The sequence below is a fragment of the Salvelinus alpinus genome, chromosome 1 (genome assembly GCF_045679555.1).
Source record: "Salvelinus alpinus chromosome 1, SLU_Salpinus.1, whole genome shotgun sequence".
Taxonomy (NCBI): Eukaryota; Metazoa; Chordata; class Actinopteri; order Salmoniformes; family Salmonidae; genus Salvelinus; species Salvelinus alpinus.
In genome coordinates this window covers 5,886,765-5,958,853 of record NC_092086.1, presented here as the reverse complement: position 1 = coordinate 5,958,853, position 72,089 = coordinate 5,886,765, and the positions used below count along the sequence as shown (strand labels likewise).

The following is a 72,089-nucleotide window of genomic DNA, read 5'->3' as shown; positions in this document are numbered from 1 at the left end:
TCTGGTCAACAGTAGTCCATACAGGGTAAAGGACTCTGGTCAACAGTAGTCCACCCTACAGGGTAAAGGACTCTGGTCTACAGTAGTCCATACAGGGTAAAGGACTCTGGTCAACAGTAGTCCACCGTACAGGGTAAAGGACTCTGGTCTACAGTAGTCCACCGTACAGGGTAAAGGACTCTGGTCAACAGTAGTCCATACAGGGTAAAGGACTCTGGTCAACAGTAGTCCATACAGGGTAAAGGACTCTGGTCAACAGTAGTCCATACAGGGTAAAGGACTCTGGTCAACAGTAGTCCATACAGGGTAAAGGACTCTGGTCTACAGTAGTCCATACAGGGTAAAGGACTCTGGTCTACAGTAGTCCATACAGGGTAAAGGACTCTGGTCTACAGTAGTCCACCATACAGGTTAAAGGACTCTGGTCAACAGTAGTCCATACAGGGTAAAGGACTCTGGTCAACAGTAGTCCACCGTACAGGGTAAAGGACTCTGGTCTACAGTAGTCCATACAGGGTAAAGGACTCTGGTCAACAGTAGTCCACCGTACAGGGTAAAGGACTCTGGTCAACAGTAGTTCACCATACAGGGTAAAGGACTCTGGTCAACAGTAGTCCACCATACAGGGTAAAGGACTCTGGTCAACAGTAGTCCACCATACAGGGTAAAGGACTCTGGTCTACAGTAGTCCACCATACAGGGTAAAGGACTCTGGTCAACAGTAGTCCACCGTACAGGGTAAAGGACTCTGGTCTACAGTAGTCCATACAGGGTAAAGGACTCTGGTCTACAGTAGTCCACCATACAGGGTAAAGGACTCTGGTCAACAGTAGTCCACCGTACAGGGTAAAGGACTCTGGTCAACAGTAGTCCACCGTACAGGGTAAAGGACTCTGGTCAACAGTAGTCCACCATACAGGGTAAAGGACTCTGGTCAACAGTAGTCCATACAGGGTAAAGGACTCTGGTCTACAGTAGTCCACCATACAGGGTAAAGGACTCTGGTCAACAGTAGTCCACCGTACAGGGTAAAGGACTCTGGTCAACAGTAGTCCACCGTACAGGGTAAAGGACTCTGGTCAACAGTAGTCCACCGTACAGGGTAAAGGACTCTGGTCTACAGTAGTCCACCGTACAGGGTAAAGGACTCTGGTCAACAGTAGTCCACCGTACAGGGTAAAGGACTCTGGTCAACAGTAGTCCACCGTACAGGGTAAAGGACTCTGGTCAACAGTAGTCCATACAGGGTAAAGGACTCTGGTCTACAGTAGTCCACCGTACAGGGTAAAGGACTCTGGTCAACAGTAGTCCATACAGGGTAAAGGACTCTGGTCAACAGTAGTCCATACAGGGTAAAGGACTCTGGTCAACAGTAGTCCACCGTACAGGGTAAAGGACTCTGGTCAACAGTAGTCCATACAGGGTAAAGGACTCTGGTCTACAGTAGTCCACCGTACAGGGTAAAGGACTCTGGTCTACAGTAGTCCACCGTACAGGGTAAAGGACTCTGGTCAACAGTAGTCCACCATACAGGGTAAAGGACTCTGGTCAACAGTAGTCCACAGTACAGGGTAAAGGACTCTGGTCTACAGTAGTCCACCGTACAGGGTAAAGGACGCTGGTCAACAGTAGTCCACCGTACAGGGTAAAGGACTCTGGTCAACAGTAGACCACCGTACAGGGAAACGGACTCTGGTCAACAGTAGTCCATACAGGGTAAAGGACTCTGGTCAACAGTAGACCACCGTACCAGGGTAAAGGACTCTGGTCACAGTAGTCCATACAGGAAGGACTCTGGTCCACAGTAGTCCACCGTACAGGGAAAAGGACTCTGGTCAACAGTAGTCCACCGTACAGGGTAAAGGACTCTGGTCAACAGTAGTCCACCGTACAGGGTAAAGGACTCTGGTCTACAGTAGTCCACCGTACAGGGTAAAGGACTCTGGTCAACAGTAGTCCACCGTACAGGGTAAAGGACTCTGGTCTACAGTAGTCCACCATACAGGGTAAAGGACTCTGGTCAACAGTAGTCCACCGTACAGGGTAAAGGACTCCTGTCAACAGTAGTCCACCGTACAGGGTAAAGGACTCTGGTCAACAGTAGTCCACCGTACAGGGTAAAGGACTCTGGTCTACAGTAGTCCACCGTACAGGGTAAAGGACTCTGGTCAACAGTAGTCCACCGTACAGGGTAAAGGACTAAGGTTAACAGTTGTCCACCGTACAGGGTAAAGGACTCTGGTCTACAGTAGTCCACCGTACAGGGTAAAGGACTCTGGTCAACAGTAGTCCACCGTACAAGGTAAAGGACTCTGGTCTACAGTAGTCCACCGTACAGGGTAAAGGACTCTGGTCTACAGTAGTCCATACAGGGTAAAGGACTCTGGTCAACAGTAGTCCACCATACAGGGTAAAGGACTCTGGTCAACAGTAGTCCACCGTACAGGGTAAAGGACTCTGGTCAACAGTAGTCCACCGTACAGGGTAAAGGACTCTGGTCAACAGTAGTCCACCGTACAGGGTAAAGGACTCTGGTCTACAGTAGTCCACCGTACAGGGTAAAGGACTCTGGTCAACAGTAGTCCACCGTACAGGGTAAAGGACTCTGGTCAACAGTAGTCCACCGTACAGGGTAAAGGACTCTGGTCTACAGTAGTCCACCGTACAGGGTATAGGACTCTGGTCAACAGTAGTCCACCGTACAGGGTAAAGGACTCTGGTCAACAGTAGTCCATACAGGGTAAAGGACTCTGGTCAACAGTAGTCCATACAGGGTAAAGGACTCTGGTCAACAGTAGTCCATACAGGGTAAAGGACTCTGGTCAACAGTAGTCCATACAGGGTAAAGGACTCTTGTCTACAGTAGTCCACCGTACAGGGAAAAGGACTCTGGTCAACAGTAGTCCACCGTACAGGGTAAAGGACTCTGGTCAACAGTAGTCCATTGTACAGGGTAAAGGACTCTGGTCTACAGTAGTCCACCGTACAGGGTAAAGGACTCTGGTCTACAGTAGTCCACCATACAGGTTAAAGGACTCTGGTCTACAGTAGTCCATACAGGGTAAAGGACTCTGGTCAACAGTAGTCCACCGTACAGGGTAAAGGACTCTGGTCTACAGTAGTCCACCATACAGGTTAAAGGACTCTGGTCAACAGTAGTCCATACAGGGTAAAGGACTCTGGTCTACAGTAGTCCATACAGGGTAAAGGACTCTGGTCTACAGTAGTCCATACAGGGTAAAGGACTCTGGTCTACAGTAGTCCACCATACAGGTTAAAGGACTCTGGTCAACAGTAGTCCATACAGGGTAAAGGACTCTGGTCAACAGTAGTCCACCGTACAGGGTAAAGGACTCTGGTCTACAGTAGTCCATACAGGGTAAAGGACTCTGGTCAACAGTAGTCCATACAGGGTAAAGGACTCTGGTCAACAGTAGTCCACCGTACAGGGTAAAGGACTCTGGTCAACAGTAGTTCACCATACAGGGTAAAGGACTCTGGTCAACAGTAGTCCACCATACAGGGTAAAGGACTCTGGTCAACAGTAGTTCACCATACAGGGTAAAGGACTCTCTGGTCATACAGTAGTCCACCATACAGGGTAAAGGACTCTGGTCTACAGTAGTCCATACAGGGTAAAGGACTCTGGTCTACAGTAGTCCATACAGGGTAAAGGACTCTGGTCTACAGTAGTCCACCATACAGGGTAAAGGACTCTGGTCAACAGTAGTCCATACAGGGTAAAGGACTCTGGTCAACAGTAGTCCACCGTACAGGGTAAAGGACTCTGGTCAACAGTAGTCCATTCAGGGTAAAGGACTCTGGTCTACAGTAGTCCATACAGGGTAAAGGACTCTGGTCTACAGTAGTCCACCATACAGGGTAAAGGACTCTGGTCAACAGTAGTCCACCGTACAGGGTAAAGGACTCTGGTCAACAGTAGTCCACCGTACAGGGTAAAGGACTCTGGTCAACAGTAGTCCATACAGGGTAAAGGACTCTGGTCTACAGTAGTCCACCATACAGGGTAAAGGACTCTGGTCAACAGTAGTCCACCGTACAGGGTAAAGGACTCTGGTCAACAGTAGTCCACCGTACAGGGTAAAGGACTCTGGTCAACAGTAGTCCACCGTACAGGGTAAAGGACTCTGGTCTACAGTAGTCCACCGTACAGGGTAAAGGACTCTGGTCAACAGTAGTCCACCGTACAGGGTAAAGGACTCTGGTCAACAGTAGTCCACCGTACAGGGTAAAGGACTCTGGTCAACAGTAGTCCATACAGGGTAAAGGACTCTGGTCTACAGTAGTCCACCGTACAGGGTAAAGGACTCTGGTCAACAGTAGTCCATACAGGGTAAAGGACTCTGGTCAACAGTAGTCCATACAGGGTAAAGGACTCTGGTCAACAGTAGTCCACCGTACAGGGTAAAGGACTCTGGTCAACAGTAGTCCATACAGGGTAAAGGACTCTGGTCTACAGTAGTCCACCGTACAGGGTAAAGGACTCTGGTCTACAGTAGTCCACCGTACAGGGTAAAGGACTCTGGTCAACAGTAGTCCACCATACAGGGTAAAGGACTCTGGTCAACAGTAGTCCACAGTACAGGGTAAAGGACTCTGGTCTACAGTAGTCCACCGTACAGGGTAAAGGACTCTGGTCAACAGTAGTCCACCGTACAGGGTAAAGGACTCTGGTCAACAGTAGACCACCGTACAGGGAAACGGACTCTGGTCAACAGTAGTCCATACAGGGTAAAGGACTCTGGTCAACAGTAGACCACCGTACAGGGTAAAGGACTCTGGTCTACAGTAGTCCACCATACAGGGTAAAGGACTCTGGTCAACAGTAGTCCATACAGGGTAAAGGACTCTGGTCCACAGTAGTCCACCGTACAGGGAAAAGGACTCTGGTCAACAGTAGTCCACCGTACAGGGTAAAGGACTCTGGTCAACAGTAGTCCACCGTACAGGGTAAAGGACTCTGGTCTACAGTAGTCCACCGTACAGGGTAAAGGACTCTGGTCAACAGTAGTCCACCGTACAGGGTAAAGGACTCTGGTCTACAGTAGTCCACCATACAGGGTAAAGGACTCTGGTCAACAGTAGTCCACCGTACAGGGTAAAGGACTCCTGTCAACAGTAGTCCACCGTACAGGGTAAAGGACTCTGGTCAACAGTAGTCCACCGTACAGGGTAAAGGACTCTGGTCTACAGTAGTCCACCGTACAGGGTAAAGGACTCTGGTCAACAGTAGTCCACCGTACAGGGTAAAGGACTAAGGTTAACAGTAGTCCACCGTACAGGGTAAAGGACTCTGGTCTACAGTAGTCCACCGTACAGGGTAAAGGACTCTGGTCAACAGTAGTCCACCGTACAAGGTAAAGGACTCTGGTCTACAGTAGTCCACCGTACAGGGTAAAGGACTCTGGTCTACAGTAGTCCATACAGGGTAAAGGACTCTGGTCAACAGTAGTCCACCATACAGGGTAAAGGACTCTGGTCAACAGTAGTCCACCGTACAGGGTAAAGGACTCTGGTCAACAGTAGTCCACCGTACAGGGTAAAGGACTCTGGTCAACAGTAGTCCACCGTACAGGGTAAAGGACTCTGGTCTACAGTAGTCCACCGTACAGGGTAAAGGACTCTGGTCAACAGTAGTCCACCGTACAGGGTAAATGACTCTGGTCAACAGTAGTCCACCGTACAGGGTAAAGGACTCTGGTCTACAGTAGTCCACCGTACAGGGTATAGGACTCTGGTCAACAGTAGTCCACCGTACAGGGTAAAGGACTCTGGTCAACAGTAGTCCATACAGGGTAAAGGACTCTGGTCAACAGTAGTCCATACAGGGTAAAGGACTCTGGTCAACAGTAGTCCATACAGGGTAAAGGACTCTGGTCAACAGTAGTCCATACAGGGTAAAGGACTCTTGTCTACAGTAGTCCACCGTACAGGGAAAAGGACTCTGGTCAACAGTAGTCCACCGTACAGGGTAAAGGATTCTGGTCAACAGTAGTCCATTGTACAGGGTAAAGGACTCTGGTCTACAGTAGTCCACCGTACAGGGTAAAGGACTCTGGTCAACAGTAGTCCACCGTACAGGGTAAAGGACTCTGGTCTACAGTAGTCCATACAGGGTAAAGGACTCTGGTCAACAGTAGTCCACCGTACAGGGTAAAGGACTCTGGTCTACAGTAGTCCACCATACAGGTTAAAGGACTCTGGTCAACAGTAGTCCATACAGGGTAAAGGACTCTGGTCTACAGTAGTCCATACAGGGTAAAGGACTCTGGTCTACAGTAGTCCATACAGGGTAAAGGACTCTGGTCAACAGTAGTCCACCGTACAGGGTAAAGGACTCCTGTCAACAGTAGTCCACCGTACAGGGTAAAGGACTCTGGTCAACAGTAGTCCACCGTACAGGGTAAAGGACTCTGGTCTACAGTAGTCCACCGTACAGGGTAAAGGACTCTGGTCAACAGTAGTCCACCGTACAGGGTAAAGGACTAAGGTTAACAGTAGTCCACCGTACAGGGTAAAGGACTCTGGTCTACAGTAGTCCACCGTACAGGGTAAAGGACTCTGGTCAACAGTAGTCCACCGTACAGGGTAAAGGACTCTGGTCTACAGTAGTCCACCGTACAGGGTAAAGGACTCTGGTCTACAGTAGTCCATACAGGGTAAAGGACTCTGGTCGACAGTAGTCCACCATACAGGGTAAAGGACTCTGGTCAACAGTAGTCCACCGTACAGGGTAAAGGACTCTGGTCAACAGTAGTCCACCGTACAGGGTAAAGGACTCTGGTCAACAGTAGTCCACCGTACAGGGTAAAGGACTCTGGTCTACAGTAGTCCACCGTACAGGGTAAAGGACTCTGGTCAACAGTAGTCCACCGTACAGGGTAAATGACTCTGGTCAACAGTAGTCCACCGTACAGGGTAAAGGACTCTGGTCTACAGTAGTCCACCGTACAGGGTATAGGACTCTGGTCAACAGTAGTCCACCGTACAGGGTAAAGGACTCTGGTCTACAGTAGTCCACCGTACAGGGTAAAGGACTCTGGTCAACAGTAGTCCACCGTACAGGGTAAAGGACTCTGGTCAACAGTAGTCCACCGTACAGGGTAAAGGACTCTGGTCAACAGTAGTCCACCGTACAGGGAAAAGGACTCTGGTCTACAGTAGTCCACCGTACAGGGTAAAGGACTCTGGTCAACAGTAGTCCACCGTACAGGGTAAAGGACTCTGGTCAACAGTAGTCCACCGTAAAGGGAAAGGACTCTGGTCAACAGTAGTCCACCGTACAGGGTAAAGGACTCTGGTCTACAGTAGTCCACCGTACAGGGTAAAGGACTCTGGTCTACAGTAGTCCACCGTACAGGGTAAAGGACTCTGGTCAACAGTAGTCCACCATACAGGGTAAAGGACTCTGGTCTACAGTAGTCCACCGTACAGGGTAAAGAACTCTGGTCTACAGTAGTCCGTACAGGGTAAAGGACTCTGGTCTACAGTAGTCCACCGTACAGGGTAAAGGACTCTGGTCAACAGTAGTCCATACAGGGTAAAGGACTCTGGTCAACAGTAGTCCACCGTACAGGTTAAAGGACTCTGGTCAACAGTAGTCCGTACAGGGTAAAGGACTCTGGTCAACAGTAGTCCATACAGGGTAAAGGACTCTGGTCAACAGTAGTCCACCGTACAGGGTAAAGGACTCTGGTCAACAGTAGTCCACCGTACAGGGTAAAGGACTCTGGTCAACAGTAGTCCATACAGGGTAAAGGACTCTGGTCAACAGTAGTCCACCGTACAGGGTAAAGGACTCTGGTCAACAGTAGTCCATACAGGGTAAAGGACTCTGGTCAACAGTAGTCCACCGTACAGGGTAAAGGACTCTGGTCTACAGTAGTCCATACAGGGTAAAGGACTCTGGTCTACAGTAGTCCACCGTACAGGGTAAAGGACTCTGGTCAACAGTAGTCCGTACAGGGTAAAGGACTCTGGTCAACAGTAGTCCACCGTACAGGGTAAAGGACTCTGGTCTACAGTAGTCCACCGTACAGGGTAAAGGACTCTGGTCAACAGTAGTCCACCGTACAGGGTAAAGGACTCTGGTCTACAGTAGTCCATACAGGGTAAAGGACTCTGGTCTACAGTAGTCCACCGTACAGGGTAAAGGACTCTGGTCTACAGTAGTCCACCGTACAGGGTAAAGGACTCTGGTCAACAGTAGTCCACCGTACAGGGTAAAGGACTCTGGTCAACAGTAGTCCACCGTACAGGGTAAAGGACTCTGGTCAACAGTAGTCCGTACAGGGTAAAGGACTCTGGTCTACAGTAGTCCATACAGGGTAAAGGACTCTGGTCTACAGTAGTCCGTACAGGGTAAAGGACTCTGGTCAACAGTAGTCCACCGTACAGGGTAAAGGACTCTGGTCTTCCGGGTTGGAGCGTGCGGTCGCATTCGCACTTCGGTCCGCAGGTAGTATAACTTTTCATTACATTTCATTACATTTCATTATAGTACAACGGTTTGATTTGTCTAATCTTAGCAATTTCTTCTTAGCTAGCTACATAGCCGTCTTTGTATCAAAGATAATTGCGTAATTATCGTATTTCGTCGTTCTAACGTAGTCTACACTGCTATCTGCCCAGCAGCTAGCCAGCTAGCAAACGTCCACCGTCTACCGAATAGCAGCACTGTAGAAACTATTACACTCAACTGAACGACTTGATTAGTGTAGTGTTAGCTAGCTACATAGTTGTCTTTGCGGTCTTCGTATCCAAGATAATTGTGTAGTTTAGAGTGTGTAGTTTTAGAGTGATTATCTTAATTTACCGAGGTTAGCTAGCCAGCTATTTGTCGTCCTTAACGTAGGAGACACTGCTAGCTAGCCAACAGCTAGCCAACGTCTACCGAATAGAACTTCCGCACTCAACAACCCGGTCGCATTCCGCTTCGCTCCACAGGTAGTATCACATTTTCATTTCATTTCATTACAGTACAACGGTTTGATTTGTTTGATCGTAGCTAGCTACATAGCTAGCTACATAGCCGTCTTTGTATCAAAGATAATTGTGTAGTCTAGAGCGATTTTCTAGGTTAGCTAGCCAGCTATTGTCGTTCTTTTAACGCAACGTAACGTAATCAACACTGCTAGCTAGCCAGCTAGCCCCCGAATAGCAGCACTGTAGAAACTATTACACTCAACGGAACGACTTGATTAGTGTAGTGTCAACAACGCAGCCACTGCCAGCTAGCCTACAAAGTCAACAACGCAGCCACTGCCAGCTAGCCTACTTCAGCAGTACTGTATCATTTTAATCATTTTAGTCAATAAGATTCTTGCTACGTAAGCTTAACTTTCTGAACATTCGAGACGTATAGTCCACTTGTCATTCCAATCTCCTTTGCATTAGCGTAGCCTCTTCTGTAGCCTGTCAACTATGTGTCTGTCTATCCCTGTTCTCTCCTCTCTGCACAGACCATACAAACGCTCCACACCGCGTGGCTGCGGCCACCCTAATCTGGTGGTCCCAGCGCGCACGACCCACGTGGAGTTCCAGGTCTCCGGTAGCCTCTGGAACTGCCGATCTGCGGCCAACAAGGCAGAGTTCATCTCAGCCTATGCCTCCCTCCAGTCCCTCGACTTCTTGGCACTGACGGAAACATGGATCACCACAGATAACACTGCTACTCCTACTGCTCTCTCTTCGTCCGCCCACGTGTTCTCGCACACCCCGAGAGCTTCTGGTCAGCGGGGTGGTGGCACCGGGATCCTCATCTCTCCCAAGTGGTCATTCTCTCTTTCTCCCCTTACCCATCTGTCTATCGCCTCCTTTGAATTCCATGCTGTCACAGTTACCAGCCCTTTCAAGCTTAACATCCTTATCATTTATCGCCCTCCAGTTTCCCTCGGAGAGTTCATCAATGAGCTTGATGCCTTGATAAGCTCCTTTCCTGAGGACGGCTCACCTCTCACAGTTCTGGGCGACTTTAACCTCCCCACGTCTACCTTTGACTCATTCCTCTCTGCCTCCTTCTTTCCACTCCTCTCCTCTTTTGACCTCACCCTCTCACCTTCCCCCCCTACTCACAAGGCAGGCAATACGCTCGACCTCATCTTTACTAGATGCTGTTCTTCCACTAACCTCATTGCAACTCCCCTCCAAGTCTCCGACCACTACCTTGTATCCTTTTCCCTCTCGCTCTCATCCAACACTTCCCACACTGCCCCTACTCGGATGGTATCACGCCGTCCCAACCTTCGCTCTCTCTCCCCCGCTACTCTCTCCTCTTCCATCCTATCATCTCTTCCCTCTGCTCAAACCTTCTCCAACCTATCTCCTGATTCTGCCTCCTCAACCCTCCTCTCCTCCCTTTCTGCATCCTTTGACTCTCTATGTCCCCTATCCTCCAGGCCGGCTCGGTCCTCCCCTCCCGCTCCGTGGCTCGACGACTCATTGCGAGCTCACAGAACAGGGCTCCGGGCAGCCGAGCGGAAATGGAGGAAAACTCGCCTCCCTGCGGACCTGGCATCCTTTCACTCCCTCCTCTCTACATTTTCCTCTTCTGTCTCTGCTGCTAAAGCCACTTTCTACCACTCTAAATTCCAAGCATCTGCCTCTAACCCTAGGAAGCTCTTTGCCACCTTCTCCTCCCTCCTGAATCCTCCTCCCCCTCCCCCCCTCCTCCCTCTCTGCAGATGACTTCGTCAACCATTTTGAAAAGAAGGTCGACGACATCCGATCCTCGTTTGCTAAGTCAAACGACACCGCTGGTTCTGCTCACACTGCCCTACCCTGTGCTCTGACCTCTTTCTCCCCTCTCTCTCCAGATGAAATCTCGCGTCTTGTGACGGCCGGCCGCCCAACAACCTGCCCGCTTGACCCTATCCCCTCCTCTCTTCTCCAGACCATTTCCGGAGACCTTCTCCCTTACCTCACCTCGCTCATCAACTCATCCCTGACCGCTGCCTACGTCCCTTCCGTCTTCAAGAGAGCGAGAGTTGCACCCCTTCTGAAAAAACCTACACTCGATCCCTCCGATGTCAACAACTACAGACCAGTATCCCTTCTTTCTTTTCTCTCCAAAACTCTTGAACGTGCCGTCCTTGGCCAGCTCTCCCGCTATCTCTCTCAGAATGACCTTCTTGATCCAAATCAGTCAGGTTTCAAGACTAGTCATTCAACTGAGACTGCTCTTCTCTGTATCACGGAGGCGCTCCGCACTGCTAAAGCTAACTCTCTCTCCTCTGCTCTCATCCTTCTAGACCTATCGGCTGCCTTCGATACTGTGAACCATCAGATCCTCCTCTCCACCTTCTCCGAGTTGGGCATCTCCGGCGCGGCCCACGCTTGGATTGCGTCCTACCTGACAGGTCGCTCCTACCAGGTGGCGTAGCGAGAATCTGTCTCCTCACCACGTGCTCTCACCACTGGTGTCCCCCAGGGCTCTGTTCTAGGCCCTCTCCTATTCTCGCTATACACCAAGTCACTTGGCTCTGTCATAATCTCACATGGTCTCTCCTATCATTGCTATGCAGACGACACACAATTAATCTTCTCCTTTCCCCCTTCTGATGACCAGGTGGCGAATCGCATCTCTGCATGTCTGGCAGACATATCAGTGTGGATGACGGATCACCACCTCAAGCTGAACCTCGGCAAGACGGAGCTGCTCTTCCTCCCGGGGAAGGACTGCCCGTTCCATGATCTCGCCATCACGGTTGACAACTCCATTGTGTCCTCCTCCCAGAGCGCTAAGAACCTTGGCGTGATCCTGGACAACACCCTGTCGTTCTCAACTAACATCAAGGCGGCGGCCCGTTCCTGTAGGTTCATGCTCTACAACATCCGCAGAGTACGACCCTGCCTCACACAGGAAGCGGCGCAGGTCCTAATCCAGGCACTTGTCATCTCCCGTCTGGATTACTGCAACTCGCTGTTGGCTGGGCTCCCTGCCTGTGCCATTAAACCCCTACAACTCATCCAGAACGCCGCAGCCCGTCTGGTGTTCAACCTTCCCAAGTTCTCTCACGTCACCCCGCTCCTCCGCTCTCTCCACTGGCTTCCAGTTGAAGCTCGCATCCGCTACAAGACCATGGTGCTTGCCTACGGAGCTGTGAGGGGAACGGCACCTCAGTACCTCCAGGCTCTGATCAGGCCCTACACCCAAACAAGGGCACTGCGTTCATCCACCTCTGGCCTGCTCGCCTCCCTACCACTGAGGAAGTACAGTTCCCGCTCAGCCCAGTCAAAACTGTTCGCTGCTCTGGCCCCCCAATGGTGGAACAAACTCCCTCACGACGCCAGGACAGCGGAGTCAATCACCACCTTCCGGAGACACCTGAAACCCCACCTCTTTAAGGAATACCTAGGATAGGATAAAGTAATCCTTCTCACCCCCCCCCCCCCCCTTAAAAGATTTAGATGCACTATTGTAAAGTGGCTGTTCCACTGGATGTCATAAGGTGAATGCACCAATTTGTAAGTCGCTCTGGATAAGAGCGTCTGCTAAATGACTTAAATGTAATGTATGTAAATGTCTACAGTAGTCCATACAGGGTAAAGGACTCTGGTCAACAGTAGTCCATACAGGGTAAAGGACTCTGGTCAACAGTAGTCCACCGTACAGGGTAAAGGACTCTGGTCAACAGTAGTCCACCGTACAGGGTAAAGGACTCTGGTCAACAGTAGTCCACCGTACAGGGTAAAGGACTCTGGTCAACAGTAGTCCACCGTACAGGGAAAAGGACTCTGGTCTACAGTAGTCCACCGTACAGGGTAAAGGGTGTCATTTGGTAAGCAACCATTCTTTATTTCCAGAGGGTCAACATTACGACAGACATCTGCCAGAGCTCCTGATAGAAACACCAGGCGTATCTGTTCTATATACAATATTTCTACGTTAAACATTACACAACATTGTGGTCTAAGAAATATGGATCCCGCTCACCGCCCAGACCTAATCCAATCAGCACACTGTGTTTATGTCAGGAGGTATTCTGAGATTCACATTTGACCTTTACATCTCCTCATAGGAGGATGTTATTGCGAGTGACATTTCTTCACACACACGCACCACACACACACACACACACACACACACACACACACACACACACACACACACACACACACACACACACACACACACACACACACACACACACACACACACACACACACACACACACACACACACACACACACCACACACACCACACACAGCCAGGTGACCTGCTGTACCATACATTCAGTGCTCCCTGACATCTCTATTCCATGTCCAGTCTGAATATATAGAACACTGTGTATAGCTTCCTCCCTCCCTCTCTCCCTCTCTCTCTCCCTCCTTCACCTTCTTCCTCCCTCCCTCCCTCCCTGTTCTCCCTCCCTCCCTCCTTCACCTTCTTCCTCCCTTCCTCCCTCCCTCTCTATCTCCCTCCCTCACCCTCTTCCTCCTCCCTCCCTCCCTCTTCTCCCTCTCTCCCTCCCTCACCTTCTTCCTCCCTCCCTCCCTGCCTCTATCCCTCCCTCACCCTCTTCCCCACTTTCTCCCCCTCTCTCTACCCTCATCCCTTTCCCTCCCTCAGTACGCCCCCATCTCACCCCATCTCTCTCTACCCCATCCCTCCACCCTCTTTCTACCACCACCCCCCCCCCTCTCTCTCTCTCTCTCTCTCTCTCTCTCTCTCCCCACCTCCTGTTACAGTGACAGGTATTAAATGGAGAAACAGCCATTCCAGTCAGGCAATCATCGGGTCAGCTCTAAACAGTGTTGGGTGATACCCTTAAGGGGTCCTGCCTGCCTGGCTCCCTGGCGCTGTGCTGATCCCCATTATACGGAGGGTGGACTGTCACCACCGACACGATACCAAGCTCCTGTGTGTGTGTGTGTGTGTGTGTGTGTGTGTGTGTGTGTGTGTGTGTGTGTGTGTGTGTGTGTGTGTGTGTGTGTGTGTGTGTGTGTGTGTGTGTGTGTGTGTGTGTGTGTGTGTGTGTCTGTGTGGTGTGTGTGTCTGTGTGGTGTGTGTGTGTCTGTGTGGTGTGTCTGTGTGGTGTGTGTGTCTGTGTGGTGTGTGTGTCTGTGTGGTGTGTGTGTGTGTGTGTCTTGCTCCAGCCTTACCCCCTCAAACGACCCCTTTCGTGTTACTGTCTTAAAAAAATATATATGTTTTGATTTTTACAAACAAATACCAACAAACAAAAGAGGCAAACAAGCATACATACAAACGTTTTGTTTCTCATTTTAGTTAAAGTAGTTCCATATTGTTTAAATTCATTTATAAAGTGAAAAAACGTTTTTGAATTAGACCATATGGCATTTGTGGATGTGAAATGTCCCCTAGTATTATTAGCAGTTGAATTAAATATACTACATTTTTCTCAATGTCAAAATTTCTGAAATAAATCATTATATCAAAAACCATTAAAATTGTACAACCGGTCCTATTTTCTTTGTAACAAAGTTTTATACGTCAATCCTAAAAATTATACTATAAATACAGGTAAAAAAAAACAAATGAAAAATGGTTCGATACCTTCTCCATTCCACAGAAATCACAATTATATAAATTATCACACTTATATTCAGCTTGAATATTTCCAAAACACGTTTTACAGGACAAAATCCGTGTAACATTTTAAATTAAACTTCCTATACCTTGTTATAGATACAATATGTTAGCCATTTTCCATGGTTTCCCCCATTGTATATCCCCATAGATATTCGACCAAAACATTTTTGCTGAGGGAAATGTAGCTAGTATCACAAACAATATTCCTAATCTGTTTATTCCTACGTGTATCGTTGAGGATGTTAATATATTGCCAAATAATATATTTTGTCATGTAAATATATGTGACTTTACATCAAGCACAGAGAAATGAATGGTCTCAAACCCCACCAAGTCACGCCAGATGTTTGAAAAGTTCCCGCGATATTCTTCGAGATTTACTGATGGGTTAGTTTCCGGAAGCCCCGTCTCGGTGCCCTCTGTTTTCCTCCTGTTTCGGTAGCTGCTAACGGAGCTAGTTACTTGACAAGAAAGAAACCCCTGCAGAGAAAAAACATTGAAAACCTTGAAAGCTTCTGCTTTATTTTAAAAGATCGAGACAGGTTTGTGTCACGTTTTCTAATCTGGAATAATTTTTATTAATTCATTGGAAATGTTGGAGCGATTGTGAGATGCTAGTGCCGTAGCTAGTTAACGTTAGACATGTAACGTTATCTAGCTAACGTTCGTTTTTCCTGCATCCCGATTGCAAGGTTATGTTAGTGAGCTAGACCGAGGGAGGATTTTTGTGCAAATGTACATATGTATGTATCTTAAACCAGAATTGTTTTGGTATAACCGGTGTGAAATATCTCCGAGATCTTAAAATAGTTGTTTTCCTTGTACGGTAAAGGCCACGGTATTTGTGGAGCGATAGGTAACGGTACTTCGAGTGTGACTGGTTCGAGTCCAATTTGGGGCGCATATGGAAAGTAGCAGCTACCTAACTTGCAAATGTTGTTAGCCCGCCAGCTCGGTAACAAACTTGGTATTTATTAGTCCACAGCCCACCCATTAAAAAAAAACGTGTTGTTCCGTGACCATAGAAACGAAACTGCAAAATGTCAACAACATTGTGCAGATCATGTTTATGAACATAAACACTTTCAAAACGTGCAAAGGTTTCGGTTCCTTAAATTTCTGCCTTGCCAGAGTTGCCTTGTTGCTCGCCGCCATTGGACTCTGGAGCAGTGGAAACACGTCCTCTGGAGAAATAAATCACGCTTCGCCATCTGGAAGTCTGACAGAAAAATCTGGGTTTTGGCGGATGCCAGGAGAACCGCTACCTATCCCAATGCAAACTTTAAAGTTTGGTGGAGGAGGAATAATGGTCTGGGGCTGTTTTTCATGGTTCGGGCCCCTTAGTTTCAGTGAAGAGATTTCCTAATACTACAGCATACAATGACATTCTAGACGATTCTGTCCTTCCAACTTTGTGGCAACAGTTTGGGGAAGGCCCTTTCCTGTTTTAGCATGACAATCAATCCGATGTATTTATAACCATTTTTACATCAGCAGATGTAACAAAGTGCTATACAGAAATGTTTTCATTCAGGAGATACGGGTTCCCATCCTACCATGAGACAGCCATGTTTTCATTCAGGAGATACGGGTTCCCATCCTACCATGAGACAGACATGTTTTCATTCAGGAGATACGGGTTCCCATCCTACCATGAGACAGAAATGTTTTCAGTTAGGAGATACGGGTTCCCATCCTACCATGAGACAGACATGTTTTCATTCAGGAGATACGGGTTCCCATCCTACCATGAGACAGACATGTTTTCATTCAGGAGATACGGGTTCCCATCCTACCATGAGACAGCCATGTTTTCAGTTAGGAGATACGGGTTCCCATCCTACCATGAGACAGACATGTTTTCATTCAGGAGATATGGGTTCCCATCCTACCATGAGACAGACATGTTTTCATTCAGGAGATACGGGTTCCCATCCTACCATGAGACAGACATGTTTTCATTCAGGAGATATTGGTTCCCATCCTACCATGAGACAGCCATGTTTTCATTCAGGAGATATGGGTTCCCATCCTACCATGAGACAGCCATGTTTTCATTCAGGAGATATGGGTTCCCATCCTACCATGAGACAGCCATGTTTTCATTCAGGAGATACGGGTTCCCATCCTACCATGAGACAGACATGTTTTCATTCAGGAGATATTGGTTCCCATCCTACCATGAGACAGACATGTTTTCATTCAGGAGATATTGGTTCCCATCCTACCATGAGACAGCCATGTTTTCAGTTAGGAGATATGGGTTCCCATCCTACCATGAGACAGACATGTTTTCATTCAGGAGATATGGGTTCCCATCCTACCATGAGACAGACATGTTTTCATTCAGGAGATATGGGTTCCCATCCTACCATGAGACAGAAATGTTTTCAGTTAGGAGATACGGGTTCCCATCCTACCATGAGACAGACATGTTTTCATTCAGGAGATATTGGTTCCCATCCTACCATGAGACAGACATGTTTTCATTCAGGAGATACGGGTTCCCATCCTACCATGAGACAGCCATGTTTTCATTCAGGAGATATTGGTTCCCATCCTACCATGAGACAGCCATGTTTTCATTCAGGAGATATGGGTTCCCATCCTACCATGAGACAGACATGTTTTCATTCAGGAGATACGGGTTCCCATCCTACCATGAGACAGCCATGTTTTCATTCAGGAGATATTGGTTCCCATCCTACCATGAGACAGCCATGTTTTCATTCAGGAGATATTGGTTCCCATCCTACCATGAGACAGCCATGTTTTCATTCAGGAGATATGGGTTCCCATCCTACCATGAGACAGCCATGTTTTCATTCAGGAGATATGGGTTCCCATCCTACCATGAGACAGCCATGTTTTCATTCAGGAGATATGGGTTCCCATCCTACCATGAGACAGCCATGTTTTCATTCAGGAGATATGGGTTCCCATCCTACCATGAGACAGCCATGTTTTCATTCAGGAGATATTGGTTCCCATCCTACCATGAGACAGCCATGTTTTCATTCAGGAGATATGGGTTCCCATCCTACCATGAGACAGACATGTTTTCATTCAGGAGATATGGGTTCCCATCCTACCATGAGACAGACATGTTTTCAGTTAGGAGATACGGGTTCCCATCCTACCATGAGACAGACATGTTTTCATTCAGGAGATACGGGTTCCCATCCTACCATGAGACAGCCATGTTTTCAGTTAGGAGATACGGGTTCCCATCCTACCATGAGACAGACATGTTTTCATTCAGGAGATATGGGTTCCCATCCTACCATGAGACAGACATGTTTTCAGTTAGGAGATACGGGTTCCCATCCTACCATGAGACAGACATGTTTTCAGTTAGGAGATACGGGTTCCCATCCTACCATGAGACAGCCATGTTTTCATTCAGGAGATATTGGTTCCCATCCTACCATGAGACAGCCATGTTTTCATTCAGGAGATATTGGTTCCCATCCTACCATGAGACAGACATGTTTTCATTCAGGAGATACGGGTTCCCATCCTACCATGAGACAGACATGTTTTCATTCAGGAGATACGGGTTCCCATCCTACCATGAGACAGCCATGTTTTCATTCAGGAGATATTGGTTCCCATCCTACCATGAGACAGCCATGTTTTCATTCAGGAGATATTGGTTCCCATCCTACCATGAGACAGCCATGTTTTCATTCAGGAGATAGTGGTTCCCATCCTACCATGAGACAGCCATGTTTTCATTCAGGAGATATTGGTTCCCATCCTACCATGAGACAGCCATGTTTTCATTCAGGAGATATGGGTTCCCATCCTACCATGAGACAGCCATGTTTTCATTCAGGAGATATAGGTTCCCATCCTACCATGAGACAGCCATGTTTTCATTCAGGAGATATTGGTTCCCATCCTACCATGAGACAGCCATGTTTTCATTCAGGAGATATGGGTTCCCATCCTACCATGAGACAGACATGTTTTCATTCAGGAGATATTGGTTCCCATCCTACCATGAGACAGCCATGTTTTCATTCAGGAGATATGGGTTCCCATCCCCCACCCTCCTGTTAGGGTTCGTTCCTTACGTCCTTCCTTGTCAATCATTGGGTTCATTGGTGAAATTAGCATTATGACAATATATTTAAATAAATAATTTAAAAGCCTTTATTAATGCAATTGCAGACAGAAGTTGACAAACAGGAACATGGCACGCATGTTTCTGAGTAAGTTCTGGTTCTGCACGTAACAAAAAGTCTCCAGTTGTTTTATTAAACCCAAAGTCGCGCCCTGATGATGTCACTGCCTACGTCAACATCCTCTACTCCTGGGACCAGAACCAGCCTACAACGCTGTAGAAACACGGGCTTTTATTAGCTAAACACTTAGCAGTAAATGTCCCCCTGGGACCAGAACCAGCCTACAACGCTGTAGAAACATGGCCTTTATTAGCTAAACACTTAGCAGTAAATGTCCCCCTGGGACCAGAACCAGCCTACAAGGCTGTAGAAACAGGGCCTTTATTAGCTAAACACTTAGCAGTAAATGTCCCCCTGGGACCAGAACCAGCCTACACCGCTGTAGAAACAGGGCCTTTATTAGCTAAACACTTAGCAGTAAATGTCCCCCTGGGACCAGAACCAGCCTACAACGCTGTAGAAACAGGGTCTTTATTAGCTAAACACTTAGCAGGAAATGTCCCCCTGGGACCAGAACCAGCCTACAACGCTGTAGAAACAGGGCCTTTATTAGCTAAACACTTAGCAGGAAATGTCCCCCTGGGACCAGAACCAGCCTACAACGCTGTAGAAACAGGGCCTTTATTAGCTAAACACTAAGCAGTAAATGTCCTCCTGGGACCAGAACCAGCCTACAAAGCTGTAGAAACAGGGCCTTTATTAGCTAAACACTAAGCAGTAAATGTCCTCCTGGGACCAGAACCAGCCTACAAAGCTGTAGAAACAGGGCCTTTATTAGCTAAACACTAAGCAGTAAATGTCCTCCTGGGACCAGAACCAGCCTACAAAGCTGTAGAAACAGGGCCTTTATTAGCTAAACACTTAGCAGTAAATGTCCCCCTGGGACCAGAACCAGCCTACAATGCTGTAGAAACAGGGCCTTTATTAGCTAAACACTTAGCAGTAAATGTCCCCCTGGGACCAGAACCAGCCTACAAGGCTGTAGAAACAGGGCCTTTATTAGCTAAACACTTAGCAGGAAATGTCCCCCTGGGACCAGAACCAGCCTACAAGGCTGTAGAAACAGGGCCTTTATTAGCTAAACACTTAGCAGTAAATGTCCCCCTGGGACCAGAACCAGCCTACAATGCTGTAGAAACAGGGCCTTTATTAGCTAAACACTTAGCAGTAAATGTCCCCCTGGGACCAGAACCAGCCTACAAGGCTGTAGAAACAGGGCCTTTATTAGCTAAACACTTAGCAGTAAATGTCCCCCTGGGACCAGAACCAGCCTACAAGGCTGTAGAAACAGGGCCTTTATTAGCTAAACACTTAGCAGTAAATGTCCCCCTGGGACCAGAACCAGCCTACAATGCTGTAGAAACATGGCCTTTATTAGCTAAACACTTAGCAGTAAATGTCCCCCTGGGACCAGAACCAGCCTACAAGGCTGTAGAAACAGGGCCTTTATTAGCTAAACACTTAGCAGTAAATGTCCCCCTGGGACCAGAACCAGCCTACACCGCTGTAGAAACAGGGCCTTTATTAGCTAAACACTTAGCAGTAAATGTCCCCCTGGGACCAGAACCAGCCTACAACGCTGTAGAAACAGGGTCTTTATTAGCTAAACACTTAGCAGGAAATGTCCCCCTGGGACCAGAACCAGCCTACAACGCTGTAGAAACAGGGCCTTTATTAGCTAAACACTTAGCAGGAAATGTCCCCCTGGGACCAGAACCAGCCTACAACGCTGTAGAAACAGGGCCTTTATTAGCTAAACACTAAGCAGTAAATGTCCTCCTGGGACCAGAACCAGCCTACAATGCTGTAGAAACAGGGCCTTTATTAGCTAAACACTAAGCAGTAAATGTCCCCCTGGGACCAGAACCAGCCTACAAAGCTGTAGAAACAGGGCCTTTATTAGCTAAACACTAAGCAGTAAATGTCCTCCTGGGACCAGAACCAGCCTACAAAGCTGTAGAAACAGGGCCTTTATTAGCTAAACACTTAGCAGGAAATGTCCCCCTGGGACCAGAACCAGCCTACAACGCTGTAGAAACAGGGCCTTTATTAGCTAAACACTTAGCAGGAAATGTCCCCCTGGGACCAGAACCAGCCTACAACGCTGTAGAAACAGGGCCTTTATTAGCTAAACACTTAGCAGGAAATGTCCCCCTGGGACCAGAACCAGCCTACAACGCTGTAGAAACAGGGCCTTTATTAGCTAAACACTTAGCAGGAAATGTCCCCCTGGGACCAGAACCAGCCTACAACGCTGTAGAAACATGGCCTTTATTAGCTAAACACTTAGCAGGAAATGTCCCCCTGGGACCAGAACCAGCCTACAACGCTGTAGAAACAGGGCCTTTATTAGCTAAACACTTAGCAGGAAATGTCCCCCTGGGACCAGAACCAGCCTACAACGCTGTAGAAACATGGCCTTTATTAGCTAAACACTTAGCAGGAAATGTCCTCTTCCCCCAAAGTAGATTTATTGTGAAACGTTTGCCTCGTCGTATCTCCTTCACTCCCCTGCAGAGTTCTGTCTGAGGGGCCTCTTTTCTAAAAAGGCAGAAAGAGAGAGAGAGAGAGAGAGAACTATAATACAACTGTAGAACAATTCTAAACTTCTACGGTGAATATATATTGTTAATCTGAAGTCTAAAAGCCTATAAATGTAAGGAGGAACGGGTCTTATAACCCCTCCCCTTCTATTAATAAAACATAAGCATCCTACCATGAGACAGACATGTTTTCATTCAGGAGATATTGGTTCCCATCCCCCATCCTACCATGAGACAGACATGTTTTCATTCAGGAGATATGGGTTCCCATCCCCCATCCTACCATGAGACAGACATGTTTTCATTCAGGAGATATGGGTTCCCATCCCCCATCCTACCATGAGACAGACATGTTTTCATTCAGGAGATATGGGTTCCCATCCCCCATCCTACCATGAGACAGCCATGTTTTCATTCAGGAGATATGGGTTCCCATCCTACCATGAGACAGACATGTTTTCATTCAGGAGATATGGGTTCCCATCCTACCATGAGACAGACATGTTTTCATTCGGGAGATATGGGTTCCCATCCTACCATGAGACAGCCATGTTTTCATTCAGGAGATATGGGTTCCCATCCCCCATCCTACCATGAGACAGCCATGTTTTCATTCAGGAGATATGGGTTCCCATCCCCCATCCTACCATGAGACAGACATGTTTTCATTCAGGAGATATGGGTTCCCATCCCCCATCCTACCATGAGACAGACATGTTTTCATTCAGGAGATATGGGTTCCCATCCTACCATGAGACAGACATGTTTTCATTCAGGAGATATGGGTTCCCATCCCCCATCCTACCATGAGACAGACATGTTTTCATTCAGGAGATATGGGTTCCCATCCTACCATGAGACAGACATGTTTTCATTCAGGAGATATGGGTTCCCATCCCCCACCCTACCATGAGACAGACATGTTTTCATTCAGGAGATATGGGTTCCCATCCTACCATGAGACAGCCATGTTTTCATTCAGGAGATATGGGTTCCCATCCCCCATCCTACCATGAGACAGCCATGTTTTCATTCAGGAGATATGGGTTCCCATCCCCCATCCTACCATGAGACAGCCATGTTTTCATTCAGGAGATATGGGTTCCCATCCCCCATCCTACCATGAGACAGCCATGTTTTCATTCAGGAGATATTGGTTCCCATCCCCCATCCTACCATGAGACAGACATGTTTTCATTCAGGAGATATTGGTTCCCATCCCCCATCCTACCATGAGACAGACATGTTTTCATTCAGGAGATATTGGTTCCCATCCCCCATCCTACCATGAGACAGCCATGTTTTCATTCAGGAGATATGGGTTCCCATCCCCCACCCTACCATGAGACAGACATGTTTTCATTCAGGAGATATGGGTTCCCATCCCCCATCCTACCATGAGACAGCCATGTTTTCATTCAGGAGATATGGGTTCCCATCCTACCATGAGACAGCCATGTTTTCATTCAGGAGATATTGGTTCCCATCCCCCATCCTACCATGAGACAGCCATGTTTTCATTCAGGAGATATTGGTTCCCATCCCCCATCCTACCATGAGACAGACATGTTTTCATTCAGGAGATATTGGTTCCCATCCCCCATCCTACCATTAGACAGCCATGTTTTCATTCAGGAGATATGGGTTCCCATCCCCCATCCTACCATGAGACAGACATGTTTTCATTCAGGAGATATGGGTTCCCATCCTACCATGAGACAGACATGTTTTCATTCAGGAGATATTGGTTCCCATCCCCCATCCTACCATGAGACAGACATGTTTTCATTCAGGAGATATGGGTTCCCATCCTACCATGAGACAGACATGTTTTCAGTCAGGAGATATGGGTTCCCATCCCCCATCCTACCATGAGACAGACATGTTTTCATTCAGGAGATATGGGTTCCCCTCCCCCAGTTTTTTTTTTTAAAGATGATTGCCGAGAAAAGTATTGTCCGAACCCCATTGGGTATCTCACTGCACTTTCATATGTCATGTCTCGAAATATCCAGACAGACGGATTTAAAAGAAGTACATTTTACATTGTAATACTTCTGACAGCCAAATTTCTAACTCCGCCCATAACTGTTGGACTTTACAACATTCCCAGAAGGTATTGGGTTATTGAGTCATTGGTTACTTTTACACTTAAAAGCCATGACTCTGCCGTCGTGGTGTAGAAGTATGTGAATTTTGTCTCTTGTCTATAATAAATTCTATTATATTATATATTATATATTTATCTGTAAGGTTTTATATCATACCGAGGGGGGGGGTGACCTTGATCACGTATTGTTAAAACGAGAGGATCTTTAACTTAAAGACCCTTTGCTCCCTTCGGTCTCAACGTGGACTTTGATCTGAAGCCATTCTTGTGATTATTGTGACTTTGCCATTGTAATTGTTTGTAAGCTTGTGGTAGTCTATGATCGTATGCTATCCATTTGTTTTTTTGTATGCTGCTCTTTGTATGCCATTTTAATATTGGAGAATTAACCAATATATATAAACGAGTCATCCCGCAGGGTTTGTGATTATACCCTGATGAAGACAGCTTGGCTGTCGAAACGTTGGTAATTACATTTTTTGCATCTGAGCTCCTAGAGTGTGCGGCTCTCCTTTTATTTTTACGTTTTCTACTCCGCTAGCCAGCACCTCGCCTAAACAGGTGTGCGTTTCTTTCTCTTCTAGATTTATATCATACCGATCATATATCATTTTCTGACTCAGATAGTGGTTCTCCCCCAATAACTCTGATGTCCAAAAGAGTTTAAAAAATCGAAATTTCTTGATATGAAACTTTTAAAGTTTCATGTAATTTGAAAAATATCTCCATTGGTCAGTCCAACATTCTGTGATGGAAATCCATGTATTTCCTGTTGCCAAGTCATTTCCTGTACCTTTTTTAAATATTCCATGTATCACTTTTAGTTATTTCCAACTCATTTTCTCATGACTCTCTCTTGTCCTTCGGCAGCAATCAATCACATTTATTTATAAAGCCCTTTTTTTTTTACGTCAGCAGATGTCACAAAGTGCTTATACAGAAACCCAGTCTTTTTTAAACCCCAAACAGCAAGCAATGCAGGTATAGAAGCACGGCGGCTAGGAAAAACTCCCTAGAAAGGCAGAAACCTAGAGAGGAACCAGGCTATGAGGGGTGGCCAGTCCTATTCTGGCTGTACCGGGTTGGAGATTATAACAGAACATGGCCAAGATGTTCAAATGTTCATAAATGACCAGCAGGGTCAAATAATAATAATCACAGTAGTTGTCGAGGGTGCAACAAGTCAGCCACCTCAGGAGTTAAATGTCAGTTGGCTTTTCATAGCCGATCAGACATGATGATCAATATGTTTTGGAACCTCGAATCGCAATAAAATCACAGTATCGAATCGCGATACATATATATATATTGGCACCTACGTATGGTGATGATATCGTATCGTCAGGTCCCTTTCTCTCCGCGCTGAAGGCAGTCGAGTTATTGGGATCAGGGCTCGCTATCTTAAAATAATGTTCGCTCTCGCTCGCTCAAATGCCGTAGGCCAAGGCAGTGGTGATTTTAGCATGTAAGTCTTGATGGGGCAACCCCCAACAATTTTTATTTGGGGGGGGGGGGGGTGCATGCCAGCAAAACCACTAAACAACCCCATATGTTAATTGTACTATGCCGGTAACAAACGGTGCCCACACACTGTTAGGGCCGCCCATAAAGCTGTCCCAACACCTTACCACTGATACACCTGGCTTTCAGAGGAGCCTTGTCTGGCAGCCAAAAACAGGTCATTGAGCCTCATTTTTACTGCCTTTTAAATAAATAAAAACATAGCTGACATGGCTGACAAGCTTGCAACAAAATGCGGTTTCTAATGACAATTGCGATGTACAAAACTATGGCATAAGGAGACAACGAGAGGATAAGAGGCAATCTGTAATTTAGATTCTAGTACGCACAGAAAGCTTATTTCTCTTAAATGTTGTGCCCAAATTTGTTTACACCCCTATTAGTGTTGAGTATTGTTGAGTATTTATGTCTGTAATAATTAAAATCACTTTTTATGGGGAAAAACTCATTCTGATTGGTTAGGCCTGGATCCCCACCAATGGCTATGCCCCTTCCCAGTCATGTGACATCCATAGATTAGGGCCAATTTATAAATTTAAACTGGCTGATATTCTTCTATGAGCTGTAACTCAATAACATCTTAGAAATTGTTGCATGTTGCGGTTTAAAAAAAATATTTTTATTCAGTAATAGTTACATATTTCAAATATAGTCATTAACCATCCAGAACTGTTAAGTAATTGTTTGTTTCGTGTAGTGTGAACCATTCTGTCTTCATTCTTACCAGGATGAGGAAGAGGACCAGAGAGCATGACGCTGGGTCACCTGACTCTGACCAGCCAACCAAGATCTTCTCCAAGTATGAGGTAAGCAGTCTGGTCATATTCCGTTGGCACGACTCTTAAATTGGCTTTCTGTTGTGGAATGTTTTTTTTGGTATGGTGTGTCCTGCTGAACACAGCCCTCTGGTATGTCTGGGTACAGGGTCTGGTGTGTCCTGGTACAGGGTCTGGTGTGTCCTGGTACAGGGTCTGGTGTGTCCTGGTACAGGGTCTGGTGTGTCCTGGTACAGGGTGTGGTGTGTCCTGGTACAGGGTATGGTGTGTCCTGGTACAGGGTATGGTGTGTCCTGGTACAGGGTCTGGTGTGTCCTGGTACAGGGTGTGATCTGGTGTGTCCTGGTACAGGGTCTGGTGTGTCCTGGTACAGGGTGTGTCCTGGTACAGGGTCTGGTGTGTCCTGGTACAGGGTCTGGTGTGTCCTGGTACAGGGTCTGGTGTGTCCTGGTACAGGGTCTGGTGTGTCCTGGTACAGGGTCTGGTGTGTCCTGGTACGGGGTCTGGTGTGTCCAGGTACGGGGTCTGGTGTGTCCAGGTACAGGGTCTGGTGTGTCCTGGTACAGGGTCTGGTGTGTCCTGGTACAGGGTCTGGTGTGTCCTGGTACAGGGTCTGGTGTGTCCTGGTACAGGGTCTGGTGTGTCCTGGTACAGGGTCTGGTCTGGTGTGTCCTGGTACAGGGTGTGGTGTGTCCTGGTACAGGGTCTGGTGTGTCCTGGTACAGGGTGTGTCCTGGTACAGGGTCTGGTGTGTCCTGGTACAGGGTCTGGTGTGTCCTGGTACAGGGTCTGGTGTGTCCTGGTACAGGGTCTGGTGTGTCCTGGTACAGGGTCTGGTGTGTCCTGGTACAGGGTCTGGTGTGTCCTGGTACAGGGTCTGGTGTGTCCTGGTACAGGGTATGGTGTGTCCTGGTACAGGGTCTGGTGTGTCCTGGTACAGGGTATGGTGTGTCCTGGTACAGGGTCTAGTGTGTCCTGGTACAGGGTATGGTGTGTCCTGGTACAGGGTCTGGTGTGTCCTGGTACAGGGTATGGTGTGTCCTGGTACAGGGTCTGGTGTGTCCTGGTACAGGGTATGGTGTGTCCTGGTACAGGGTCTGGTGTGTCCTGGTACAGGGTCTGGTGTGTCCTGGTACAGGGTCTGGTGTGTCCTGGTACAGGGTCTGGTGTGTCCTGGTACAGGGTCTGGTGTGTCCTGGTACGGGGTCTAGTGTGTCCTGGTACAGGGTCTGTTGTGTCCTGGTACAGGGTCTGGTGTGTCCCGGTACAGGGTCTGGTGTGTCCTGGTACAGGGTCTGGTGTGTCCTGGTACAGGGTCTGGTGTGTCCTGGTACAGGGTCTGGTGTGTCCTGGTACAGGGTCTGGTGTGTCCTGGTACAGGGTGTGTCCTGGTACAGGGTCTGGTGTGTCCTGGTACAGGGTGTGTCCTGGTACAGGGTCTGGTGTGTCCTGGTACAGGGTCTGGTGTGTCCTGGTACAGGGTCTGGTGTGTCCCGGTACAGGGTGTGTCCTGGTACAGGGTGTGTCCTGGTACAGGGTCTGGTGTGTCCTGGTACAGGGTATGGTGTGTCCTGGTACAGGGTCTGGTGTGTCCTGGTACAGGGTCTGGTGTGTCCTGGTACAGGGTCTGGTGTGTCCTGGTACAGGGTCTGTTGTGTCCTGGTACAGGGTCTGGTGTGTCCTGGTACAGGGTCTGGTGTGTCCTGGTACAGGGTCTGGTGTGTCCTGGTACAGGGTCTGGTGTGTCCTGGTACAGGGTCTGGTGTGTCCTGGTACAGGGTGTGGTGTGTCCTGGTACAGAGTCTGGTGTGTCCTGGTACAGGGTGTGGTGTGTCCTGGTACAGAGTCTGGTGTGTCCTGGTACAGGGTCTGGTGTGTCCTGGTACAGGGTGTGGTGTGTCCTGGTACAGGGTCTGGTGTGTCCTGGTACAGGGTCTGGTGTGTCCTGGTACAGGGTCTGGTGTGTCCTGGTACAGGGTCTGGTGTGTCCAGGTACAGGGTCTGGTGTGTCCTGGTACAGGGTCTGGTGTGTCCTGGTACAGGGTCTGGTGTGTCCTGGTACAGGGTATGGTGTGTCCAGGTACAGGGTCTGGTGTGTCCTGGTACAGGGTCTGGTGTGTCCTGGTACAGGGTCTGGTGTGTCCTGGTACAGGGTCTGGTGTGTCCTGGTACAGGGTCTGGTGTGTCCTGGTACAGGGTCTGGTGTGTCCTGGTACAGGGTCTGGTGTGTCCAGGTACAGGGTCTGGTGTGTCCTGGTACAGGGTCTGGTGTGTCCTGGTACAGGGTGTGTCCTGGTACAGGGTGTGGTGTGTCCTGGTACAGGGTCTGGTGTGTCCTGGTACAGGGTCTGGTGTGTCCTGGTACAGGGTCTGGTGTGTCCTGGTACAGGGTGTGTCCTGGTACAGGGTCTGGTGTGTCCCGGTACAGGGTGTGGTGTGTCCAGGTACAGGGTCTGGTGTGTCCTGGTACAGGGTGTGTCCTGGTACAGGGTCTGGTGTGTCCTGGTACAGGGTCTGGTGTGTCCTGGTACGGGGTCTGGTGTGTCCTGGTACAGGGTCTGGTGTGTCCTGGTACAGGGTCTGGTGTGTCCTGGTACAGGGTCTGGTGTGTCCTGGTACAGGGTCTGGTGTGTCCTGGTACAGGGTCTGGTGTGTCCTGGTACAGGGTCTGGTGTGTCCAGGTACAGGGTCTGGTGTGTCCTGGTACAGGGTCTGGTGTGTCCTGGTACAGGGTCTGGTGTGTCCTGGTACAGGGACTGGTGTGTCCTGGTACAGGGTCTGGTGTGTCCTGGTACAGGGTCTGGTGTGTCCTGGTACAGGGTCTGGTGTGTCCTGGTACAGGGTCTGGTGTGTCCTGGTACAGGGTCTGGTGTGTCCTGGTACAGGGTCTGGTGTGTCCTGGTACAGGGTGTGTCCTGGTACAGGGTCTGGTGTGTCCTGGTACAGGGTCTGGTGTGTCCTGGTACAGGGTCTGGTGTGTCCTGGTACAGGGTCTGGTGTGTCCTGGTACAGGGTCTGGTGTGTCCTGGTACAGGGTGTGGTCTGGTGTGTCCTGGTACAGGGTCTGGTGTGTCCTGGTACAGGGTCTGGTGTGTCCTGGTACAGGGTGTGGTCTGGTGTGTCCTGGTACAGGGTCTGGTGTGTCCTGGTACGGGGTCTGGTGTGTCCTGGTACAGGGTGTGTCCTGGTACAGGGTCTGGTGTGTCCTGGTACAGGGTCTGGTGTGTCCAGGTACAGGGTCTGGTGTGTCCTGGTACAGGGTCTGGTGTGTCCTGGTACAGGGTGTGTCCTGGTACAGGGTGTGGTGTGTCCTGGTACAGGGTCTGGTGTGTCCTGGTACAGGGTCTGGTGTGTCCTGGTACAGGGTCTGGTGTGTTCTGGTACAGGGTCTGGTGTGTCCTGGTACAGGGTCTGGTGTGTCCTGGTACAGGGTCTAGTGTGTCCTGGTACAGGGTCTGGTGTGTCCTGGTACAGGGTCTGGTGTGTCCTGGTACAGGGTCTGGTGTGTCCTGGTACAGGGTCTGGTGTGTCCTGGTACAGGGTCTGGTGTGTCCTGGTACAGGGTCTGGTGTGTCCTGGTACAGGGTCTGGTGTGTCCTGGTACAGGGTCTGGTGTGTCCTGGTACAGGGTCTGGTGTGTCCAGGTACAGGGTCTGGTGTGTCCTGGTACAGGGTCTGGTGTGTCCAGGTACAGGGTGTGGTGTGTCCTGGTACAGGGTCTGGTGTGTCCTGGTACAGGGTCTGGTGTGTCCTGGTACAGGGTCTGGTGTGTCCTGGTACAGGGTCTGGTGTGTCCTGGTACAGGGTCTGGTGTGTCCTGGTACAGGGTCTGGTGTGTCCCGGTACAGGGTCTGGTGTGTCCTGGTACAGGGTGTGTCCTGGTACAGGGTCTGGTGTGTCCCGGTACAGGGTCTGGTGTGTCCTGGTACAGGGTCTGGTGTGTCCTGGTACAGGGTCTGGTGTGTCCTGGTACAGGGTGTGTCCTGGTACAGGGTCTGGTGTGTCCTGGTACAGGGTCTGGTGTGTCCTGGTACAGGGTCTGGTGTGTCCTGGTACAGGGTCTGGTGTGTCCTGGTACAGGGTCTGGTGTGTGTGTATATTAACCAGGTGTGTGATCTCCCCAGGTACAGGGTCTGGTGTGTGTATTAACCAGGTGTGTGTATTAACCAGGTGTGTTCTCCCCAGGTACAGGGTCTGGTGTGTGTATTAACCAGGTGTGTGTATTAACCAGGTGTGTTCTCCCCAGGTACAGGGTCTGGTGTGTGTATTAACCAGGTGTGTGTTCTCCCCAGGTACAGGGTCTGGTGTGTGTATTAACCAGGTGTGTGTATTAACCAGGTGTGTTCTCCCCAGGTACAGGGTCTGGTGTGTGTGTGTATTAACCAGGTGTGTTCTCCCCAGGTACAGGGTCTGGTGTGTGTATATTAACCAGGTGTGTGTTCTCCCCAGGTACAGGGTCTGGTGTGTATATTAACCAGGTGTGTGTTCTCCCCAGGTACAGGGTCTGGTGTGTATTAACCAGGTGTGTGTGTATATTAACCAGGTGTGTTCTCCCCAGGTACAGGGTCTGGTGTGTATATTAACCAGGTGTGTTCTCCCCAGGTACAGGGTCTGCTCCAGCAGGAGGTGCAGAGCGCCATGAAACAGTCTGAATCCAAGATGGAGTCTCTACTAGAGAGGGTCCAGCTGCTGGAATGTGAACCCAAATACGACCTGGTCATACGCAGACTGGAGGTAGGGAGGAGGGGGGGGGGGGGGGGTCCAGACTGGAGGTAGGGAGGAGGGGGGGGGGTCCAGACTGGAGGTAGGGAGGAGGGGGGGTCCAGACTGGAGGTAGGGAGGAGGGGGGGGGTCCAGACTGGAGGTAGGGAGGAGGGGGGGGGGGTCCAGACTGGAGGTAGGGAGGGGGGGGGGGTCCAGACTGGAGGTAGGGAGGGGGGGGGGTCCTGACTGGAGGTAGGGAGGGGGGGGGTCCTGACTGGAGGTAGGGAGGAGGGGGGGTCCAGACTGGAGGTAGGGAGGAGGGGGGGGGTCCAGACTGGAGGTAGGGAGGGGGGGGGGGTCCAGACTGGAGGTAGGGAGGAGGGGGGGTCCAGACTGGAGGTAGGGAGGGGGGGGGGGGGGGTCCAGACTGGAGGTAGGGAGGGGGGGGGGGGGGGTCCAGACTGGAGGTAGGGAGGAGGAGGGGTCCAGACTGGAGGTAGGGAGGAGGGGGGGTCCAGACTGGAGGTAGGGAGGAGGGGGGGTCCAGACTGGAGGTAGGGAGGAGGGGGGGTCCAGACTGGAGGTAGGGAGGAGGGGGGGGGGTCCAGACTGGAGGTAGGGAGGAGGGGGGGGGGTCCAGACTGGAGGTAGGGAGGGGGGGGGGGTCCAGACTGGAGGTAGGGAGGGGGGGGGGGTCCTGACTGGAGGTAGGGAGGGGGGGGGTCCTGACTGGAGGTAGGGAGGAGGGGGGGTCCAGACTGGAGGTAGGGAGGAGGGGGGGGGTCCAGACTGGAGGTAGGGAGGGGGGGGGGGTCCAGACTGGAGGTAGGGAGGAGGGGGGGTCCAGACTGGAGGTAGGGGAGGGGGGGGGGGGGTCCAGACTGGAGGTAGGGAGGGGGGGGGGGGGGGGGTCCAGACTGGAGGTAGGGAGGAGGAGGGGTCCAGACTGGAGGTAGGGAGGAGGGGGGGTCCAGACTGGAGGTAGGGAGGAGGGGGGGTCCAGACTGGAGGTAGGGAGGAGGGGGGGTCCAGACTGGAGGTAGGGAGGAGGGGGGGTCCAGACTGGAGGTAGGGAGGAGGGGGGGTCCAGACTGGAGGTAGGGAGGAGGAGGGGTCCAGACTGGAGGTAGGGAGGAGGGGGGGTCCAGACTGGAGGTAGGGAGGAGGGGGGGTCCAGACTGGAGGTAGGGAGGAGGAGGGGTCCAGACTGGAGGTAGGGAGGAGGGGGGGTCCAGACTGGAGGTAGGGAGGAGGGGGGGTCCAGACTGGAGGTAGGGAGGAGGGGGGTCCAGACTGGAGGTAGGGAGGAGGGGGGTCCAGACTGGAGGTAGGGAGGAGGGGGGTCCAGACTGGAGGTAGGGAGGAGGGGGGGGGGGGGTCCAGACTGGAGGTAGGGAGGAGGGGGGTCCAGACTGGAGGTAGGGAGGAGGGGGGTCCAGACTGGAGGTAGGGAGGAGGGGGGGGGGGGGTCCAGACTGGAGATAGGGAGGAGGGGGGGTCCAGACTGGAGGTAGGGAGAAGGGGGGGTCCAGACTGGAGGTAGGGAGGAGGGGGGGTCCAGACTGGAGGTAGGGAGGAGGGGGGGTCCAGACTGGAGGTAGGGAGGGGGGGTCCAGACTGGAGGTAGGGAGTAATAACAATAATAACCCTCCTCTCTCTACTAATAGAAACCCTGGTTAGAGGAGGAATAACCCTGTGTCTCTACTAATAGAAACCCTGGTTAGAGGAGGAATAACCCTGTGTCTACTAATAGAAACCCTAGTTAGAGGAGGAATAACCCTCCTCTCTCTCTACTAATAGAAACCCTAGTTAGAGGAGGAATAACCCTGTGTCTCTACTAATAGAAACCCTGGTTAGAGGAGGAATAACCCTGTGTCTCTACTAATAGAAACCCTAGTTAGAGGAGGAATAACCCTGTGTCTCTACTAATAGAAACCCTGGTTAGAGGAGGAATAACCCTGTGTCTCTACTAATAGAAACCCTAGTTAGAGGAGGAATAACCCTGTGTCTCTACTAATAGAAACCCTGGTTAGAGGAGGAATAACCCTCCTCTCTCTCTACTAATAGAAACCCTAGTTAGAGGAGGAATAACCCTGTGTCTCTACTAATAGAAACCCTGGTTAGAGGAGGAATAACCCTGTGTCTCTACTAATAGAAACCCTGGTTAGAGGAGGAATAACCCTGTGTCTCTACTAATAGAAACCCTGGTTAGAGGAGGAATAACCCTACCCCACCCTGTGTTTCTCAGGCTCACATAAAGAAGGTGAAGAGGAGGGGGGATGCTGCCATCTCTTATGTCAGGATGCTACGACCTCCATTAGTTAAACGCAATCAGGTAGGAGACACACACTCCTTTCTCCTTTCTGTCCTCTCTCTTCTCTATCTCTCTCTCTCTCTCTCTCTCCTTTCTGTCCACTCTCTCTCTCTCTGCGCTCTCTCTCTCTCTCTCTCTCTGCGCTTTCTCTCTCTCTCTCTGTCCTCTCTCTCCTTTCTGTCCTCTCTTTCTGTCCTCTCTTTCTGTCCTCTCTCTCTGGCCTCTCTCTGGCCTCTGTCTCTGCTCTTTCTCCTTTCTGTCCTATCTCTCTGGCCTCTCTCTCTGTCTCTCTGGCCTCTCTCTCTGTCTTCTCTCTCTCTGCTCTTTCCCTTTCTCCTTTCTGTCCTCTCTCTCTGGCCTTTCTCTCTGTCTCTCTGGCCTCTCTCTCTGTCTCTCTCTCTCTCTCTGTCTTCTCTCTCTCTGCTCTTTCTCCTTTCTTCTCCTCTCTCTCTGTTCTCAACCTCTGTCTCTCTGTCCTCTCTCTCGCTCTCTGTTCTCTCTCTCTCTCTCCTCTCTCTGACAACACTGTAGAGACACGCGGTCGTGGTCACACACCATTGTTTATACGTTCCGTGGCGGTAATGTAGTCAAAGATAATGATGTGTGTCTCCAGAGGATGCTGGGTTCTGGTCTTGTGGATCTGACTGAGACCGAGACTGAGAGAGGACTGAGTACTGTGGACATCAGCAGGTAGACACACACACACACACACACACACACACACACACACACACACACACACACGTCACACATGTCACACACACACACTCCACAGTACACACAGTAGGTCCTGTACCGCTAAGAAATTAAATTTCCTTTTCACCCCTGGCTCTGACAGGAAGTGGTGTTTCCCATCTATGATACTACATATATTCAATATATATGACTCAGGACATATAGTATGTATTTATAGTATATATCAGGACATATAGTATGTATTTATAGTATATATCAGAACATATAGTATGTATTTATAGTATATATCAGGACATATAGTATGTATTTATAGTATGTATATATATATCAGGACATACAGTATGTATTTATAGTATATATATATCAGGACATACAGTATGTATTTATTTACATTTACATTTAAGTCATTTAGCAGACGCTCTTATCCAGAGCGACTTACAAATTGGTGCATTCACCTTATGACATCCAGTGGAACAGCCACTTTACAATAGTGCATCTAAATCTTTTAGTATATATCAGGACATACAGTATGTATTTGTAGTATATATATATCAGGACATACAGTATGTATTTATAGTATATATATATCAGGACATACAGTATGTATTTATAGTATATATCAGGACATACAGTATGTATTTGTAGTATATATATATCAGGACATACAGTATGTGTATATATATATCAGGACATACAGTATGTATTTGTAGTATATATATATCAGGACATACAGTATGTGTATATATATATCAGGACATACAGTATGTATTTATAGTATATATATATCAGGACATACAGTATGTGTATATATATATCAGGACATACAGTATGTATTTATAGTATATATATATCAGGACATACAGTATGTGTATATATATATCAGGACATACAGTATGTATTTGTAGTATATATATATCAGGACATACAGTATGTATTTATAGTATATATATATATCAGGACATACAGTATGTATTTATAGTATATATCAGGACATACAGTATGTATTTGTAGTATATATATATCAGGACATACAGTATGTGTATATATATATCAGGACATACAGTATGTATTTGTAGTATATATATATCAGGACATACAGTATGTGTATATATATATCAGGACATACAGTATGTATTTATAGTATATATATATCAGGACATACAGTATGTATTTGTAGTATATATATATCAGGACATACAGTATGTATATATATATGTATCAGGACATACAGTATGTATATATATATATATATATCAGGACATACAGTATGTATATATATATATATATATGTATCAGGACATACAGTATGTATTTGTAGTATATATATATCAGGACATACAGTATGTATTTATAGTATATATATATCAGGACATACAGTATGTATATATATATATATGTATCAGGACATACAGTATGTGTATATATATATCAGGACATACAGTATGTATTTGTAGTATATATATATCAGGACATACAGTATGTATTTATAGTATATATATATCAGGACATACAGTATGTATATATATATATATGTATCAGGACATACAGTATGTGTATATATATATCAGGACATACAGTATGTATTTGTAGTATATATATATCAGGACATACAGTATGTATTTATAGTATATATATATCAGGACATACAGTATGTGTATATATATATCAGGACATACAGTATGTATTTGTAGTATATATATATCAGGACATACAGTATGTATTTGTAGCATATATATATCAGGACATACAGTATGTATTTGTAGTATATATATATCAGGACATACAGTAAGTATTTGTAGTATATATATATATCAGGACATACAGTATGTATTTGTAGTATATATATATATATATATATCAGGACATACAGTATGTATTTGTAGTATATATATATCAGGACATACAGTATGTATTTGTAGTATATATATATCAGGACATACAGTATGTATTTGTAGTATTCAGGTCTATAAGTTCGGGTGCCAGTCAGTATTTACTGCGGAGGCCATCTTGTTAGAGCTGTTGATGATAATCCACCATTTTATTAATGTTATTGGGTTAAAGGGTCGTCGTGGGTACATTCAATATAATTCTACCATAAGCCGCCTCCAAAGGTGTTTTGGGGGGGAGAATTTGTTAGTACGTCCAAGGAACATGGGACCAGCACTTTAAATGTTGTGTTTTTAATATTTTTGTTCAGTGTTTAATAATAATATAGTAATATCTATAATCTATGTGGTTCAGGTCAGATTCTGATGAGGAAGACTCAGCTGAGAAGCAGAGGAAGAGGAAGGTGGTAGATGGTTTCTGGCAGAAAATGGTAACGTACACACACACACACACACACACACTACACACTACACACACACACACTACATACTACACACACACACACACACATACACACACACACACACACACACACACACACACACACACACACACACACACCTACACACACACACACCTACACACTACATACTACACACACACACTACATACTACACACACACACACACACACACCTACATACTACACACACACACACCTACATACTACACACACACTACACACACATACACACACACTACACACACATACACACACACATACTACACACACACACACACATACTACACACACACACCTACACACACACACACACACACACACACACACACACACTACATACTACACACACACACCTACATACTACACACACACACAACACACACACACACACACACACACATACATACTACACACACACACACCTACACACACACACACACACACACACTACATACTACACACACACACACACTACACACACACACACACTACACACACACACACCTACACACACACACACACACACACACACACACCTACACACACACACCACACACACACTACACACACCTACACACACACTACACACACACCACACACACACTACACACACACACACACACACATACAGGGGCTAACTCGGGGGGCTCACCCCCACATCTCACACACCACTACTGATTCTGAGACTCTGATAGGTTCTGATACTAACAGCTTGTCTGTGGTTGGTTGTTTGTCTTTCTAGATGTCCAATAAGAAGGCCCCAGACACGAAGAGAGAAAAGGAGAGGAATGGAAAGAAACACAACAGCCCTCTTCCTCCTACCACTCCTCCTCTTCCTCCTACCACCCCTCCTCCTCGTTCTCCTCTTCCTCCCGTTCTCTCTCCTCAAGTACTGGTAGGTTTCTGCTACACTCTGACCTCTCCATTCCATTCTTCTGAAAGTAGTTATTATTAGTAGTGGTTAGTAGTGGTTATTAGTAGTGGTTATTAGTGGTTATTAGTAGTGGTTATTAGTAGTGGTTATTGGTAGTGGTTATTAGTGGTTATTAGTAGTGGTTATTAGTAGTGGTTATTGGTAGTTAGTAGTAGTGGTTATTAGTAGTGGTTATTAGTAGTGGTTATTAGTAGTGGTTATTAGTGGTTATTAGTAGTGGTAGTTATTAGTAGTGGTTAGTAGTAGTAGTTATTAGTGGTGGTTAGTAGTGGTTATTAGTAGTGGTTATTAGTAGTTATTAGTGGTGGTTAGTAGTAGTAGTTATTAGTAGTGGTTAGTAGTGGTTATTAGTAGTTATTAGTAGTGGTTATTATGGTTATTATTAGTGGTTATTAGTAGTGGTAGTTATTAGTAGTGGTTAGTAGTGGTAGTTATTAGTAGTGGTTAGTAGTAGTAGTTATTAGTAGTGGTTAGTAGTAGTAGTTATTAGTGGTGGTTAGTAGTGGTTATTAGTAGTGGTTATTAGTAGTTATTAGTGGTGGTTAGTAGTAGTAGTTATTAGTAGTGGTTAGTAGTGGTTATTAGTAGTTATTAGTAGTGGTTATTAGTAGTAGTTATTAGTAGTGGTTAGTAGTAGTAGTTATTGGTAGTGGTTATTAGTAGTGGTTATTAGTGGTTATTAGTAGTGGTTATTAGTAGTGGTTATTAGTAGTGGTTATTAGTAGTGGTTATTAGTAGTGGTTATTATTAGTGGTTATTAGTAGTAGTTATTAGTAGTGGTTATTAGTAGTGGTTATTAGTAGTGGTTAGTAGTAGTGGTTAGTAGTAGTAGTTATTAGTAGTGGTTAGTAGTAGTGGTTAGTAGTAGTAGTAGTTATTAGTAGTGGTTATTAGTAGTGGTTATTAGTAGTGGTTATTAGTAGTGGTTATTAGTAGTGGTTATTAGTAGTGGTTATTAGTAGTGGTTATTAGTGGTTATTAGTAGTGGTTATTAGTGGTTATTAGTAGTGGTTATTAGTAGTGGTTATTAGTAGTGGTTATTGGTATTTAGTAGTGGTTATTAGTAGTTAGTAGTAGTGGTTATTAGTAGTTATTAGTAGTAGTTATTAGTAGTGGTTAGTAGTAGTAGTTATTAGTGGTGGTTAGTATTAGTGGTGGTTAGTAGTAGTTATTAGTAGTTATTAGTAGTAGTAGTTATTAGTAGTGGTTAGTAGTAGTAGTTATTAGTGGTGGTTAGTAGTGGTTATTAGTAGTGGTTATTAGTAGTTATTAGTGGTGGTTAGTAGTAGCAGTTATTAGTAGTGGTTAGTAGTGGTTATTAGTAGTTATTAGTAGTGGTTATTAGTAATAGTTATTAGTAGTGGTTAGTAGTAGTAGTTATTAGTGGTGGTTAGTAGTGGTTATTAGTAGTTATTAGTGGTGGTTAGTAGTAGTAGTTATTAGTAGTGGTTAGTAGTGGTTATTAGTAGTTATTAGTAGTGGTTATTAGTAGTAGTTATTAGTAGTGGTTAGTAGTAGTAGTTATTGGTAGTGGTTATTAGTAGTGGTTATTAGTGGTTATTAGTGGTTATTAGTAGTGGTTATTAGTAGTGGTTATTAGTAGTGGTTATTAGTAGTGGTTATTAGTAGTAGTTATTAGTAGTGGTTATTAGTAGTGGTTATTAGTAGTGGTTATTAGTAGTGGTTAGTAGTAGTGGTTAGTAGTAGTGGTTATTAGTAGTGGTTAGTAGTAGTAGTTATTAGTAGTGGTTAGTAGTAGTAGTTATTAGTAGTGGTTATTAGTAGTGGTTATTAGTAGTGGTTATTAGTAGTGGTTATTAGTGGTTATTAGTGGTTATTAGTGGTTATTAGTGGTTATTAGTGGTTATTAGTAGTGGTTATTAGTAGTGGTTATTGGTATTTAGTAGTGGTTATTAGTAGTTAGTAGTAGTTATTAGTAGTAGTTATTAGTAGTAGTTATTAGTAGTGGTTAGTAGTAGTAGTTATTAGTGGTGGTTAGTAGTAGTTATTAGTAGTTATTAGTAGTGGTTATTAGTAGTTGTTATTAGTAGTGGTTAGTAGTAGTAGTTATTAGTGGTGGTTAGTAGTGGTTATTAGTAGTGGTTATTAGTAGTTATTAGTGGTGGTTAGTAGTAGTAGTTATTAGTAGTGGTTAGTAGTGGTTATTAGTAGTTATTAGTAGTGGTTATTAGTAGTAGTTATTAGTGGTGGTTAGTAGTAGTAGTTATTAGTGGTGGTTAGTAGTAGTAGTTATTAGTAGTGGTTAGTAGTAGTTATTAGTAGTAGTTATTAGTAGTGGTTATTAGTAGTGGTTAGTAGTGGTTAGTAGTAGTAGTTATTAGTAGTGGTTAGTAGTAGTAGTTATTAGTGGTGGTTAGTAGTAGTAGTTATTAGTAGTGGTTAGTAGTAGTGGTTATTAGTAGTTATTAGTAGTTATTTGTATTAGTTATTAGTGGTTATTAGTGGTTATTGGTGGTTATTAGTAGTTATTGGTGGTTATTAGTAGTTATTGGCAGTGGTTATTAGTAGTTATTAGTAGTTATTAGTAGTTATTGGTAGTTATTGGTAGTTATTGGTAGTTATTAGCAGTGGTTATTAGTGGTTATGATGCAGCAACATTATAGTCTTCTGAAAGTAGTTATTTTCTATCTGTCTCTCTCAGTATCTTCCTGACCATGTAACCTCTCCCTCCTCTTGTGTGTGTAGAAGGTAGAGGCTGCTGCAGTACCAGTGACCAGACCGCCAGTCACGTCTCCGGACGGTCCAGTGAAAACGGAGGGCACGGTCAAGATGGAAACCACGGTTAAGACAGAGGAGTCCTCGTCTCCTCCTGTCGCTCTTCGTGTTCCTCCGTCTCAGAGTGAGCTGCTGTCCCATCTCCCTCCTCTCCCCCCGACCCCTTTCCCTTCCTCCCTCCCCCTCGAGGCCGCCTCCTACTCCATCCCCCAGAAGCCCCTAGTACACCTGGCCCGTATCCGAAACCCTGCCCCCTGTCTGGTCATCCACTGGAGGGTCACTGAGGAAGACCCCGCAGCGCCGGACATGGACAGTTACAGGTACAGACACACGCGGAGCGACCCGGTTCTAGGGGTCCATGAAAGTGAATGGTTTACAGTTACAGGTACAGACACACGCGGAGCGACCCGGTTCTAGGGGTCCATGAAAGTGAATGGTTTACAGTTACAGGTACAGACACACGCGGAGCGACCCGGTTCTAGGGGTCCATGAAAGTGAATGGTTTACAGTTACAGGTACAGACACACGCGGAGCGACCCGGTTCTAGGGGTCCATGAAAGTGAATGGTTTACAGTTACAGGTACAGACACACGCGGAGCGACCCGGTTCTAGGGGTCCATGAAAGTGAATGGTTTACAGTTACAGGTACAGACACACACGGAGCGACCCGGTTCTGGGGGTCCATGAAAGTGAATGGGGCAATTTGTCAAACTTTCAAATCAACTGAAATAATGTCCATATTTTTGGTGATTTTATGATTACCATTTAAAAACAACGCTCTTCCTACCCCCTCTTCCCCCCCTCGCTCCCTCTTCCCCCCCTCGCTCCCTCTTCCCCCTTCCCTCCCTCTTCCCCCCTCCCTCCCTCTTCCCCCCTCCCTCCCTCTTCCCCCTCCCTCTCCCCCCTCCCTCTCCCCCCTCCCTCTTCCCCCTCCCTCTCCCCCCTCCCCTCTCTCTCCTCCCTCCCCTCTCTCTCCTCTCTCCCCCTCCTCCACTCTCTCCCTCCCCTCTCTCTCCCCCTCCTCCCCCCTCTCTCTCTCCTCCCTCCCCTCTCTCTCCTCTCTCCCCCCTCCTCCCCTCTCTCTCTCCCCCTCCTCCCCCCTCTCTCTCTCCTCCCTCCCCTCTCTCTCCTCCTCCCCTCCTCCCCCCCTCCTCCCCTCCCTCTCCCCTCCCTCTCCTTCCCTCCCTCTCTCTCCTCCCTCTCCCTCCCCCCTCTCTCCTCCCTCCCCCCCTCTCCCCCCTCCTCCCCTCTCCCTCTCTCTCCCCCCTCCCATCTCTCCCTCCCTCCCCCCTCTCTCCTTCCTCTCCCCTCTCCCCCTCCCCCCCTCTCCCTCTCTCTCCCCCTCCTCCCCTCTCTCCCTCCCTCCCCCTCCTCCCCTCTCCCTCCTCCCCTCTCTCTCCCCCTCCCCCCTCTCTCCTCCCTCTCCCCCCTCCTCCCCCCTCCTCCCCTCTCCCCCTCCTCCCCTCTCCCCCTCCTCCCCTCTCCCTCTCTCTCCCCCTCCTCCCCTCCCTCTTTCTCCTCCCTCTCCCTCCCCCTCTCTCCTCCCTCCTCCCCTCTCCCTCTCTCTCCCCCCTCCCATCTCTCCCTCCCCCTCCTCCCCTCTCCCTCTCCCTCCTCCCCTCTCTCCCTCCCTCCCTCTCCCCCTCCTCCCCTCTCCCCCTCCCTCTCTTCCCCTCCTCCCCTCCCTCTCTCTCCCCCCTCCAGTATCTACATCGCTCAGGAGAGTCATAGCAGCAGCGTCTCCCCGTCCTGGAGGAATGTGGGTGTGGTCAAGGCCCTGGCCCTGCCCATGGCTGTCACGGTAACCAAGTACCAATCGGGTACCACCTACGTCATCGTGGTGGGCAAGGACCGGTATGGTCGCTACGGACCGTACAGCGACATACAGACTGTCCTCCTGGCATAGAGACGTGGTTGGGAGTTCTGTCCGTCTAGATTGAAGGCCACTCTGGGCCCCCCAGAGGTGAGAGTTGAAAGGTTACTGAGATCTAGTGACCTGCTAGACTCCCGGTATTCTCTGTGCTACCATCTAAAGAGGAACAGAAGAAGAAAGAAATGAATTTTTGTGTGTGTTTTCAATAGCATTACCGATCCAATGAAGGATAGGCAGCGACACGTCACCCAACTCACTCCACGGGGGGGGGGGTGGCTGAGCGTCTGGGGGGGGGGGGGGCTGAGTGAGTGTCTGGGGTGGAAGGGGGGGGTGGCTGAGCGTCTGGGGGGGGGGGGGGCTGAGTGAGTGTCTGGGGTGGAAGGGGGGGGGGGTGGCTGAGTGCTCGGGGTGGAAGGGGGGGGTGGCTGAGTGTCTGGGGTGGAAGGGGGGGGGGGGCTGAGCGTTTTAGTCAACTGTTAGTACATCTGTCCTAGTTGAGTCAACTCTGTTAGTATATCTGTCCTAGTTGAGTCAACCCTGTTAGTACATCTGTCCTAGTTGAGTCAACTGTGTTAGTACATCTGTCCTAGTTGAGTCAACTCTGTTAGTATATCTGTCCTAGTTGAGTCAACTCTGTTAGTACATCTGTCCTAGTTGAGTCAACTCTGTTAGTACATCTGTCCTAGTTGAGTCAACTGTGTTAGTATATCTGTCCTAGTTGAGTCAACTCTGTTAGTACATCTGTCCTAGTTGAGTCAACTGTGTTAGTATATCTGTCCTAGTTGAGTCAACTGTGTTAGTACATCTGTCCTAGTTGAGTCAACTCTGTTAGTATATCTGTCCTAGTTGAGTCAACTCTGTTAGTACATCTGTCCTAGTTGAGTCAACTCTGTTAGTACATCTGTCCTAGTTGAGTCAACTGTGTTAGTATATCTGTCCTAGTTGAGTCAACTGTGTTAGTAGATCTGTCCTAGTTGAGTCAACTGTGTTAGAACATCTGTCCTAGTTGAGTCAACTCTGTTAGTACATCTGTCCTAGTTGAGTCAACTGTGTTAGTATATCTGTCCTAGTTGAGTCAACTCTGTTAGTACATCTGTCCTAGTTGAGTCAACTCTGTTAGTATATCTGTCCTAGTTGAGTCAACTGTGTTAGTATATCTGTCCTAGTTGAGTCAACTGTGTTAGTACATCTGTCCTAGTTGAGTCAACTCTGTTAGTGATGTTATTTCATCACCTTCTTCTTCACATTTTAACCACCATTGTATAATAAAATATCTCAAAGTTTCCTAACTCGTCCTTGTGAAGTTTGTGAGTGTCTTTGATATGAAAAGGTCTGTCTGTGTCTGTATGGCCCACTTCTACAGAGCTTCTGACTGTGCAGGCTTTTGTCCCAGCCCAGCACTTAACACATCTGATTTCAAATACAATGGCCTAAATACCCACTATCTCTCCAGGACTGTGGAGTTACCAGACCCTTTGAATAGAGACCACCTCTCTAGGACTGTGGAGTTACCAGACCCTTTGAATAGAGACCATCTCTCTAGGACTGTGGAGTTACCAGACCCTTTGAATAGAGACCATCTCTCCGGGACTGTGGAGTTACCAGACCCTTTGAATAGAGACCATCTCTCTCCAGTACTGTGGAGTTACCAGACCCTTTGAATAGAGACCATCTCTCTCCAGGACTGTGGAGATACCAGACCCTTTGAATAGAGACCATCTCTCTCTAGGACTGTGGAGTTACCAGACCCTTTGAATAGAGACTCTCTCTCCAGGACTGTGGAGATACCAGACCCTTTGAATAGAGACCATCTCTCTCTAGGACTGTGGAGTTACCAGACCCTTTGAATAGAGACCATCTCTCCGGGACTGTGGAGTTACCAGACCCTTTGAATAGAGACCATCTCTCCAGGACGGTGGAGTTACCAGACCCTTTGAATAGAGACTCTCTCTCCAGTACTGTGGAGTTACCAGACCCTTTGAATAGAGACCATCTCTCCAGGACTGTGGAGTTACCAGACCCTTTGAATAGAGACCATCTCTCTCCAGGACTGTGGAGTTACCAGACCCTTTGAATAGAGACCATCTCTCCGGGACTGTGGAGTTACCAGACCATCTCTCTCCAGGACTGTGGAGTTACCAGACCCTTTGAATAGAGACCATCTCTCTCCAGGACTGTGGAGTTACCAGACCATCTCTCTCCAGGACTGTGGAGTTACCAGACCCTTTGAATAGAGACCATCTCTCCAGGACTGTAGAGTTACCAGACCATTTGAATAGAGACCATCTCTCTCCCGGACTGTGGAGTTACCAGACCATCTCTCTCCAGGACTGTGGAGTTACCAGACCCTTTGAAAAGAGACCATCTCTCTCCAGGACTGTGGAGTTACCAGACCCTTTGAATAGAGACCATCTCTCTCCAGGACTGTGGAGTTACCAGACCCTTTGAATAGAGACCATCTCTCTCCAGGACTGTGGAGTTACCAGACCCTTTGAATAGAGACCATCTCTCCAGGACTGTGGAGTTACCAGACCCTTTGAATAGAGACCATCTCTCTCTAGGACTGTGGAGTTACCAGACCCTTTGAATAGAGACCATCTCTCCAGGACTGTGGAGTTACCAGACCCTTTGAATAGAGACCATCTCTCTCCAGGACTGTGGAGTTACCAGACCCTTTGAATAGAGACCATCTCTCCGGGACTGTGGAGTTACCAGACCCTTTGAATAGAGACCATCTCTCCAGGACTGTGGAGTTACCAGACCATCTCTCTCCAGGACTGTGGAGTTACCAGACCCTTTGAATAGAGACTCTCCAGGACTGTGGAGTTACCAGACCCTTTGAATAGAGACCATCTCTCCAGGACTGTGGAGTTACCAGACCCTTTGAATAGAGACCATCTCTCCAGGACTGTGGAGTTACCAGACCCTTTGAATAGAGACCATCTCTCCAGGACTGTGGAGTTACCAGACCCTTTGAATAGAGACTCTCCAGGACTGTGGAGTTACCAGACCCTTTGAATAGAGACCATCTCTCCAGGACTGTGGAGTTACCAGACCCTTTGAATAGAGACTCTCCAGGACTGTGGAGTTGGCAGACCCTTTGAATAGAGACCATCTCTCCAGGACTGTGGAGTTACCAGACCCTTTGAATAGAGACTCTCCAGGACTGTGGAGTTACCAGACCCTTTGAATAGAGACCATCTCTCCAGGACTGTGGAGTTACCAGACCCTTTGAATAGAGACCATCTCTCCAGGAACTGTGGAGTTACCAGACCCTTTGAATAGAGACCATCTCTCCAGGAACTGTGGAGTTACCAGACCCTTTGTAGTAGTGGTAGGGTATCTACACCTGTATTTATAAAGTGTCTCTCTGTTCTGATCTAGGATCAGGTGCCCTCCTGGCCATTTTAATATTATTAATCATGATTTTAAAAAGCCAAACTGATCCTAGGTCAGCACTCCTACACAGACACTTTATGAATACAGTCACTGAGCTGTGGTTCACCAGCAGGTGGCGCCAGATCCCGAGAAACACCACAGTCTATTTATGAATACAGGAACTGAGCTGTGGTTCACCAGCAGGTGGCACCAGATCCCCAGAAACACCACAGTCTCTTTATGAATACAGGAACTGAGCTGTGGTTCACCAGCAGGTGGCACCAGATCCCCAGAAACCCACAGTCTCTTTATGAATACAGGAACTGAGCTGTGGTTCACCAGCAGGTGGCACCAGATCCCCAGAAACACCACAGTCTCTTTATGAATACAGGAACTGAGCTGTGGTTCACCAGCAGGTGGCACCAGATCCCCAGAAACCCCAGTCTCTTTATGAATACAGACACTGAGCTGTGCTGTCTCCTGGGTCTGTAGAGTGTCCCTACTGAACACCGCCGTGCTGTCTCCTGGGTCTGTAGAGTTTCCCTACTGAACACCGCCGTGCTGTCTCCTGGGCCTGTAGAGTTTCCCTACTGAACACCGCCGTGCTGTCTCCTGGGTCTGTGGAGTTTCCCTACTGAACACCGCCGTGCTGTCTCCTGGGTCTGTAGAGTTTCCCTACTGAACACCGCCGTGCTGTCTCCTGGGTCTGTGGAGTTTCCCTACTGAACACCGCCGTGCTGTCTCCTGGGTCTGTAGAGTTTCCCTACTGAACACCGCCGTGCTGTCTCCTGGGTCTGTGGAGTTTCCCTACTGAACACCGCCGTGCTGTCTCCTGGGTCTGTAGAGTTTCCCTACTGAACACCGCCGTGCTGTCTCCTGGGTCTGTGGAGTTTCCCTACTGAACACCGCCGTGCTGTCTCCTGGGTCTGTAGAGTTTCCCTACTGAACACCGCCGTGCTGTCTCCTGGGTCTGTAGAGTTTCCCTACTGAACACCGCCGTGCTGTATCCTGGGTCTGTAGAGTTTCCCTACTGAACACCGCCGTGCTGTCTCCTGGGTCTGTAGAGTTTCCCTACTGAACACCGCCGTGCTGTCTCCTGGGTCTGTGGAGTTTCCCTACTGAACACCGCCATGCTGTCTCCTGGGTCTGTAGAGTTTCCCTACTGAACACCGCCGTGCTGTCTCCTGGGTCTGTAGAGTTTCCCTACTGAACACCGCCGTGCTGTCTCCTGGGTCTGTGGAGTTTCCCTACTGAACACCGCCGTGCTGTCTCCTGGGTCTGTAGAGTTTCCCTACTGAACACCGCCGTGCTGTCTCCTGGGTCTGTAGAGTTTCCCTACTGAACACCGCCGTGCTGTCTCCTGGTCTGTAGAGTTTCCCTACTGAACACCGTCGTGCTGTCTCCTGGGTCTGTAGAGCTTCCCTACTGAACACCGCCGTGCTGTCTCCTGGGTCTGTAGAGTTTCCCTACTGAACACCGCCGTGCTGTCTCCTGGGTCTGTAGAGTTTCCCTACTGAACACCGCCGTGCTGTCTCCTGGGTCTGTAGAGTTTCCCTACTGAACACCGCCGTGCTGTCTCCTGGGTCTGTAGAGTTTCCCTACTGAACACCGCCGTGCTGTCTCCTGGGTCTGTAGAGTTTCCCTACTGAACACCGCCGTGCTGTCTCCTGGGTCTGTAGAGTTTCCCTACTGAACACCGCCGTGCTGTCTCCTGGGCCTGTAGAGTTTCCCTACTGAACACCGCCGTGCTGTCTCCTGGGTCTGTAGAGGACATGATCCATCTTAACAATATCAAAGACCATTTTGGTCCGTTTCATCAGAAAAGCTATAAACTTCGACCACAGAAGTCAAACTGTGAATAATTTAAAACGACCTCACCACAACGACGACAAACCATGATGTGGAACTCTTTACTGTAGTGACCTGTCAATCAATTACACTGGCTTCTAGGTTTCAACCCCAAATGAAACCCTATTCCCTATCTAGTGCACTACTTTGGACCAGGGCTCTATGGCACCCTATTCCCTATCTAGTGCACTACTTTGGACCAGGGCTCTATGGCACCCTATTCCCTATCTAGTGCACTACTTTGGACCAGGGCTCTATGGCACCCTATTCCCTATCTAGTGCACTACTTTGGACCAGGGCTCTATGGCACCCTATTCCCTATCTAGTGCACTACTTTGGACCAGGGATCTATGGCACCCTATTCCCTATCTAGTGCACTACTTTGGACCAGGGCTCTATGGCACCCTATTCCCTATCTAGTGCACTACTTTGGACCAGGGCTCTATGGCACCCTATTCTCTATCTAGTGCACTACTTTGGACCAGGGCTCTATGGCACCCTATTCCCTATCTAGTGCACTACTTTGGACCAGGGATCTATGGCACCCTATTCCCTATCTAGTGCACTACTTTGGACCAGGGCTCTATGGCACCCTATTCCCTATCTAGTGCACTACTTTGGACCAGGGCTCTATGGCACCCTATTCCCTATCTAGTGCACTACTTTGGACCAGGGCTCTATGGCACCCTATTCCCTATCTAGTGCACTACTTTGGACCAGGGCTCTATGGCACCCTATTCCCTATCTAGTGCACTACTTTGGACCAGGGCTCTATGGCACCCTATTCCCTATCTAGTGCACTACTTTGGACCAGGGCTCTATGGCACCCTATTCCCTATCTAGTGCACTACTTTGGACCAGGGCTCTATGGCACCCTATTCTCTATCTAGTGCACTACTTTGGACCAGGGCTCTATGGCACCCTATTCCCTATCTAGTGCACTACTTTGGACCAGGGCTCTATGGCACCCTATTCCCTATCTAGTGCACTACTTTGGACCAGGGCTCTATGGCACCCTATTCTCTATCTAGTGCACTACTTTGGACCAGGGCTCTATGGCACCCTATTCCCTATCTAGTGCACTACTTTGGACCAGGGCTCTATGGCACCCTATTCCCTATCTAGTGCACTACTTTGGACCAGGGATCTATGGCACCCTATTCCCTATCTAGTGCACTACTTTGGACCAGGGCTCTATGGCACCCTATTCCCTATCTAGTGCACTACTTTGGACCAGGGCTCTATGGCACCCTATTCTCTATCTAGTGCACTACTTTGGACCAGGGCTCTATGGCACCCTATTCCCTATCTAGTGCACTACTTTGGACCAGGGCTCTATGGCACCCTATTCCCTATCTAGTGCACTACTTTGGACCAGGGCTCTATGGCACCCTATTCTCTATCTAGTGCACTACTTTGGACCAGGGCTCTATGGCACCCTATTCCCTATCTAGTGCACTACTTTGGACCAGGGCTCTATGGCACCCTATTCCCTATCTAGTGCACTACTTTGGACCAGGGATCTATGGCACCCTATTCCCTATCTAGTGCACTACTTTAGAGGGGGAGGGAGAAGAGAGAGGGAGGGAGGAGAGAGAGGGAGGGGTTATAACACAGACTGATGTAATGTAGACCCTGTTATAACAGACTGATGTAATGTAGACCCTGTTATAACAGACTGATGTAATGTAGACCCTGTTATAACAGACTGATGTAATGTTGACCCTGTTATAACAGACTGATGTAATGTAGATCCTGTTATAACAGACTGATGTAATGTAGACCCCTGTTATAACAGACTGATGTAATGTAGACCCTGGTATAACAGACTGATGTACTGTAGACCTCCTGTTATAACAGACTGATGTAATGTAGACCCTGTTATAACAGACTGATGTAATGTAGACCCTGTTATAACAGACTGATGTAATGTAGACCCTGTTATAACAGACTGATGTAATGTAGACCCTGTTATAACAGACTGATGTAATGTAGACCCTGTTATAACAGACTGATGTAATGTAGACCCTGTTATAACAGACTGATGTAATGTAGACCCTGTTAAAACAGACTGATGTAATGTAGACCCTTTTATAAACACAGACTGATGTAATGTAGACCCTGTTATAACAGACTGATGTAATGTAGACCCTGTTATAACAGACTGATGTAATGTAGACCCTGTTATAACAGACTGATGTAATGTAGACCCTGTTATAACAGACTGTGTCTATAGGGGTTGTATTAGTGTAGACCCCCCTGTTATAACAGACTGTGTCTATAGTGGTTGTATTGTATTAGTGTAGACCCCCCTGTTATAACAGACTGTGTCTATAGTGGTTGTATTGTATTAGTGTAGACCCCCTGTTATAACAGACTGTGTCTATAGTGGTTGTATTGTATTAGTGTAGACCCCCCTGTTATAACATACTGTGTCTATAGGGGTTGTATTGTATTAGTGTAGACCCCCCCTGTTATAACAGACTGTGTCTATAGTGGTTGTATTGTATTAGTGTAGACTCCCCTGTTATAACAGACTATGTCTATAGTGGTTGTATTGTATTAGTGTAGACCCCCTGTTATAACAGACTGTGTCTATAGTGGTTGTATTAGTGTAGACCCCCTGTTATAACAGACTGTGTCTATAGGGGTTGTATTGTATTAGTGTAGACCCCCTGTTATAACAGACTGTGTCTATAGTGGTTGTATTGTATTAGTGTTGACCCCCTGTTATAACAGACTGTGTCTATAGTGGTTGTATTGTATTAGTGTAGACCTCCTGTTATAACAGACTGTGTCTATAGTGGTTGTATTGTATTAGTGTAGACCCCCCTGTTATAACAGACTGTGTCTATAGTGGTTGTATTGTATTAGTGTAGACCCCCCTGCTATATTATAACAGACTGTGTCTATAGTGGTTGTATTGTATTAGTGTAGACCCCCTGTTATAACAGACTGTGTCTATAGTGGTTGTATTGTATCAGTGTAGACTCCCCTGTTATAACAGACTGTGTCTATAGTGGTTGTATTGTATTAGTGTAGACCCCCTGTTATAACAGACTGTGTCTATAGTGGTTGTATTGTATTAGTGTAGACCCCCCTGTTATAACAGACTGTGTCTATAGTGGTTGTATTAGTGTAGACCCCCCTGTTATAACAGACTGTGTCTATAGTGGTTGTATTGTATTAGTGTAGACCCCCCTGTTATAACAGACTGTGTCTATAGTGGTTGTATTAGTGTAGACCCCCTGTTATAACAGACTGTGTCTATAGTGGTTGTATTAGTGTAGACCCCCCTGTTATAACAGACTGTGTCTATAGGGGTTGTATTGTATTAGTGTAGACCCCCTGTTATAACAGACTGTGTCTATAGTGGTTGTATTGTATTAGTGTAGACCCCCCTGTTATAACAGACTGTGTCTATGGTGGTTGTATTGTATCAGTGTAGACCCCCTGTTATAACAGACTGTGTCTATAGTGGTTGTATTGTATTAGTGTAGACCCCCCTGTTATAACAGACTGTGTCTATAGTGGTTGTATTAGTGTAGACCCCCTGTTATAACAGACTGTGTCTATAGTGGTTGTATTGTATTAGTGTAGACCCCCTGTTATAACAGACTGTCTATAGTGGTTGTATTGTATTAGTGTAGACCCCCTGTTATAACAGACTGATGTAATGTAGACCCTGTTATAACAGACTGATGTAATGTAGACCCCCTGTTATAACAGACTGATGTAATGTAGACCCCCTGTTATAACAGACTGATGTAATGTAGACCCTGTTATAACAGACTGTGTCTATAGTGGTTGTATTAGTGTAGACCCCCCTGTTATAACAGACTGTGTCTATAGTGGTTGTATTGTATTAGTGTAGACCCCCTGTTATAACAGACTGTGTCTATAGTGGTTGTATTGTATTAGTGTAGACCCCCCTGTTATAACAGACTGTGTCTATAGTGGTTGTATTAGTGTAGACCCCCTGTTATAACAGACTGTGTCTATAGTGGTTGTATTGTATTAGTGAAGACCACCTGTTATAACAGACTGTGTCTATAGTGGTTGTATTAGTGTAGACCCCCTGTTATAACAGACTGTGTCTATAGTGGTTGTATTGTATTAGTGTAGACCCCCCTGTTATAACAGACTGTGTCTATAGTGGTTGTATTGTATTAGTGTAGACCCCCTGTTATAACAGACTGTGTCTATAGTGGTTGTATTGTATTAGTGTAGACCCCCCTGTTATAACAGACTGTGTCTATAGTGGTTGTATTGTATCAGTGTAGACCCCCCTGTTATAACAGACTGTGTCTATAGTGGTTGTATTGTATTAGTGTAGACCCCCCTGTTATAACAGACTGTGTCTATAGTGGTTGTATTGTATTAGTGTAGACCCCCTGTTATAACAGACTGTGTCTATAGTGGTTGTATTAGTGTAGACCCCCTGTTATAACAGACTGTGTCTATAGTGGTTGTATTAGTGTAGACCCCCCTGTTATAACAGACTGTGTCTATAGTGGTTGTATTGTATTAGTGTAGACCCCCTGTTATAACAGACTGTGTCTATAGTGGTTGTATTAGTGTAGACCCCCTGTTATAACAGACTGTGTCTATAGGGGTTGTATTGTATTAGTGTAGACCCCCCTGTTATAACAGACTGTGTCTATAGTGGTTGTATTAGTGTAGACCCCCTGTTATAACAGACTGTGTCTATAGTGGTTGTATTGTATTAGTGTAGACCCCCCTGTTATAACAGACTGTGTCTATAGTGGTTGTATTGTATTAGTGTAGACCCCCTGTTATAACAGACTGTCTATAGTGGTTGTATTGTATTAGTGTAGACCCCCTGTTATAACAGACTGTGTCTATAGTGGTTGTATTAGTGTAGACCCCCTGTTATAACAGACTGTGTCTATAGTGGTTGTATTGTATCAGTGTAGACCCCCTGTTATAACAGACTGTGTCTATAGTGGTTGTATTGTATTAGTGTAGACGCCCTGTTATAACAGACTGTGTCTATAGTGGTTGTATTGTATTAGTGTAGACCCCCTGTTATAACAGACTGTGTCTATAGGGGTTGTATTGTATTAGTGTAGACCCCCTGTTATAACAGACTGTGTCTATAGTGGTTGTATTGTATTAGTGTAGACCCCCCTGTTATAACAGACTGTGTCTATAGTGGTTGTATTGTATTAGTGTAGACCCCCTGTTATAACAGACTGTGTCTATAGGGGTAGTATTGTATTAGTGTAGACCCCCTGTTATAACAGACTGTGTCTATAGTGGTTGTATTGTATTAGTGTAGACCCCCTGTTATAACAGACTGTGTCTATAGTGGTTGTATTGTATTAGTGTAGACCCCTGTTATAACAGACTGTCTATAGTGGTTGTATTAGTGTAGACCCCCTGTTATAACACTGTGTCTATAGGGGTTGTATTAGTGTAGACCCCCTGTTATAACAGACTGTGTCTATAGTGGTTGTATTAGTGTAGACCCCCTGTTATAACAGACTGTGTCTATAGTGGTTGTATTGTATTAGTGTAGACCCCCTGTTATAACAGACTGTGTCTATAGTGGTTGTATTGTATTAGTGTAGACCCCCTGTTATAACAGACTGTGTCTATAGTGGTTGTATTGTATTAGTGTAGACCCCCTGTTATAACAGACTGTGTCTATAGTGGTTGTATTAGTGTAGACCCCCTATTATAACAGACTGTGTCTATAGTGGTTGTATTAGTGTTGACCCCCTGTTATAACAGACTGTGTCTATAGTGGTTGTATTAGTGTAGACCCCCTGTTATAACAGACTGTGTCTATAGTGGTTGTATCAGTGTAAACCCCCTGTTATAACAGACTGTGTCTATAGTGGTTGTATTGTATTAGTGTAGACCCCCCTGTTATAACAGACTGTGTCTATAGTGGTTGTATTGTATTAGTGTAGACCCCCCTGTTATAACAGACTGTGTCTATAGTGGTTGTATTGTATTAGTGTAGACCCCCTGTTATAACAGACTGTGTCTATAGTGGTTGTATTAGTGTAGACCCCCTGTTATAACAGACTGTGTCTATAGGGGTTGTATTAGTGTAGACCCCCTGTTATAACAGACTGTGTCTATAGTGGTTGTATTGTATTAGTGTAGACCCCCTGTTATAACAGACTGTGTCTATAGTGGTTGTATTAGTGTAGACCCCCTGTTATAACAGACTGTGTCTATAGTGGTTGTATTAGTGTAGACCCCCTGTTATAACAGACTGTGTCTATAGTGGTTGTATTGTATTAGTGTAGACCCCCTATTATAACAGACTGTGTCTATAGTGGTTGTATTAGTGTTGACCCCCTGTTATAACAGACTGTGTCTATAGTGGTTGTATTAGTGTAGACCCCCTGTTATAACAGACTGTGTCTATAGTGGTTGTATCAGTGTAAACCCCCTGTTATAACAGACTGTGTCTATAGTGGTTGTATTGTATTAGTGTAGACCCCCCTGTTATAACAGACTGTGTCTATAGTGGTTGTATTGTATTAGTGTAGACCCCCCTGTTATAACAGACTGTGTCTATAGTGGTTGTATTGTATTAGTGTAGACCCCCTGTTATAACAGACTGTGTCTATAGTGGTTGTATTAGTGTAGACCCCCTGTTATAACAGACTGTGTCTATAGGGGTTGTATTGTATTAGTGTAGACCCCCCCTGTTATAACAGACTGTGTCTATAGTGGTTGTATTAGTGTAGACCCCCTGTTATAACAGACTGTGTCTATAGTGGTTGTATTGTATTAGTGTAGACCCCCTGTTATAACAGACTGTGTCTATAGTGGTTGTATTGTATTAGTGTAGACCCCCCTGTTATAACATACTGTGTCTATAGGGGTTGTATTGTATTAGTGTAGACCCCCCCTGTTATAACAGACTGTGTCTATAGTGGTTGTATTGTATTAGTGTAGACTCCCCTGTTATAACAGACTATGTCTATAGTGGTTGTATTGTATTAGTGTAGACCCCCTGTTATAACAGACTGTGTCTATAGTGGTTGTATTAGTGTAGACCCCCTGTTATAACAGACTGTGTCTATAGGGGTTGTATTGTATTAGTGTAGACCTCCTGTTATAACAGACTGTGTCTATAGTGGTTGTATTGTATTAGTGTAGACCCCCCTGTTATAACAGACTGTGTCTATAGTGGTTGTATTGTATTAGTGTAGACCCCCCTGCTATAATATAACAGACTGTGTCTATAGTGGTTGTATTGTATCAGTGTAGACTCCCCTGTTATAACAGACTGTGTCTATAGTGGTTGTATTGTATTAGTGTAGACCCCCTGTTATAACAGACTGTGTCTATAGTGGTTGTATTGTATTAGTGTAGACCCCCCTGTTATAACAGACTGTGTCTATAGTGGTTGTATTAGTGTAGACCCCCCTGTTATAACAGACTGTGTCTATAGTGGTTGTATTGTATTAGTGTAGACCCCCCTGTTATAACAGACTGTGTCTATAGTGGTTGTATTAGTGTAGACCCCCTGTTATAACAGACTGTGTCTATAGTGGTTGTATTAGTGTAGACCCCCCTGTTATAACAGACTGTGTCTATAGGGGTTGTATTGTATTAGTGTAGACCCCCTGTTATAACAGACTGTGTCTATAGTGGTTGTATTGTATTAGTGTAGACCCCCCTGTTATAACAGACTGATGTAATGTAGACCCTGTTATAACAGACTGATGTAATGTAGACCCCCTGTTATAACAGACTGATGTAATGTAGACCCCCTGTTATAACAGACTGATGTAATGTAGACCCTGTTATAACAGACTGATGTAATGTAGACCCTGTTATAACAGACTGTGTCTATAGTGGTTGTATTAGTGTAGACCCCCCTGTTATAACAGACTGTGTCTATAGTGGTTGTATTGTATTAGTGTAGACCCCCTGTTATAACAGACTGTGTCTATAGTGGTTGTATTGTATTAGTGTAGACCCCCCTGTTATAACAGACTGTGTCTATAGTGGTTGTATTAGTGTAGACCCCCTGTTATAACAGACTGTGTCTATAGTGGTTGTATTGTATTAGTGAAGACCACCTGTTATAACAGACTGTGTCTATAGTGGTTGTATTAGTGTAGACCCCCTGTTATAACAGACTGTGTCTATAGTGGTTGTATTGTATTAGTGTAGACCCCCCTGTTATAACAGACTGTGTCTATAGTGGTTGTATTGTATTAGTGTAGACCCCCTGTTATAACAGACTGTGTCTATAGTGGTTGTATTGTATTAGTGTAGACCCCCCTGTTATAACAGACTGTGTCTATAGTGGTTGTATTGTATCAGTGTAGACCCCCCTGTTATAACAGACTGTGTCTATAGTGGTTGTATTGTATTAGTGTAGACCCCCCTGTTATAACAGACTGTGTCTATAGTGGTTGTATTGTATTAGTGTAGACCCCCTGTTATAACAGACTGTGTCTATAGTGGTTGTATTAGTGTAGACCCCCTGTTATAACAGACTGTGTCTATAGTGGTTGTATTAGTGTAGACCCCCCTGTTATAACAGACTGTGTCTATAGTGGTTGTATTGTATTAGTGTAGACCCCCTGTTATAACAGACTGTGTCTATAGTGGTTGTATTAGTGTAGACCCCCTGTTATAACAGACTGTGTCTATAGGGGTTGTATTGTATTAGTGTAGACCCCCCTGTTATAACAGACTGTGTCTATAGTGGTTGTATTAGTGTAGACCCCCTGTTATAACAGACTGTGTCTATAGTGGTTGTATTGTATTAGTGTAGACCCCCCTGTTATAACAGACTGTGTCTATAGTGGTTGTATTGTATTAGTGTAGACCCCCCTGTTATAACAGACTGTGTCTATAGTGGTTGTATTGTATTAGTGTAGACCCCCTGTTATAACAGACTGTCTATAGTGGTTGTATTGTATTAGTGTAGACCCCCTGTTATAACAGACTGTGTCTATAGTGGTTGTATTAGTGTAGACCCCCTGTTATAACAGACTGTATCTATAGTGGTTGTATTGTATTAGTGTAGACCCCCCTGTTATAACATACTGTGTCTATAGGGGTTGTATTGTATTAGTGTAGACCCCCCCTGTTATAACAGACTGTGTCTATAGTGGTTGTATTGTATTAGTGTAGACTCCCCTGTTATAACAGACTATGTCTATAGTGGTTGTATTGTATTAGTGTTGACCCCCTGTTATAACAGACTGTGTCTATAGTGGTTGTATTAGTGTAGACCCCCTGTTATAACAGACTGTGTCTATAGGGGTTGTATTGTATTAGTGTAGACCCCCTGTTATAACAGACTGTGTCTATAGTGGTTGTATTGTATTAGTGTAGACCCCCCTGTTATAACAGACTGTGTCTATAGTGGTTGTATTAGTGTAGACCCCCTGTTATAACAGACTGTGTCTATAGTGGTTGTATTGTATTAGTGTAGACCTCCTGTTATAACAGACTGTGTCTATAGTGGTTGTATTGTATTAGTGTAGACCCCCTGTTATAACAGACTGTGTCTATAGTGGTTGTATTGTATTAGTGTAGACCCCCCTGTTATAACAGACTGTGTCTATAGTGGTTGTATTAGTGTAGACCCCCCTGTTATAACAGACTGTGTCTATAGTGGTTGTATTGTATTAGTGTAGACCCCCCTGTTATAACAGACTGTGTCTATAGTGGTTGTATTAGTGTAGACCCCCCTGTTATAACAGACTGTGTCTATAGTGGTTGTATTGTATTAGTGTAGACCCCCCTGTTATAACAGACTGTGTCTATAGTGGTTGTATTAGTGTAGACCCCCTGTTATAACAGACTGTGTCTATAGTGGTTGTATTAGTGTAGACCCCCCTGTTATAACAGACTGTGTCTATAGGGGTTGTATTGTATTAGTGTAGACCCCCTGTTATAACAGACTGTGTCTATAGTGGTTGTATTGTATTAGTGTAGACCCCCTGTTATAACAGACTGTCTATAGTGGTTGTATTGTATTAGTGTAGACCCCCCTGTTATAACAGACTGTGTCTATGGTGGTTGTATTGTATCAGTGTAGACCCCCTGTTATAACAGACTGTGTCTATAGTGGTTGTATTGTATTAGTGTAGACCCCCTGTTATAACAGACTGTGTCTATAGTGGTTGTATTGTATTAGTGTAGACCCCCTGTTATAACAGACTGTCTATAGTGGTTGTATTGTATTAGTGTAGACCCCCTGTTATAACAGACTGATGTAATGTAGACCCTGTTATAACAGACTGATGTAATGTAGACCCCCTGTTATAACAGACTGATGTAATGTAGACCCCCTGTTATAACAGACTGATGTAATGTAGACCCTGTTATAACAGACTGATGTAATGTAGACCCTGTTATAACAGACTGTGTCTATAGTGGTTGTATTAGTGTAGACCCCCCTGTTATAACAGACTGTGTCTATAGTGGTTGTATTGTAATAGTGTAGACCCCCTGTTATAACAGACTGTGTCTATAGTGGTTGTATTGTATTAGTGTAGACCCCCCTGTTATAACAGACTGTGTCTATAGTGGTTGTATTAGTGTAGACCCCCTGTTATAACAGACTGTGTCTATAGTGGTTGTATTGTATTAGTGAAGACCACCTGTTATAACAGACTGTGTCTATAGTGGTTGTATTAGTGTAGACCCCCTGTTATAACAGACTGTGTCTATAGTGGTTGTATTGTATTAGTGTAGACCCCCCTGTTATAACAGACTGTGTCTATAGTGGTTGTATTAGTGTAGACCCCTGTTATAACAGACTGTGTCTATAGTGGTTGTATTGTATTAGTGTAGACCCCCTGTTATAACAGACTGTGTCTATAGTGGTTGTATTGTATTAGTGAAGACCACCTGTTATAACAGACTGTGTCTATAGTGGTTGTATTAGTGTAGACCCCCTGTTATAACAGACTGTGTCTATAGTGGTTGTATTAGTGTAGACCCCCCTGTTATAACAGACTGTGTCTATAGTGGTTGTATTGTATTAGTGTAGACCCCCTGCTATAACAGACTGTGTCTATAGTGGTTGTATTGGTGTAGACCCCCTGTTATAACAGACTGTGTCTATAGTGGTTGTATTAGTGTAGACCCCCTGTTATAACAGACTGTGTCTATAGTGGTTGTATTGGTGTAGACCCCCTGTTATAACAGACTGTGTCTATAGTGGTTGTATTAGTGTAGACCCCCTGTTATAACAGACTGTGTCTATAGTGGTTGTATTGTATTAGTGTAGACCCCCTGTTATAACAGACTGTGTCTATAGTGGTTGTATTGGTGTAGACCCCCTGTTATAACAGACTGTGTCTATAGTGGTTGTATTAGTGTAGACCCCCTGTTATAACAGACTGTGTCTATAGGGGTTGTATTGTATTAGTGTAGACCCCCTGTTATAACAGACTGTGTCTATAGTGGTTGTATTAGTGTAGACCCCCTGTTATAACAGACTGTGTCTATAGTGGTTGTATTGTATCAGTGTAAACCCCCTGTTATAACAGACTGTGTCTATAGTGGTTGTATTGTATTAGTGTAGACCCCCTGTTATAACAGACTGTGTCTATAGGGGTTGTATTGTATTAGTGTAGACCCCCCTGTTATAACAGACTGTGTCTATAGTGGTTGTATTGTATTAGTGTAGACCCCCCTGTTATAACAGACTGTGTCTATAGTGGTTGTATTGTATTAGTGTAGACCCCCTGTTATAACAGACTGTGTCTATAGTGGTTGTATTGTATTAGTGTAGACGCCCTGTTATAACAGACTGTGTCTATAGTGGTTGTATTGTATTAGTGTAGACCCCCCTGTTATAACAGACTGTGTCTATAGTGGTTGTATTGTATTAGTGTAGACCCCCTGTTATAACAGACTGTGTCTAGTGGTTGTATTGTATTAGTGTAGACCCCCCTGTTATAACAGACTGTGTCTAGTGGTTGTATTGTATTAGTGTAGACTCCCCTGTTATAACAGACTGTGTCTATAGTGGTTGTATTGTATTAGTGTAGACCCCCCTGTTATAACAGACTGTGTCTATAGTGGTTGTATTGTATTAGTGTAGACCCCCTGTTATAACAGACTGTGTCTATAGTGGTTGTATTGTATCAGTGAAGACTCAGACACTGTGTTCTAGTGGGTTCCATTCTGTTTTTATTCCAGTTAGATAGTGGATCATCCTACACCCCTATATTCTTTAGTGTCCTCGATATTAACCTCAGCATCTTTCACCAGGCCAGCAAACAGACAGACGGACAGGCCGGCAGACAGACAGATAGACCGGCAAGCAGACAGACAGACAGGCCGGCAGGGAGGAAGGCCGGAAGACAGACAGACAGGCCAGCAAACAGACAGACGGGCAGGCCGGCAGGGAGACGGGCAGGCCAGCAAACACAGGCCGGCAGACAGACAGATGGGCAGGCCAGCAAACAGACAGGCAGGGAGAAAGGCAGACAGACAGGCCGGCAGGGAAGAAGGCGGACAGGCCGGCAGACAATCCTACATATTCCACCTTCTACACTAGGTTTACTCTAGTAGGACTTAGCACGGTGTTGTACTGCTCAGGCTCAACCATCGTTCTGGCATCACGCATTTCAACTATACACCATCTATCGGTCCGTTAAACTAAATTGACGTCACCGCGGAAGATCCCAGCCAACAGCAGGCCGATATGTCACAGTCTCGTTCCAACCCACACAGTGTGGAGAAAACGTTCCCCCCCCCACTACGTTCCCCCCCCCCCCCCCACTACACTGGGGTCTTTTAAACAGCCGCTCTTATCAACAACAAGAAACGTGTTTGAAGTAATAGACTGTTAGTTTACACACTTCCTCTTGTCAATTATAACGTGGTGGGAGGTCAAAATAACGAACACTTCTCCCGACAGACAGGGGGATTGTAGACATTGTGTTTTTGTAAAGATAAGAGTGTTTTATTTGCGTTTCCTCAACACCAGATACATGAGTCCACTGATGACAGTCATGGGGAAGCTGATCCAGGCCAGGACGTAGGAGGAACCGTATCCTCCCTTCCTTAGAGCCTCCTCTGTAAAACCTTCTCTCTCCGCCGTGTAGATGGACACTCCGATCATCACACACAGGCCTGGGGAGGGAGGAGGGGGGGTTAGGAACTAGGATAGGAAGGGGGTAGGATACAGGACGTTTAAACAGGAACACTGGCCTCCTTCAAAGTATTCATACCCCTTTACTTATTCCACGTTACAGCCTGAATTCAAAATGGATGATTTATTTTTATTTTTTTAATCTCATCCATCTCCACACAACACCTCACTGCTCTACTGAGGGACCTTACAGATAATTGTATGTGTTGGGGTACAGAGATGAGGCAGTCATTCAAAAAATCATGTTAAACACAGAATGAGTCCACACAACTTAATATGAGACTTGTTTTACTCCTGAACTTATTTAGGCATTTCCATAACAGAGAGGTTGAATACTTACTGATGCAAAACATTTCAGCTTTTCATTTTTAATTTGTTTGTTAAAAAATAAACATAATAACACTTTTACATTATTTAACCTTTTAACTCGGCAAGTCAGTTAAGAACAAATTCTTATTTACAACGACGGCCGAACCCGGGGAACCATTATGGGGTATTGCCAGTGACACACCTTTTTTTTTTTTTATCAGGCTGTAACACAACTAAATGTGGGTAAAGTCATGGGGTTCGAATTCTTTCTGAAAGTCAGGAAAACGTTGGCAGATCAAGTGTCAGCAAAACAAAGGGAACCCTGACAGACACATGTCTCTGATTGGTCGTTTTTAGTGTCACCAGTATTGATACTCACCAGCCAGTAGCTGGATGACGGCTGTAAAGACAAATCGCTCTCCTTGTTTCAGTCCGAAGAGCTGAAGGATGAACACAAAGAAGCCCACGCAGCAGAGAATTGTGGACAGGATCATAGTGGCCTGGACCGCCTGTAGATAGACTACAGAGAGGAGTGTTACACAGAGACAGAGAGAGGGAGAGACAGAGAGAGGGACCGAGAGAGAGAGAGAGAGGGACCGAGAGAGAGAGAGAGAGAGAGAGAGAGGGACAGAGAGAGAGAGAGAGGGACCGAGAGAGAGAGAGGGACCGAGAGAGACCGAGAGAGAGAGAGAGAGATAGAGAGGGACAGAGAGAGAGAGAGAGAGAGGGACAGAGAGAGAGAGAGGGACAGAGAGAGAGGGACAGAAAGAGAGAGAGAAAGGGACAGAGAAAGGGACAGAGAGGGACAGAGAAAAGGACAGAGAAGGACAGAGAGAGGAGTGTTAGAGAGACAGATGTCAACAGACAGACACACATCCTTCATGATACGTGCTGGTTGTCAGGTTACCTGCGTCAGTGGAAGCGCTGTTGGTGACAGGGAGACATGTTACGTTACAGGAGTACCACAGATCGGTGTAGATCACGTTGCCTCCCGGAGCCGACGCCACCCACCACGCCTAGACAGACAGAGACAGAGACAGACAGAGACAGAGAGACACAGAGACACAGAGACACAGAGAGACACAGAGACACAGAGACACAGAGAGACAGAGAGACAGAGAGACAGAGAGAGAGAGAGAGAGAGAGACAGAGAGAGAGAGACAGAGAGACACAGAGAGACACAGAGAGAATGTAGCTGTCAAACACTGTACCAGTCAAACGTCAGGACAAACCTGATCATTCCAGGGTTTCTCTTTATTTTCTTACTGTTGTAACATAACAACATGTGGACAAAAAGGGGGCTGGGTTTGTACTGTACATTGTTGATGGTGCTGATGAAGAGGAGGATGGCTGAGATGACGTGGAAGAGGAGGATGAAGGATAATATCACCAACATGTCTGTCTGTCTCTGTTACACAGGAACCTAGAGACAGAGAGAGATTATATAGTTCACCATAATCTATAACAGGATACATTGTTGCAGTAGACGGGTCTGTTGTGAAACTACAACAGGATACATTGTTGCAGTAGACGGGTCTGTTGTGAAACTATAACAGGATACATTGTTGCAGTAGACGGGTCTGTTGTGGAACTATAACAGGATACATTGTTGCAGTAGACGGGTCTGTTGTGAAACTACAACAGGATACATTGTTGCAGTAGACGGGTCTGTTGTGGAACTATAACAGGATACATTGTTGCAGTAGACGGGTCTGTTGTGAAACTATAACAGGATACATTGTTGCAGTAGACGGGTCTGTTGTGAAACTATAACAGGATACATTGTTGCAGTAGACGGGTCTGTTGTGAAACTATAACAGGATACATTGTTGCAGTAGACGGGGTTTGTTGTGGAACTATAACAGGATACATTGTTGCAGTAGACGGGTCTGTTGTGAAACTATAACAGGATACATTGTTGCAGTAGACGGGTCTGTTGTGAAACTACAACAGGATACATTGTTGCAGTAGACGGGTCTGTTGTGAAACTACAACAGGATACATTGTTGCAGTAGACGGGTCTGTTGTGAAACTACAACAGGATACATTGTTGCAGTAGACGGGGTCTGTTGTGAAACTATAACAGGATACATTGTTGCAGTAGACGGGTCTGTTGTGAAACTATAACAGGATACATTGTTGCAGTAGACGGGTCTGTTGTGAAACTATAACAGGATACATTGTTGCAGTAGACGGGTCTGTTGTGAAACTACAACAGGATACATTGTTGCAGTAGACGGGGTCTGTTGTGAAACTATAACAGGATACATTGTTGCAGTAGACGGGTCTGTTGTGAAACTATAACAGGATACATTGTTGCAGTAGACGGGTCTGTTGTGAAACTATAACAGGATACATTGTTGCAGTAGACGGGTCTGTTGTGAAACTACAACAGGATACATTGTTGCAGTAGACGGGTCTGTTGTGAAACTATAACAGGATACAGTGTTGCAGTAGACGGGTCTGTTGTGAAACTACAACAGGATACATTGTTGCAGTAGACGGGTCTGTTGTGAAACTATAACAGGATACATTGTTGCAGTAGACGGGTCTGTTGTGAAACTATAACAGGATACAGTGTTGCAGTAGACGGGTCTGTTGTGAAACTACAACAGGATACATTGTTGCAGTAGACGGGTCTGTTGTGAAACTATAACAGGATACATTGTTGCAGTAGACGGGTCTGTTGTGAAACTATAACAGGATACAGTGTTGCAGTAGACGGGTCTGTTGTGAAACTATAACAGGATACATTGTTGCAGTAGACGGGTCTGTTGTGAAACTATAACAGGATACATTGTTGCAGTAGACGGGTCTGTTGTGGAACTACAACAGGATACATTGTTGCAGTAGACGGGTCTGTTGTGAAACTATAACAGGATACATCGTTGCAGTAGACGGGTCTGTTGTGAAACTATAACAGGATACAGTGTTGCAGTAGACGGGTCTGTTGTGAAACTACAACAGGATACATTGTTGCAGTAGACGGGGTCTGTTGTGGAACTACAACAGGATAGATTATATAGTTCACCATAATCGAGCAGGAAACTCCTTGTGTGAAAAGCTGTCCAGTACCACGCATGGTTAATAACCTCAGCGGATGGATTTCCCATTCATCACTAATCCTCGTCCTAAGAGGAAACTAAATCCCAACTACAGATTAAACTTTCCTTTATACGGCACCTTTCTGAGCCAATCAACAGGTGAGTACTGACGACCGAGGAGCCAATCAACAGGTGAGTACTGACGACCGAGGAGCCAATCAACAGGTGAGTACTGACGACCGAGGAGCCAATCAACAGGTGAGTACTGACGACCGAGGAGCCAATCAACAGGTGAGTACTGACGACCGAGGAGCCAATCAACAGGTGAGTACTGACGACCGAGGAGCCAATCAACAGGTGAGTACTGACGACCGAGGAGCCAATCAACAGGTGAGTACTGACGACCGAGGAGCCAATCAACAGGTGAGTACTGACGACCGAGGAGCCAATCAACAGGTGAGTACTGACGACCGAGGAGCCAATCAACAGGTGAGTACTGACGACCGAGGAGCCAATCAACAGGTGAGTACTGACGACCGAGGAGCCAATCAACAGGTGAGTACTGACGACCGAGGAGCCAATCAACAGGTGAGTACTGACGACCGAGGAGCCAATCAACAGGTGAGTACTGACGACCGAGGAGCCAATCAACAGGTGAGTACTGACGACCGAGGAGCCAATCAACAGGTGAGTACTGACGACCGAGGAGCCAATCAACAGGTGAGTACTGACGACCGAGGAGCCAATCAACAGGTGAGTACTGACGACCGAGGAGCCAATCAACAGGTGAGTACTGACGACCGAGGAGCCAATCAACAGGTGAGTACTGACGACTAAGGAGACTCAACAGATCAGTAATGAGTATCTCCAGGTTCATCTCTCTGTAGGTGATGGCTTAGTTATGGAAGGTTTGGGAATATTGGGGAAGATGCCAGAGCTGTTAAAGTATAGCAAATTGGAATGAATCTCTCACTCTCTCACTCACTCAGTCGTTGGCATCAAAGCCATCAAACCAAATCATCCTAATAGACTGTTAGATGTCGGGCCCTGACCCAGTTTCCTCTTGTAGTGGAAAACGCTGACTTGGATTTCACTTTTAATGTCATTTCTTCTTTAAAAGAAAATATAAAACACAAAGCCACAGCCTCAACCCTCAGATCTCACACACTGAAACAGACTTTAGCCATGGAACAAATGATGGAAGCGAGAGGAGAGCTTCCAAGGCCACGAAGCCCCTTCCATCTTCCACGTGTGGAGAACTGTTGAGTCTTCTGTTGGAAGCTTTCTTCACCTCCTCCTCTAGGTCTTCATCACCACCTCCTCCTCTAGGTCTTCATCACCACCTCCTCCTCTAGGTCTTCATCACCACCTCCTCCTCTAGGTCTTCATCACCACCTCCTCCTCTAGGTCTTCATCACCACCTCCTCTAGGTCTTCATCACCACCTCCTCCTCTCTAGGTCTTCATCACCACCTCCTCCTCTCTAGGTCTTCATCACCACCTCCTCCTCCCTAGATCTTCATCACCTCCTCTCACCTCCTCCTCTAGGTCTTCACCGGTGTTTAGCGGTACAATAACCACGACCCGGTGTTTAGCGGTACAAAAACTACGACCCGGTGTTTAGCGGTACAATAACCACGACCCGGTGTTTAGCGGTACAATAACCACGACCCGGTGTTTAGCGGTACAATAACCACGACCCATGTTCAGCAGTAAAAGTTGTATTTCTTCATGGGTTATTTGATTTAGTTAGTCCTTTATTTTGTTTCAGACAAACACTGAATATGAATCCAGTGTGTTTAGAGCCAACCTAGGATTTAGAAGCCAAACCAGGCTAACATCTGTTATTCAGCTGAGACACGACCCTGCAGGACACACACACATCCTCAGTCCTGTCGGGTTCAAAGACTTCCCTCTGACTCTGGAATTCAAACATGACTACCAAGGGGGGGACGTTCAACCGTCCTTAGAGGTGTGTGTGTGTGTGTGTACATTTCTGGGGTGACAAGCGGCAGGTCTGAGAAATGACTACCACGTATATCAACAAATTGGCGCGGGCACTAGAACAGTCTGCAGCACCCGGCCTCACCCTACTAGAATCTGAAGTCAAATAACTACTGTTTGCTGATGATCTGGTGCTTCTGTCCCCAACCAAGGAGGGTCTACAGCAGCACCTAGATCTTCTGCACAGATTCTGCCAGACCTGGGCCCTGACAGTAAATCTCAGTAAGACCAAAATAATGGTGTTCCACAAATACAAATTCCATCTGGACACTGTTGCCCTAGAGCACACACAAAACTATACATACCTCGGCCTAAACATCAGCGCCACAGGTAACTTCCACAAAGCTGTGAACGATCTGAGAGACAAGGCAAGAAGGGCCTTCTATGCCATCAAAAATAAAATTTGACCTACCAATTAGGATCTGGCTAAAAATACTTGAATCAGTTATAGAGCCCATTGCCCTTTATGGTTGTGAGGTCTGGGGTCTGCTCACCAACCAAGAACTCACAAAATGGGACAAACACCAAATTTGCAAAAACATCCTCCATGTATAACACAACACACTAAATAATACACGCAGAGCAGAATTAGGATGATTCCTGTTAATTATCAAAATCCAGAAAAGAGCAATTCAATTCTACAACCACCTAAAAGGAAGCGATTCCCAAACCTTCCATAACAAAGCCATCACCTACAGAGAGATGAACCTGGAGAAGAGTCCCCTAAGCAAGCTGGTCCTGGGGCTCTGTTCACAAACACAATCACACCCCACAGAACCCCAGGACAGCAACACAATTAGACCCAACCAAATCATGAGAAAACAAAAAGATAATTACTTGACACATTGGAAAGAATTAACAAAAAAACAGAGCAAACTAGAATGCTATTTGGCCCTAAACAGAGAGTACACAGTGGCAGAATACCTGACCACTGTGACTGACCCAAACTTAAGGAAAGCTTTGACTATGTACAGACTCAGTGAGCATAGCCTTGCTATTGAGAAAGGCCGCCGTAGGCAGACCTGGCTCTCAAGAGAAGACAGACTATGTACAGACTCAGTGAGCATAGCCTTGCTATTGAGAAAGGCCGCCGTAGGCAGACCTGGCTCTCAAGAGAAGACAGACTATGTACAGACTCAGTGAGCATAGCCTTGCTATTGAGAAAGGCCGCCGTAGGCAGTTACAGAACATCCCTTATCCAATCTGTTACACGTCACCGACCTTTGTCTCAGGAGCCCAGTAGTAGCTGAGTGTCCGTGTGTATCTGTCACCTGTCTCTACTGATACCTACATGATGCCCTCTTTTTATTTGACCCCAATTGGTAGTTAGTCTCATCGCTTCAACTCCCCCGTACGGACTCGGGAGAGGTCGGAGGTCGAGATCCGTGCGTCCTCCGAAACACGACCCCGCCAAGCCTCACTGCTTCTTGATACACTGCTCACTAAACCCGGAAGCCAGCCCCAACCAATGTGTCGGAGGAAACACCGTACACCTGGCGACCGAAGTCATCGTGCACTGCGCCCGGCCGCCACAAGGAGTCACTAGAGCGCGATGGGACAAGGACATCACCGCCGGGCCAAACCCTCCCCTAATCCGAACGACGCTGGGCCAATTGTGCTCCGCTTCATGGGTCTCCCGGTCGCGGCCTGCTGTGACACAGCCTGTGATCGAACCAGGGTCTGTAGTGATGCCTCCTAGCACTGTGATGCAGTGGATTAGACCGCTGTGATACAGCTTGGTATCGAACCAGGGTCTGTAGTGACGCCTCTTAGCACTGTGATGCAGTGTCTTAGACCGCTGCGATACAGCCTGTGATCGAACCAGGGTCTGTAGTGATTCCTCTAGCACTGTGATGCAGTGGATTAGACCTCTGTGATACAGCTTGGTATCGAACCAGGGTCTGTAGTGACGCCTCTTAGCACTGTGATGCAGTGTCTTAGACCGCTGTGATACAGCCTGTGATCGAACCAGGGTCTGTAGTGACGCCTCTTAGCACTGCGATGCAGAGTCTTAGACCGCTGCACCACCCAGAAGGCTCTAGAACCGTGTTTCCTGACTCCGGTACAGAACCGTGTTTTCTGACTCCGGTACTCTGTTACCCACAATGCTTGTTGTTCCAGCCCTGCACTACAACACCTGATTCCAACTACAAATCTAAATGAACCATGAAACAGGCGGTGTGAAGCACAGTCTTCCTCCTCGTCTTCATCAGGTCTCTGTCTGCAGTACAGTATTCCTCTTCCTCCTCCTCCTCATCGTCAGGTCTCTGTCTGCAGTACAGTATCAGAGCTGGTGGAAATGATCCTGACTCTTGTCACTAGTATCCAGCTTCATGTTTAATAGAACTGGTAAATGTTATAGGCATATGCTGCTGCTACTGCCAATGTGCTGTGTGTGTGTGTGTGTTATCTCTCTGCAGTAGTAACAGGTTTCCGGTGACTCCTACACATCTTCAGTTCATTCAATATCAACTGGGAGACACACACACACACACTGTAACAAGAGAAGCAACCGCAAAAGGCTCTGACAAACTCGCTCATTGACAACAGATGAGTGTCGTTGACATTCTTTCACCAAATGGCAAAAAACACACGGAACTGACGGAGAGAGGAGACGAGAGGGAAGAAGAGAGGAGAGGAAGCTGATGAGGAACTGACGGAGAGAGGAGACGAGAGGGAAGAAGAGAGGAGAGGAAGGTGATGAGGAACTGACGGAGAGAGGAGACGAGAGGGAAGAAGAGAGGAGAGGAAGGTGATGAGGCACTGACGGAGAGAGGAGACGAGACGGAAGAGGAGAGAGGAGACGAGAGGGAAGAAGAGATGAGGAGAGGGGAGAGGAGCAGTGTAGTGTACTAACTGAGATAGGTAGACCTCAGGAGTGGGTAACCCCTCCTCTTGGAGAGCTACCCTCTAACAGACGAGACGGAAGAGGAGAGAGGAGACGGGGAGAGGAGCAGTGTAGTGTACTAACTGAGATAGGTAGACCTCAGGAGTGGGCAACCCCTCCTCTTGGAGAGCTACCCTCTAACAGGGTTTTGTTCCAGCCCTGCTCTAAAACACCTGGCTTAGTAATCAGCTGCTTCTCAGGCCTTTACCAAATCAGGTGTATTAGAGCAAGGCTGGAGCTAAATTGGGCATGTGTAGTAGACGTGAGGCTAACCCCCCCTCAGACCAAGTGGGATATACTTCCTCTAATAGTTTAATGGTTAAGACAACGGTTCCCCAAGCAGGAGACCAGGGTTCAGATCCCCCCCTGTTCCCAAGCAGGAGACCAGGGTTCAGACCCCCCCCCCTGTTCCCAAGCAGGAGACCAGGGTTCAGATCCCCCCTGTTCCCAAGCAGGAGACCAGGGTTCAGATCCCCCCCCCCCCCTGTTCCCAAGCAGGAGACCAGGGTTCAGATCCCCCCCCCCCCCTGTTCCCAAGCAGGAGACCAGGGTTCAGACCCCCCCCTGTTCCCAAGCAGGAGACCAGGGTTCAGATCCCCCCCCCCCCCCTGTTCCCAAGCAGGAGACCAGGGTTCAGATCCCCCCCCCCCCCTGTTCCCAAGCAGGAGACCAGGGTTCAGACCCCCCCCCTGTTCCCAAGCAGGAGACCAGGGTTCAGACCCCCCCCTGTTCCCAAGCAGGAGACCAGGGTTCAGACCCCCCCCCGTTCCCAAGCAGGAGACCAGGGTTCAGATCCCCCCCCCTGTTCCCAAGCAGGAGACCAGGGTTCAGATCCCCCCCCCTGTTCCCAAGCAGGAGACCAGGGTTCAGATCCCCCCCCCTGTTCCCAAGCAGGAGACCAGGGTTCAGATCCCCCCCCTGTTCCCAAGCAGGAGACCAGGGTTCAGACCCCCCCCCCCCTGTTCCCAAGCAGGAGACCAGGGTTCAGACCCCCCCCCCCCTGTTCCCAAGCAGGAGACCAGGGTTCAGACCCCCCCCTGTTCCCAAGCAGGAGACCAGGGTTCAGACCCCCCCCCGTTCCCAAGCAGGAGACCAGGGTTCAGATCCCCCCCCCCTGTTCCCAAGCAGGAGACCAGGGTTCAGATCCCCCCCCCTGTTCCCAAGCAGGAGACCAGGGTTCAGATCCCCCCCCCCTGTTCCCAAGCAGGAGACCAGGGTTCAGATCCCCCCCCCCCCCCCCCCCCTGTTCCCAAGCAGGAGACCAGGGTTCAGACCCCCCCCCCCCCCCCCCCCCTGTTCCCAAGCAGGAGACCAGGGTTCAGATCCCACCTGTGACACATACACACACACAGCACCAACTGCTAACTGACATTCTGAACAGCTTGGAACAAGCCTGAGAAAGCTGAGAAAGAGAGAGAGAGTGGAAAATTGCCATGTTCCACATCAGGGGAAAAGGAACCATGGAAAATTGTCATGTTCCACAGCAGGGAAAAGGGAACCATGGGAAATTGCCATGTTCCACAGCAGGGAATGAGGAACCATGGGAAATTGCCATGTTCCACAGCAGGGAAAAGGGAACCATGGAAAATTGTGGACAATATGAACAGCAAAATGTGGAAGACAAGAATGTCTATAAAAATACCTTTTTTGTTCAAACTATATTTTTTACAAATCAAAACTGAAAAGAAGAAAAAACATGGAGTCAAGAACACTATTCAACCTGTCAATCATGAAATGTCCTTATGACCTCGCGTGTGAATGTAGATTTGTATTTATGCTAATTATTTATGACTGTAAAAATGTGGAAAACGTCAATAAAGATTATTTTTAAGACAACAACAAAAAAAGGACATACCTCATTCAGTCTACAACTCTAGCACTTTACTATACCGATACACACACACACACACACACACCTGATAGTGCAGCCATTTCCCTGAGCCAGTGTTGTAACATGAGGTCCATTCATCACATTGTATTGGTCACGTACACATGGTTAGCAGGTGTTAATGTGAGTGTAGCGAAATGATACATCCATCCACCCATCCATTCATCTGCCCATTCATCCGTCCATCCATCCAAGTGTCACAACTAGAGTTTACAAAAGAGTAGAATTGTGTCCTCTCTGTGTCTCTGTGTCTCTGGGGACTTACGACAGTAACAACATATGATGTCATCTTCCCCAGACAAAGAGATTTAGAACGTTAAGAACATTTAGAATGTTTAGAACATTTAGAACGTTTAGAACATTTAGAACACTGCAGATATATAAACTAGAATCCCAACAAAGATCTCACAGTTTTGACCAATTTTAACTAAAGATTCTGACATTTATCCACGTTTCTCCAAATGTCAAATTTCAAAAGGGTTCAAGTTTAGCCATTCATTCCAAATGGTTAAGGGTTGAGGTTTTGGACAGGCTTCAAACTAAAACAAACAAAAAAAAAATCGCCTGGGATGGAACGTTCTGATCCAGACTCATAGGATTACAGGTTTTTCCAAGGCATTTCCCCCCCAACATCCCCAGGACACAGACGTCCAATTTCGAAGTCAATGGAATGTATGGAGCTGAAATGATTCCTGCTGCGACAGACGGGCCTGGCTGGCAGTGTGTCTTCTAAACCGTGCAGCCTAAACCGGTCTCAACGTTCTGTCTCCGTTTCATTGCTGCTGCTAATTGAATTAAAAACGCGTTGTCTTTAAAACTTTAAGTCTAAGAGAAACAGTAACGAGGGTAAATCACCATGGGGCGCAAAACGTAAATTTCTTGAATGACGCTCATCAAATCCTGAAGTTCATTTTGTTCAGACGTTCCAGTACGACTCTTTGGCCACACGGGGGCGCCATTAGGAAGCGAAAAGCAAGGGGAGGTTTATCTGTCAACGGAGAAGTTTTGGCCGCTACCGTCTCTGAGCGCTCCTCCCACCAGGGCTATAAACCATCAGATATACATCATTGGGTTTAATAAAACTCTGGATTGATGATGCTATGTTTTGGCCATTGAGTTGAAGACACCTGTCGGCGGCCATATTGGAACTCCCCTTGTCGGCCATATTGGAACTCCCAATATGGCCGACAAGGAGTAGGAGCAGTCCTCCATAGAAAGGAATGGAATTCTATAGTATTTCCATAAAAACGTTCCAAGGACGTTCCAATGTATTTAAAAAAAATAATTGTTGCAGCAACATTTAAGGAAAATCTTAAATACTTTAAGGAAAATGTTATATATTTTTAAATGTTTGTTTAGCTCACATTATATATACATAATATATAAAACGCATTAATATAATAAACTTGTCAGAAACGAATGTAGAAATGAATAAATACATTTACATAGTTTCCAGAATATTATTAAACAATTGTGACAACTCCAAGATGGAGGCTCCAGTGGGCTCCAATATGGCTTCAATACAGCGCCACCTGTCAAATATCCAGCCTTCATACACATCATTCATTAAAGTTAAACAGAGCGGACTGCGTTATCAGTGGTTCCCCAGACTGTTGGGGGGGGGACGGGACACGGCTAAATGATCTCCACCAACAAAAAGTGGTTATGAAGAGTTTGTGTCACTTGTTCCCCGCGGGAAACAGTTTGGGAAGCACTGAGTTAGAGCATCCTGTTGGAGGAGAACCTTCCTGAAACGCAGGACATTTTAAAACGTGTCGTGTATTTGAGGTTTAAAAAAAAAAAGGCTTTGAAGTTTGTAATTTCTACTTTTAAAAATGTCAGACTTGATTTTCCCTTCCGAAAATGTTTTATCAACCCCTAAAAAATAAAGTCCGTTAATTATAATCCACATTTGTTGTTGTCGCAGGATTCTTTTCCTGCTGTAGGAAACTGGCTCCTCACACACACAGACACAGTAGTGGACTCGGCACACAAATACAATATAAATCCATCAAACTGATTGGATGATAGAACATGAAGGAAAACATCCATTCCGTGCGCGGGGAGACAAACTCCTAGACAGGCGACGCCCCTTTTCATTGGCAGGAACCAAAAGTTCTACTCAGTGGAAATTAAAAGTGACCTAACTTCACACGAGAAAAAAAAAAGTGACACACTCCTGCCACACCATCCAGTACACATATTATTTCAAACCTACCACGCCATAAAAATAGGCTAATCAATCATTTTTCACTTAAACAGGAAAAGCTCAAAAAAAAGTTTT

The 72,089-nt window shown here is 46.7% G+C and overlaps 2 protein-coding genes across 3 annotated transcripts in view; one reads left to right on the top strand and one right to left on the bottom strand.

Moving 5' to 3' along the window:
- Positions 1-14,961: 14,961 nt before the first annotated feature.
- LOC139569647 (activating transcription factor 7-interacting protein 1-like) lies at positions 14,962-41,487 on the top strand. The gene is made up of 9 exons (XM_071391063.1): positions 14,962-15,118; positions 25,668-25,746; positions 30,319-30,450; positions 32,669-32,755; positions 33,348-33,424; positions 35,672-35,747; positions 36,522-36,674; positions 39,420-39,769; positions 41,154-41,487. Exons 2-9 carry the CDS (start codon positions 25,669-25,671, stop codon positions 41,353-41,355), a joined length of 1,155 nt encoding a protein of 384 aa, XP_071247164.1. The 5' UTR covers positions 14,962-15,118; position 25,668; the 3' UTR covers positions 41,356-41,487.
- Positions 41,488-59,461: 17,974 nt separating this feature from the next.
- The window catches only part of LOC139569639 (epithelial membrane protein 2-like), a 12,857-nt gene continuing 229 nt past the window's right edge, over positions 59,462-72,089 (bottom strand). Inside the window, exons 2-5 of one of the 2 annotated variants that reach the window (XM_071391052.1) lie at positions 61,302-61,406; positions 60,891-60,999; positions 60,363-60,503; positions 59,462-59,655 (exon numbers count right to left, since the gene is read on the bottom strand). In XM_071391052.1, the coding sequence (XP_071247153.1) occupies positions 59,486-59,655; positions 60,363-60,503; positions 60,891-60,999; positions 61,302-61,379 (498 nt within the window). In that variant the 5' untranslated portion in view covers positions 61,380-61,406 and the 3' untranslated portion in view covers positions 59,462-59,485. Of the gene's footprint in view, positions 59,656-60,362; positions 60,504-60,857; positions 61,000-61,301; positions 61,407-72,089 lie in introns of both variants that reach the window. The other variant, XM_071391042.1, reaches the window with a different exon arrangement.

Excerpts from the sequence above, each read along its gene's own strand:
- LOC139569647 (XM_071391063.1), top strand. The coding sequence starts at position 25,669 with ATGAGGAAGAGGACCAGAGAGCATGACGCTGGGTCACCTGACTCTGAC. Across the intron at positions 25,747-30,318 it reads AGATCTTCTCCAAGTATGAG|GTACAGGGTCTGCTCCAGCA; the intron begins GTAAGCAGTCTG and ends TGTTCTCCCCAG. Across the intron at positions 32,756-33,347 it reads CATTAGTTAAACGCAATCAG|AGGATGCTGGGTTCTGGTCT; the intron begins GTAGGAGACACA and ends GTGTGTCTCCAG.